Source organism: Mauremys reevesii, linkage group 17 (genome assembly GCF_016161935.1).
Source record: "Mauremys reevesii isolate NIE-2019 linkage group 17, ASM1616193v1, whole genome shotgun sequence".
Lineage (NCBI taxonomy): Eukaryota > Metazoa > Chordata > Testudines > Geoemydidae > Mauremys > Mauremys reevesii.
In genome coordinates, this window is record NC_052639.1 from 16,194,968 (window position 1) to 16,262,808 (window position 67,841).

A 67,841-nucleotide genomic window follows, 5' to 3' on the forward strand; every position below is an offset into this window, starting at 1 on the left:
ATAGCAGGGTGGCTGACGGAGAGGAGCGGATAGCAGAGTGACTGGCGGAGAGGAGCGGAGAGCAGAGTGACTGACGAAGAGGAGCGGAGAGCAGAGTGACTGACGAAGAGGAGCGGAGAGCAGGGTGGCTGGCGGAGAGGAGCGGATAGCAGGGTGGCTGACGGAGAGGAGCGGATAGCAGGGTGGCTGGCGGAGAGGAGCGGATAGCAGGGTGGCTGACGGAGAGGAGCGGATAGCAGGGTGGCTGGCGGAGAGGAGCGGATAGCAGGGTGGCTGACTCAGAGGAGCGGATAGCAGGGTGGCTGACGGAGAGGAGCGGATAGCAGGGTGGCTGACGGAGAGGAGCGAATAGCAGGGTGGCTGAAGGAGAGGAGCGGATAGAAGGGTGGCTGGCAGAGAGGAGCGGATAGCAGGGTGGCTGGCAGAGAGGAGCGGATAGCAGGGTGGCTGGCAGAGAGGAGCGGATAGCAGGGTGGCTGACGGAGAGGAGCGGATAGCAGGGTGGCTGGCGGAGAGGAGCGGATAGCAGGGTGGCTGGCGGAGAGGAGCGGATAGCAGGGTGGCTGGCAGAGAGGAGCGGATAGCAGGGTGGCTGGCGGAGAGGAGCGGATAGCAGGGTGGCTGGGGAGAGGAGCGGATAGCAGGGTGGCTGGCGGAGAGGAGCGGATAGCAGGGTGGCTGACTCAGAGGAGCGGATAGCAGGGTGGCTGGCGGAGAGGAGCGGATAGCAGGTGGCGGGCGGAGAGGAGCGGATAGCAGGGTGGCTGGCGGAGAGGAGCGGATAGCAGGGTGGCTGCAGGAGAGGAGCGGATAGCAGGGTGGCTGACGGAGAGGAGCGGATAGCAGGGTGGCTGGCGGAGAGGAGCGGATAGCAGGGTGGCTGGCGGAGAGGAGCGGATAGCAGGGTGGCTGACGGAGAGGAGCGGATAGCAGGGTGGCTGGCGGAGAGGAGCGGATAGCAGGGTGGCTGACGGAGAGGAGCGGATAGCAGGGTGGCTGGCGGAGAGGAGCGGATAGCAGGGTGGCTGACGGAGAGGAGCGGATAGCAGGGTGGCTGGCGGAGAGGAGCGGATAGCAGGGTGGCTGACGGAGAGGAGCGGATAGCAGGGTGGCTGGCGGAGAGGAGCGGATAGCAGGTGGCTGGCGGAGAGGAGCGGATAGCAGGTGGCTGACGGAGAGGAGCGGATAGCAGGGTGGTTGACGGAGAGGAGCGGATAGCAGGTGGCTGGCGGAGAGGAGCGGATAGCAGGGTGGCTGGCGGAGAGGAGCGGATAGCAGGGTGGCTGGCGGAGAGGAGCGGATAGCAGGGTGGCTGGCGGAGAGGAGCGGATAGCAGGGTGGCTGGCGGAGAGGAGCGGATAGCAGGGTGGCTGGCGGAGAGGAGCGGATAGCAGGGTGGCTGACGGAGAGGAGCGGATAGCAGGGTGGCTGGCGGAGAGGAGCGGATAGCAGGGTGGCTGGCGGAGAGGAGCGGATAGCAGAGTGGCTGACTCAGAGGAGCGGATAGCAGGGTGGCTGGCGGAGAGGAGCGGATAGCAGGGTGGCTGACTGAGAGGAGCGGATAGCAGGGTGGCTGACGGAGAGGAGCGGATAGCAGGGTGGCTGGCGGAGAGGAGCGGATAGCAGGGTGGCTGACGGAGAGGAGCGGATAGCAGGGTGGCTGACGGAGAGGAGCGGATAGCGAGGAGCGGATAGCAGGGTGGCTGGCGGAGAGGAGCGGATAGCAGGGTGGCTGGCGGAGAGGAGCGGATAGCAGGGTGGCTGACGGAGAGGAGCGGATAGCAGGGTGGCTGGCGGAGAGGAGCGGATAGCAGGGTGGCTGGCGGAGAGGAGCGGATAGCAGGGTGGCTGGCGGAGAGGAGCGGATAGCAGGGTGGCTGGCGGAGAGGAGCGGATAGCAGGGTGGCTGGCGGAGAGGAGCGGATAGCAGGGTGGCTGGCGGAGAGGAGCGGATAGCAGGGTGGCTGGCGGAGAGGAGCGGATAGCAGGGTGGCTGGCGGAGAGGAGCGGATAGCAGGTGGCTGGCGGAGAGGAGCGGATAGCAGGGTGGCTGGCGGAGAGGAGCGGATAGCAGGGTGGCTGGCGGAGAGGAGCGGATAGCAGGGTGGCTGGCGGAGAGGAGCGGATAGCAGGGTGGCTGACTCAGAGGAGCGGATAGCAGGGTGGCTGACGGAGAGGAGCGGATAGCAGGGTGGCTGGCGGAGAGGAGCGGATAGCAGGGTGGCTGGCGGAGAGGAGCGGATAGCAGGGTGGCGGGCGGAGAGGAGCGGATAGCAGGGTGGCTGGCGGAGAGGAGCGGATAGCAGGGTGGCTGGCAGAGTAGAGCGGATAGCAGGGTGGCTGAAGGAGAAGAGCGGATAGCAGGGTGGCTGACGGAGAGAAGCGGATAGCAGGGTGGCTGGAGGAGAGGAGCGGATAGCAGGGGGCTGGCGGAGAGGAGCGGATAGCAGGGTGGCTGGCGGAGAGGAGCGGATAGCAGGGTGGCTGACGGAGAGGAGCGGATAGCAGGGTGGCTGGCGGAGAGGAGCGGATAGCAGGGTGGCTGGCGGAGAGGAGCGGATAGCAGGGTGGCTGACGGAGAGGAGCGGATAGCAGGGTGGCTGGCGGAGAGGAGCGGATAGCAGGGTGGCTGACGGAGAGGAGCGGATAGCAGGGTGGCTGGCGGAGAGGAGCGGATAGCAGGGTGGCTGGCGGAGAGGAGCGGATAGCAGGGTGGCTGGCGGAGAGGAGCGGATAGCAGGGTGGCTGGCGGAGAGGAGCGGATAGCAGGGTGGCTGGCGGAGAGGAGCGGATAGCAGGGTGCCTGGGCGAGAGGAGCGGATAGCAGCTTGGCTGGCGGAGAGGAGCTGATAGCAGGGTGGCTGACGGAGTGGAGCGGATAGCAGGCTGGCTGACGGAGAGGAGCGGATAGCAGGGTGGCTGGAGAGGAGCGGATAGCAGGTGGCTGGAGAGGAGCGGATAGCAGGTGGCTGACGGAGAGGAGCGGATAGCAGGGTGGCTGAGTGAGAGGAGCGGATAGCAGGGTGGCTGAGCGAGAGGCGCGGATAGCCGGGTGGCCGGCGGCGAGGCGCGGAGAGCAGGGTTGCTGGCGGAGAGGAGCGGTTAGGTGGGTGGGTGCCTCCGGCGCGGTAGCAGGGTGGCTGGCGGAGAGGAGCGGATAGCAGGGTGGCTGGCGGAGAGGAGCGATAGCAGAGTGGCTGGCAGAGGAGCGGATAGCAGGGTGGCTGACGGAGAGAGCAGCTGGTGGTGAAGATTGCAGGAGAACCCCAGGATAGGCAGACAGTCAGGTGTCAACCTGAGCAGTGGAGCATGTAAGATGCACAACCCCACCCCCACATACCTTTCCTGCTTCCACCCAGGCTGGGAGGTAAACTCTGCAGAGGAACTTGAACTCTGGAGGCTGCACTGACCAAGGACAGAAACTGCGGTGGGGAGTCTGTTGGGCTGCTGGAGTGTTAGACCCTGAGGGGTAAAGGACACTGCCTGACTTACTTGGGGGTGGGTGTTTTGCTCTTGGTTTGCGTTATGAATCCTGTTTGTGGTGTTTTCCCAACATGATGCCACATTGTTTCCTCCTTATGAAAAGGATTTGCTACACTCAGAGTCTGTGCCTGTGAGAGGGGAAGTCTTGCCCCTTAGGGGTGGGTAATTGTCCCAGGTCGCTGGGTGGGGAGAGCCGGTTTTCCATTGTGTTATTGAAATAGATCCCCACAGCCTGAACCCGCTTGTTGCTGCCAATCAGTCGGGCAGAAGAGTTTCATGAGGAAGAACAACATACAGGGCCTGTGCCTCACCCACAGAGCTGTGCGCTGTGCTCAGCCCCAGGGCCTGTGCCTCACCCACAGAGCTGTGCGCTGTGCTCAGCCAGCTCCCAGGGCCTGTGCCTCACCCACAGAGCTGTGCGCTGTGCTCAGCCCCCCCCCCAGGGCCTGTGCCTCACCCACAGAGCTGTGCGCTGTGCTCAGCCCCCCCCAGGGCCTGTGCCTCACCCACAGAGCTGTGCGCTGTGCTCAGCCAGCCCCCCCCCCAGGCACTGGGAACCCTTCGCACCCTGGAGACGGAACAGACCGTGGCTCTGGGTTCTAGAGTCGCTGCGCTGCCCGTGGAGCACAAGGCCAGGGCTGGGGCAGGGGCGGTGGGTGGGGGCTGGGGCAGGGGGCTGTGGGCAGGGCAGGGGCTGGGCTGGGCTGGGGCAGCTGGGGGCTGTGGCAGGCTGGGGGGGGGCAGGGGGCTGTGGGCCTGTGGGGCAGGGGCTGTGGGCAGGGCTGGGCAGGGGGCGCTGTGCTCAGGGGCAGGCAGCCAGGCGGGGGCAGGGGGCTGGGCAGGGGCAGGGGCAGGGGGCAGGGCAGGGGCTGGGGCAGGGGGGGCTGTGGGCGGGGCTGGGGCGGGGGCGGGGGGGCTGTGGGCGGGGTCACAGACACTCACACGGGGGGGCGGGGCTGGGGCCGGGGCAGGGGGGGCGGGGGGCGGGGTCACAGACACTCACACGGGGGGGCGGGGCTGGGGCAGGGAAGGCGGGGGAGGGGCGCAGACACTCACACGGGGGGGCGGGGCTGGGAGCAGCAGGAGGCAGCCGGACACTCACACACGGGACCGGCTGGGAGCAGCCCCCTCCCCCCGGGGACTCACCTGGCCGCAGCCGGAGCCCCAGGGCCAGAGCTCCGAGGAGCAGCAGCAGCAGCAGGGCCAGGAGGCAGCTCACATGGCTCCCGCAGCGCAGCGCAGCGCCCCCCGGCGGCCGGGAGGAGGAATTACACCCTTCTCAGCCAGAGCCCTTCACAGCTTCCCTCGCAGGGCAGCCAGTTAACAAGCGGTTCTAAAACCGCTTCTCAATTTAACACCCGGTTCGTGTGAACCGGTGCGACCCGGCTCCAGCTCACCCCTGTATAAGGCTGATGTATCATCTCCATCTGGTCTTCACTCCTGCTTCTTCCTCTGGAGGACTTGGCTACAAGCTGAAGCTCTGCACAAAGGACTGAATGGCCCATCCCAGCGGGGGATGTTCCAGAGACTTGATTGGAACCTGCAGTTTATGCCATCGCTGCTGCAAGCCTGAACTAAGAACTTTGCCATTGCTGTATGGAGTTGATTCCATGTAACCAGTTCTAGCTCTCAGCTCTACCTTTTTCCCTTTGTAAATAAACCTTTAGATTTTAGATTCTAAAGGATTGGCAACAGCGTGATTTGTGGGTAAGATCTGATGTGTATATTGACCTGGGTCTGGGGCTTGGTCCTTTGGGATCGAGGGAACCTTTTTCTTTTATTGGGGTGTTGGTTTTCATAACCATTTCATAACCATTCATCCCCAGGACGAGTGCACTGGTGATACTGGGAGACTGGAGTGTCTAAGGAAATTGCTCGTGTGACTTGTGGTTAGCCAGTGGGGTGAGACCGAAGTCCTCTTTGTGTGGCTGGTTTGGTTTGCCTTAGAGGTGGAAAAACCCCAACCTAGGGCTGTAACTGCCCTGTTTGAGCAATTGGTCCTGATTTGGCACTCTCAGTTGGGTCCCGCCAGAACCGCCTCGTCACACATCCATGTGCAGAATGAATTTTGTAACGTGCACCAATATACAGGTGATGTGTCACACCTCACCTCCATATTGGTGCGCACAACACAATTCATTCCGCACACGGACAACAAATTAGAGGAAACACTGCTCCTGACTTTCAACCTACCTGTCACATCTTGAATTTCATACATTGACTGATCAGAATAAAGTGCTCTCAAGTGAGCTATAGACCAACGGTGGTTCATAGTAATTATTCAGCAAGTATTTTAGAAAACTTAGAACATTAGAGGAAATCATGAACTGCCAAGAGACAATTAATGGAGAGAAGCAGCAAGATTAATCCCGTACATTGGATTGGTTGTGACTTCTTTGCCTGATCTGAAAAAAGACCAAAAGGACCTGAGTCTCCTCGCTGTCGATAGCCCCCTGCTCGGCCAATCAGCACTGAGACTCTGAGGGGCGGGAGGCTGAGGGGTCTCACCAGATGTGCCAAAGGACGGCCCAGGTCACCATCAGAGGAGATCACTCTCAGATCCAGCCCCACCTCTTGGTGAGGACCTCTGCAATGAGAGCAACCTCCCTCCCCACACTCTACACACCCTCCTTGGTAGAGGGAGGGAAGCAGGGAAAGGGGGAAAAGAAGCAAGAGAAGAGGCGAAAGGAGGGAGGAAAGAGGAAAAGGGAAACCAAAAAGGACAAACCCCAATGTCCCCAGGGATTCCAACCATCAAACCCTAGGTAGGAAATCAAATTCTGCCACCTGAAGCCAGTGTTTCTTGGGCCTAGAATGCTGCCTGCGCCAGGTGGATCAGACTGAACAGGTTCCAAACCTCTCTCAGCCTCTTACCTTGTCAAAGGGAAGTTTGTTTTCGGCACAGTCAGTGGCAGGAAAGGAGAAAACTCCACAGAGGTTCCTCCTCATGCTCACAGCCGTGAATCCTAATTCTCTCTCAGCCCTCCAGGAGAGACCTCGTGAAGGAGACTTGCGGCAGCAAAGCCGGGGGGTCTCAGAGACTGGCCTGGCCCTGCACCTCTGTCCTGCCCGGCTGATGTCGGGGTCTCTCTGTGAGGTCACCCCCTTCCCACCACCTTTGCCCAATAGGCCGAGTTCCTGCAAAAGGCCTTTGTGATGTCACTGCCACACCCACCCCTCCCCTCAAAGCTGATGTCCTGCCCCTGGCCAGACTCGTTGGGTGTTTGAGTTGTTTCCCCTGAATCACCGCACTCAATGACTGTTCAGTCTGTGGATGGAGCCGCTACACAATAAAACATCAGTTTTTCATAAATTAGTAGCCTTAAGGCCAGAAGGGACCATTAGAGCATCTAATCTGACTCCCTGCATATCCCAGCCCTTCTGTGTATCACAATAGCTTCTTTTTGACTAAAGCACCTTCCCAAAGGCCTCTAGTCTTCATTGGAAGACATCAAGAGATGCAGAATCCATCACTTCTCTTGGCAGCTTGTTCCAGTGATGAATCACCCTCCCTCTTACAAATCTTGCCTTGCTACAATGAGAATTTTTCTGATTTCTGCTTCCAGCCATTGGTTCTTGTTATGCCTTTCTTTGCAAGACTAAAGAGCCCTTTAAATACTTGGTGTTTTCTCTCGCGAAGGCACTTGCACACTGCAATCAGCTCTCCTCTAAACAGATTGAGCTTTTCAATGCCTCCTTATAAGACATCTTCTCCATCCTCAAATATGGCTCTTTTCTGCACCCTCTCCAGTTTTTAAAACGTTATTTTTGAAACGTGGACACCAGAACGGGATGCAGTGTTCCAGTATCAGTCTCACTACAGCTGAATCACCTCCCTTTCCAGCCTCTGTTTATCTAGCCATGGATGGTGTCACTGCCTCCCAGGACTTGTGCAGTCTCTCAGCCCCGTACAGTCCTTGGAAGGAACCCCCTTCAGTGTGACAGCCCTTCCTGGAGATTCACTCTCTCGAGGGTAAAGGCCCCTCTGCCTCCGTGAAAGGCACTTCTCTGAGACCTGAGCATGCCTGTCTGCCATGGGCCCCTCAGGGAGTCCCCTCCCTCTGGACCCTGGGGCCTCTACTCCCAGAGGAAGAATGCAGCCCCGATCTCTAGACTGCAGTGATGCTCAGCCAGTGTAAGAGAGGGGTTTATTGAGCATCTGAACATAGCACAGGAAACTCTCAGGGCCTCAGGCCTAACCTCCCTCTGCACAGTCCAGCTAGGTCTCTCCTGCATCCATGTGGGCTCTGGCTGTTTTCTCTCCCCAGTCCAGACGCCCCCTCTTTCCAGCCAAGCATCTGATCTCATCTTCCCACAGGCCTCTGTCCTTTGTCTTCTGTCCCAGAGAAACTGGCTGCCTGGGTCTCCTCTCTCTCTTTAGCGCGAGGGGAGGGGGAGAGCTGAGATTTCAGGCTGTCGTGTTTATGGCTGGATTGCTGCTATTATTTGACAGAACCTGACAATTCAATGGCACAAACGGGGGAACGGGGCAGCGCTACAGCGTCAGGGAGTGAACTGGAGAAAATACAGGAAGGATTTCTAGCAAGGGCGCCGTGTAACTAACCAGAATGAAGACTATTCTCTGCCCCCCTCGTCTAACTCTGGGCCTGACTCTCTCCCGTGCTGAGGCCCCTTGCCCTGTCTCTGGCCGTGTCTGGGGGCTTTATGCCGCGGTAGAGCCCCGAAGGTAAAGGTGTGATGTAGCCTCAGCCCCAACAAGACTCAGGCCCATGTCACTTCATCCTGGGTTTCAGATGAGTGACCCCTAGAAGTTGGGGGGCCACCGGCGCCCAGACCATGGCCCGGCCACAGAGGCCCTGCCCCTGCTCATCCTCTTCCCCCGAGGCCCCACCCACTTGCTGTTCACTGCCCTCCGCCCCCTCCCCCAGACCCCCTACCTGCCCCTCACTTCTCCCAAGAGGACAGCTCAGTGGTTTGAGCATTGGCCTGCTAAACCCACGGTTGGGAATTCAATCCTTGAGGAGGTCATTTAGGGAACTGGGGTAAAAATCTGTCTGGGGATTGGTCCTGCTCTGAGCAGGGGGTTGGATTAGCTGAGGTCCCTTCCAGTTCTATGATCTAAGACGCCACTCACCTGCTGCTTTCTCCTCTCTGCCCCTTTCCCCTAAGGGGGGCTGCCATGGGGCCAGGCACCCATCGCTTTTTCCTGCCTTAGGTGAGCGGGGGGTGGGGAGGGTCCTTGGGGCAGGAGGCGCAGCAGGGGCAGGAAGAGGCAGAGAGAGGGAGGGGGCTCAGGGTTCAAGGCCCAGCGGGGGTGGGGCGCAGGCCTTGGGGGAAGAGGCGGAGGGGGGATGGGAGGAGGCAGAGCAGGGCATCGGGTTAAGAGGCAGGGCGGAGCCGGGTGCAGGTTGGGCCCCCACTTCTCTGGAGCTTCGCTTCCAGCACTCGAAAGATGACAATGGGCCCATGACGGGGTGACCTGCCCCACATCCCCAGTGTTCCCCCCTGCATGGGCGGCCGTTTGGGGGAGACTCAGCTGCCCCTGGCCTCTTAGATGGGCTGTGGCTAAAACACTGGCCTTGCTGTGAGCAGGATTTGAACCTGCGCAGGGAAACAGACTAATGGCGTGTGCAGGGGGAGGAGCCACGCCCCGTCTATGGGGCTTCTGACATCCTAGAGGGGAGAAAGGAGAAAAGACGCTCAGTCCCCCATGCCACTCACACAGGGGGCAGGAACTTCTGTGGTCATTTAAACAGGCTCAAGGTCCCCGAAAGAGTGAAAGGTGTTAACGTGCCCTTGTCACCGTCCAACACTGAACGGGGGAAACAAGGCTGGCGGTTTGGTAGAGAGAGACTTCAGCCCGCTTAGTCCCATGGCAAACACACCTCTCACATCCCTGCTAGTGTGTTACTGAAACACAGAGAGAAACAGAGACAGAGTTAAAGCAATGGAAATGTAAAGGAGTCAGTAAGGCTTGTCTTTAACAGCATCCCCTGTGCCCTTTCTCTTCAGCTGGGAGAGTTTTTAGAAGGAAAGTTCCTTCTGTGATGGTCTCTTGGGTGGTTTTGAAGAAGGTAACAGCTGTCCTGGGGAGATCAGAGAGATCAGCTGAGATGGGCTGGAGCTGTCACTGTTGTGGTGTCTCTTGTTAAAGTCCAATCCCATTTCCTAGGTGGCAAGATAAGGCAAACGCACCCAAACGGGGAAAGACGAGAACAGCAAAGATAGAAGATGCAGCTTCTGGCTCTGGCTCTGCTGTTGACTTTGTCTTGCAGCTTCACTGTCATTAGCAGTAGGCAGAGGAGCAAAAGCCACCTCTCACTGTGCCCTAGTGGGTCACAACTGAGAATACCAAATTCAGGCCAAAGTGCCGAGAAATGGGGCAGACATACCCCCAAAATGGTGATTTTGCTCCCATAAGATAAATCAACCCAGCAAGAAAAGTTAACTTCTGTTTCACCACACTGGCTAACGAGAAGTCAGAAAAGCAGCCTCCTTAGTCATTCCAGGCTTTATATCGCCACCAAAACCACTGAAATTACTGATGAGTGGTTATTGGAACCCAATTTCATCAACCGAAAGGGTTCTTCTGATCTGAAAGGACCAGCCACATACCCAGGTCAATAATATACAACTCAGATCTGAGCCCAGTAATCATGCTGTTGCCAACCCTTTAGTATCTAAAATATAAAGGTTTATTTCTGGAAAGGAAGGAAGGTGAGAGTTAAAATTGGTTGAAGGAATCAAATACATACAAGAATTGCAAAGTTCTTGGATCACGCTTGTAGCAGTGATGGAATAAACTGTTGGCTTTTTAAGTGTCTGGTTGCTTCTGAATCATTGGAAGGTCCTCAGTCCTTTGGTTAGAACGCTCCCATTAGTATAAGGTCATCGTCAAGAGGTCTGAGCAGGAAAGAGGCCAAATGGAGATGTGTCCAGGGCCTTTTATAGCTTGTGGATGGAAACCCCCATTGTTTCAAACAAAGCCCTCAGTGGAGAGAGTGGAAAATGACAGGTAACAAGATGGTGTTTAGAGTCACATGGGCAAGTCCCACGTCCATGCCTGATTTCGCTTAGTCACAGCAGAAGCCACGACCTAGACTCCAGATGGAACGTTCCCAGGCAAGTCCATTGAGAGCAGATGGGGTGTGACCTTACCTAATTGAACTATGACCATATAGACCATTATTGCAACCACTGTCATATAGTTGCAACAAATCTTGTACAAAGATGGTGAAGTGAGGTGTCTATGAACAGGTTGTCATTTGCTGGTTATGCTTGTGCTGTGTGTATCATTCTTGTATTTGAAGTTATGAATATTGGCTCTGTACTTGTATTTCACTGTTTGCTTCTGAGTTGTATCAGTGAAGCATTTGGCCAGCTTATTGAGAAAGGATTAAGCTTTTCACTTCAGAGAAAAAAAATGCATGAAGACAGTTTTATAAACGAGTAGGTAAAGACACAAACCAACCCAACACCGACTGTGACACGCCCCCCCCCCCCCCCGGCCCAAGAACTAGAAACACAAACACTAAATGCTGAGAACCTGCACTGATGGGCTCAGCGTGCAGCTTCCCCCTGGGTTTATATCTGGTGCCTCCCTCCTCTCACTCCCCTCTGCACAACCTCAGGTTCCTCCTCTCTCACCCTCCGAGGAGCAGCCCCAGCAGGGAAGGGGGGAGAGAGGCAGTTTCTGCAGCCCTCACAGCAGGTCCCAGCAGGGGGAGAGGAGCTGCCAGGGCATCTCTGCTGGGTCCCAGGCACTCAGGGCAGAGAAGCAGCTCCCCAGGCTGGCGTTGTAAATCAGAGACCAGGTGCTCTCATCTCTGTGACCCTTTTCCTCTCCAGACCATAGACACCAACTTCCCCCAGTGCCGGTGGGCGCTCGTGCCCCCGGGCCCCACCCCGACTCCACCCTTTCCCCACCCCCATTCCAACCCCTTCCCCAAAGTCTCAGCCCCCTCCCTGCCCCTATTGGACCCCTTCTGCAAATCCCCGTCCCGGCCCCACCTCTTCCCCGAGCGTGCTGCCTTCCCCCTCCTGCCCCCTCCCTCCTGGCCGAGCGAAACAGGTGCAAGTGCTGGGAGCTGGGGGGGGAAGCGGGCACGCGGTGCGCTCAGGGGAGGAGGCGGAGCGGAGGTGGAGGTGAGCTGGGCAGAGGGGTGGGGAGCTGCCCAATTTTTCGGCGCACCCACGGAGTCGGCACCTATGCTCCAGCCTCTGCCATCTGAGCTACAGCCAGCTGGGGAGCAGGGAGCTGCAGCCTCTGTAACCATGGCAATGTACAAAAGTGGGTCCCATTGCCCAGGCTGAGAACTGCAGTGACGTCTCTGCTCAGTGTCAGGCGCCCAGGACAGAGGCAGCTCCCTGGGATCCAGGCCTGTCCCAGCCAGACCAGGGCTGCTGGGGAGTGTGAGAAATGGTCCCCGCCTCCCCCAGGGCTGAGCTCTGCCCCTAACGCTCCGATTCTCTCTGGCCCCAGTGACGGTGACTCTGGATCCAGACATGGCTCATCCCCAGCTCGCCCTGTCTGAGGATCGGAGACATGTGAGATGGGGACACGCCCGGCAGGATCTGCCCGACAATCCTGAGCGATTTGACACTGGATCAGTCATAACCCTGAGAGGGGGGAGGGGGAGCAGGTTTGTAGAAATTTTGGTGGTGCCCAGAACCCGCTCCGCCCAAACTCTGCCGACGGCTCTGGGAGGGAGTTTGGGTGAGGGAGGAGGTCTGGGGTGCAGGCCCTAGGCTGGGGCAGGGGAATGGGGGGCAGGCTCTGGGAGAGAGTTTGGGGGTGGGAAGGGGTACGGAGGGAGGGGTGCAGAGGGACGGGGTGCAGGGGTGAGGACTGTGGCTGAAGCTGAGGGGTTTGGAGTGTGGGAGGGGCTCAGGGTGAGGGCTCTGGCTGGGGCTGGGAATGGGAGGGGCTCAGGGCTGGGGGAGAGGGTCAGCGTGCAGGGGGATGAGGGCTCTGGTTGGGACCGGAGATGAAGGGTTTGTGGTGGGGGCAGAGGGGGCAGTGGGGGGGGTGAAAGCTCTGGCTGGGGGTGTGGGCTCTGGGGTGGGGCAGGGCTGGGGATGAGTTTGGGGTGCAGGGTGTTGCTCTGGGACAGGGGCCAGAGAGGACGACTCCCGTCGGCCCTTTCCCTGCCGGCAGCAGCAAGCTCTGGGGGAGGAGCCCCCCTTTCCTGCTCCCCCCAGCAGCACACTCACCCCCACCACTGTCACTGCTTGTGCTCCTAGGGCCACGGGTGGCAAGTTTGTAGAAATTTTGGTGGTGCCCAGAACCCGCACCCCAACTCCACCCCCCCAAACTCTGCCCCCACCTGCCTAAGGCTCTGGGAGGAGGTTCGGGGGGGGAGGTCGGGTGCATATCCTGGGCTGGGGATTAGGGTGCAGGAGGGGTGCAGGGTGCAGGCTTTGGGATGGAGTTTGGGTGCTGGGTGCAGGCTCTGGGCTGGGGCAGGGGGTGGGTGTGCAGGAGGGGGTGAAGGATGCAGGCTTTGGGAGGGAGTTTGGGGTTGGGAAGGGGTATGTGGGAACGGGGAGGGGGTGCACCCTCTGGGAGAGAGTTTGGGGATAGAAGGGAGTACAGGGGTGAGGGCTGTGGGGCTGAGGATGAGGGGTTCATGATGTGGGGGGGCTCAGGGCTGGGGCAGAGGATTAGGGTGCAGGGGGGATGAGGGCTCTGGCTGGGGCAGAGGATCTTTATGTAAATAAAGCATATCAAAGTATTTCCTTGTTTATTTCCCTTTCATTTTCCAGATGTGATTTTTGAAGATAGTCATGGAATTTTTTTTCTCCTGAACTGGTTGTGTCACTGCACTCTAATGAGGATATGCATGTATGTCACTCTGGGTTTGTCTACACTGCAATGTAAGCCCAAGGATTTTGGGTCTGGAGGCAGCTGGCCCATGTCGGAGAACCCTGGGCTTGAGCATCTACACTGGTTCTTAACCCTACATTAAGACATTTCTAACCTAGGCTCAAATCTGGGGCTCTGGTGTCCACACTGCAGCATGTAGATCTGAGTCCAACCAACCCTAGCCCAGATTCCCCAACACCAGCCTGAAATGTGGCCGCTGTGGCCCTTTGAGCATGTTACAGTGCAGCGAAACTTTTCTGCCCACCCTTCTTGTTACAGGAAGTTTGAACAGCCCGCCAACACAGACAGCCGAGGAGTGATTTTGGTCTGTGTGTGCCAAGCTACCAGAGCCAGCAACATGGAGAAGGCACCTTTTGAAGAAATCCTCTCGCTTGCACTTTCACTCCTGCATCAGAAAAAGGACAGAGCTTCCTTGAAGTGCTGGTGAACATTTGAGAGGACTTTTCTGCCCCACCAAAGGTACCTGATGGACTGTATGATGGAGCAGGAGGAGAAGGAGGACCCTGGCATGGCAGACTCACACTGGCCTATGCTGCTCAGTAGAACTGGCAGAGCTGCTGGTATTCCCTAGGTAGACTGGCACAGGGCCACAAGCACAGACTGGTGAGATCCCATCAGCCTGCAGACCTGGGATGCCCAGCACACAGTCCGGAGCTCATGCAGGAAAAAAAGGTGCTGCTCCTTTAAACAACAAACAGCTTGAAAGAAAGAGAGAGAAAAGAAAATACCGAACAGAAAGAACAGGCTTTCAAATACATGCTATATTTACAGTCAGGCAATGTGAGAATTCCAAACAATTCAAGGATAGTGTAATAATCAGAACACAGAGAAGAGAGTGTCCAAAACCTGCAAGAATAATTTAAGGCCTCAAACTAGTTTTTTTCATGAACAAAGGGACTGAGTTAAGAAAACACAATCACTTTCCATAATATTGAACAGTTTTATTCCCTCTCTCTCTACTTTCCTTACCCCCTTTCCCTGTCTTTCACCCTCCATTTCCTTCCAGCATCTCCCTCCCCAGTAAAGCCTCACGTTCCCTTTCCAGTCTTCAGCTTCTCCTCTCCCTACCATAGGCACCACCTTCTACTGGCGCCAGTGGGTGCTCAACCCCCCTTGGCCCCGGCCCCACCCCACCTCCACCCCTGCCCCACGTCCAACTCCTTCCCCAACTCTCCGCCCTGCCCCTGCCTCTTCCTCCCTCCCGGAGCTTGCTACAGCTGTGTGGCGGCGGGAAGCACTGGGAGGTAGGCAGAGGAGTGGGGACGCGGCGTGCTCAGGGCAGGAGGAGGAGGTGAGTTGGGTGGGGGGTGAAGGGAGCTTGGCTTCCGGTGGGTGCAGAGCACCCACTAATTTTTCCCTGTGGATGCTCAAGCCCTGCGGCACCCACAGAGTCGGTGCCTATGCTCCCTACAACCCCCCCATGACATCTTCTCTGTCTCCCCAATCCCCCTCTCTAGAACCACAGCAGTGTGTTTTAAACCACCTGAGCTGTCCCCAGGACAACAACTAGTTCAGTCCATTTCTGGTCCAGAACCAGAGTGAACCCCAGTGGGATATTGCTACCTCCGCATCTCCAGGCCTCAGGGGCAGACTCTGAGCAGGACTCCAATCCCCACCCAGAAGAAGGGAAGGATTGTCTCCCCTGTGAAAGACGCTGACATGAAAGTAAAGATCAGGGTCTCATTACCAGTATCATAAAATGCCACCCACTCCGCTTCATAGTCCAGATAAACCCCAATCTTCCTAGGTCTCTCACTCAGGGGCATGGGAGTTTCTGGGGAGGTGAGAGCCCGGTACTGATCCCCACACCGCTCTACAGCCCAGATCCCCTGCTCAGGGTTAAATCTGATCCCTCCCTTCCTCCTCATAGACTCTCTGGCAACACCCACAGCCCAAAACCCTCCATCTCCCACCTCCACCTCCCAGTAATGTCTCCCTGAGCTGAACCTCTCCCAGCCCAGCAAACAGAAAGAATGGAATCGCTCTGGATTGTCCGGCACCTCCTGCCGTGCAATTCCACGCCTCACGCTTTTCCCATCCTCAGACACGATGAGCTGGGCATTTGCTGTGTTTGGATCCAGGGTCACATTCGCTGCAGTGGAAAGAGAGAATCATGATGCTAAAGGCAGAGCCAGAGGTGCAGGAATGAGGGACTGGCCCTCCCACTCCCCACGGGCCTTGCCCCCTGCCCCTTCTCCTCCCCCAAAGGCCCAGAAGCTGGAGCCTGACCGGGGAACCTGTGCAGCTGTGGGGAGCCGTGGAGGGAGGTGGGGGGCGAGAGCAGCCCCTGGCCCATGTCCCTGCCCCCCAGATGACCCCCCACCCAGGGCTGATGGAGGGTCTGTGGCTCTCCACAGCAGCTGCCCGGGTGTCTCTTACCATGGCCTGGTGGCAGCTCTTTGGCCCCCGAGGCCCTGTCCCCAGGCCAGGCTGGAAGCTGGATCTGGGCCAGGATAAAAGCCATGTGGAGCTGCAGATCCTCCACCTGCCCTGGTGGGGACCCAGGAGATGAGGACATGGGCCAGGGGGACGGTGACCAGATGTCCTGATTTTATAGGGACCGTCTCGATTTTTGGGTCTTTTTTTTAAGACAGTCTTCTATTACCCCCCACCCCCGTCCCGATTTTTCACATTTGCTGTTTGGTCACCCTAGCCAGGGGCTGCGCTCAACCCTCCCCCATCCCAGGCAGAATGGGTTCCAGTTTTTGGCTTGGCCAAGGGGGCGGGACCTCCGGAGGAAGAGAAGGGGCAGGGGCAGGGCCATGGAGCAGGGGGGGCCTCGTGCCCCCCTTCCTCCCTCCCCCCAGTTTTAGGAAGAGGAATCCATCACCCCTGGGCAGAGCTTATCTCTGTGGTAAGGTTCGATCTGCCCCTTGGTCCTTCCTCCAGGATTTACCCAGGTCTGAATGGGGAGGAGCTCCAAGGTTCATAGATTCATAGACTTAAGGTCAGAAGGGACCATTATGATTATCTAGTCTGACCTCCTGCCCAATGTAGGCCACAGAATCTCACCCACCCACTCCTGTAACAAACCCCTAACCTATGTCTGAGTTATTGAAGTCCTCAAATCGTGGTTTAAAGACTTCAAGGTGCAGAGAATCCTCCAGCAAGTGACCCGTGCCCCACGCTGCAGAGGAAGGTGAAAACCCCCCAGGGTCTCTGCCAATCTGCCCTGGAGGAAAATTCCTTCCTGACCCCAAATATGGTGATCAGTTAAACCCTGAGCATGTGGACAAGACTCACCAGCCAGCACCCAGGAAAGACTTCTCTGTAGTAACTCAGATCCCATCCCATCTAACATCCCATCACAGACCACTGGGCATATTTACCTGCTAATAATCCCAAAGATCAATTAATTGCCAAAATTAGGCTATCCCATCATACCATCCCCTCCATAAATTTATCAAGCTTAGTCTTGAAGCCAGATATGTCTTTTGCCCCCACTACTCCCCTTGGAAGGCTGTTCCAGAACTTCACTCCTCTAATGGTTAGAAACCTTCATCTAATTTCAAGTCTAAACTTCCTAGTGTCCAGTTTATATCCATTTGTTCTTGTGTCCACATTGGTACTAAGCTTAAATAATTCCTCTCCCTCCCTGTGTTTTGTGTTGTTTTAAACTATTTCTACAAAGAAAGGGAGCAAGGATCTCTCCAGAAAGTGAAATTTGGACATTAGCTAAATACAAACTTTACTTACTTGGACAAACTAGGGCTTTTCTCCATTCTGAAACCAAGCAAATCAAACAAAGGTGAGCACTCATGTGAATAAGTTCATTGTTAAGCTGAATCTGATTAATAAAACAGGATGCATTACAGAAAAAGGGAGGGGGAGGGAAACGCTTACCAAGTTCTCTTTGAAGTCCACCTAAATAATAATAGTAATAATAATTAAAAAATCAGAAATAAAGATGTTATGGAAGAGCTTTTCTCCCAAGATTAAATTAAGCCCAACCCCTTCATCAAAACCATCTCATGCCAAGACTTTTTAATCAGTCTTGGGGAATGATTCCCTTCCAAACCATGGAAATCTTCCAGTATCAATTATTCTAGCCCTACATGGGGTTAAAGGCCACATCCTATACACAACCACTACACAGGGTGGGACAGGGTTGTAGGTAGTGAATTTATGCAATGTGATGATCACTGTAGACGAACTCCTTACCAACAGATAGTCTTGTATCTTTATCTTACTGTTAAATTGTTGTCTCGTATGTTACTATATTATTGTATCTGATCTGGGACCCTACTACAAAGTCAAGCCCTGCGTGTGTGTGTTGGAGTTGTTACTCGCAGTGTTCCAACACATTTCTGTGATTCCATAGGAAGTACTACAATACCCCAGACTAGAGCTTGTCAAAACTCAGAACGTCTGTCACACTGTTTCATTAAGTGGCTGAGAATGTGGACCAGCATATCTATTCAATACTCTCAGTTTTAATCACTATCTCACAATCTTTCTTGGTGACAAATCATTTGTTGTGTGTTTGAATTCAGCCTGCAGTTCCTGTCTGGGGAGAAAAGTAGATGGACAATGTCATGAGAAGATGCAATCCACACAGAAATGAGAAAATATAACTTACTAATTTTTTCATTCAGTTCACCTTAAATAAAAAGAAAAGGAAAAGGCAATTAAAAATTCTCTTAGCATATACGGAAATGTATTTTTCATTATAGTCATTCAGCTCACATACATAGGCCTTGATTTATTTCAGTGGAAGTAATCACATACTTAAAGTTAAACATATGCAAGTGTGATGGCCGCCATCTTGGCTGATTCACCAGGGATTTAAGTGGGGACTTCCAGAGCTAAAAAAAAAAAAGACCAAATTGCTGTAGATTTAGCAAGGGTCTGTAGCAGACTCATATTGTATGTAGAGCAGTATGCAGGCAGGCCTGTAACACATTCACCAATGGGATGTATAATGCAGAAGGATCATGGCTATTCATTACTATTAACATGTACCTTCCTGGTGGTATTCTAAAGGCCTGAATCTACACTGAAATCAGTGGGGCTGAATTCAACAGTTCATTCGCATGGCTCCAAACTCAGGATCAGGAGCTAAGATTACAGGTCAAAAATGTATTATAAACACCCAATCTGACCAACACTCAGGCCCATGAATAAAGTTACTCATGCATGTAAACACTTGCAGGCTTGGACTCAAGGGCACTGGTGATACAAAGCGTGATGCTCGTTCGCAATGTTAAGGATGTGAGTACTCCCATTGACTTCAACAAGACCATCTGTGTGCTGAAAATGAAGCATAAGTTTAAGAATGTGTCGGCTCAGGGCGCCAATATAATTTTTTTAAGATTTACAGTTTTGCAGAGCAAGGTGTCTTTAGGTCTGATTATTAATTGTTAGAGCTGGTGAGAAAATAGTTTGTGTTTGGGGGGGGAGGGCATGTGACAATTTGGTTGACATTTTCCCTGCCCCTTTTTGGTCATTGGAAATAAAAATGATGATGATGATGAAAAATCAAAATTCAGAATACTTTGATTACTATTCCTCCCAGCCCATCACCCTTTGATTGCACTGGGAGTGGCATGTGTGCAAGGAATGAAAGGACAGACCGTAACATTATTATCAAAGTCTGTTTTTATTCTGACGTACCATTTTATAGACAACGATTTGTTACAAACACCCCAATCCTGCAAATGACCGAGCTGCTGTGCCATCTGAATAGCGGCCAATGTTCGTGCATTTGATTTTCAAATTGACATTATTCCTTTAATTAAAAACAACAACAATTTAACTGTGTACAACTTCAACGGAGAGGTTAGATTGGGATAAAAATTGAACTTACTAATATTTTCAAGATGTGCCCCTAAAATAAAGCAAACAGAAATAAATACAAACTATTTAAGAGTTTTTTCAATGAACAAAGATTTATATTCTCCATTTTATATTGTCTAGATAATCGTTAATTCCATTTCTGTCCATATTGTGGATTTTCTGGCTACAAGTGAAAATAAAAATTCAAAGGTTTACAGGTTTGAACTGTTTCTAGAAGTGGGGCCCCGTTCTGCTTCTGGGAGTCTGAGGTGTGCAGAGATTGCAAGAGTAGGCCCTAGAATGGTAACCACTAACACCACTTGAACAGTTAATATTCATTCGGTTCTATAACTCCGTCTTTAGCCTTTCTACTTTCCTTATCCTTAATATGGATTGGTTTAACTTTCTTCTAAACTGGGACATCTCTCCATTATACCCTTTCCCCTCCTTCTGGCTCCAGTGTTGCCTCTCTCTCTTCCAAGTTGTAGCCACTTCTGCTACCACTGACAACAGCCGAGCTCCATCCTCTTTGGAACCCTGCTTCAGGTACTTGAAGGCTGCTATCAAATCCCACCTCACTCTTCTCTTCTGCAGACTAAACAAGCCCAGTTCCCTCAGCATCTCCTCATAGATCATGTGCCCCAGCCCTCGGTCATTTTTGTTGCCCTCCGCTGGACTCTCTCCAATTTGTCCACATCCTTTCTGTAGTGGGTCAGGGCAAAACTGGACACAGTACTCCAAATAACACTATCACAGCATCTGGAGGCTAATGCTGATATGGCTGAGGTAGGGGAGACATTTGTCATGCAGTCTAGAGCCTTCATGTCATGTGCGTGGTTCAAAAGAGCCAGGAAGCAGCTGACGTCTTCCCCAGCACAGGCAAGTCTCTAGCAGGATTTGAACTAGCCTGGCCAGCTTCTGCACAACCACTCTGCAGCCCACCGCAATGGGACCATGCAACAAATAAGGAGTGGGTGTGGCTAGAAAGCACTGCCGGCTGGTAACCTCTGGCTGGTGGACAAGATTTATATTAGCTGCAGCCAGGTGGTAGGGAGTAGAACAGCCCATAGGCTGCTGTAATCTAAAGCTGGGTGAATAACATGTTTTTCAGATCTCAGCAATTCCAAATAATTGGCGGGGAGTGGTGCATTTCAGCTTGAACCACAAAGATTTTTTATTTAGTTACTCTCAGTGAATAAAAAGCTCAGTAAAAAATTAGTTCCAGCTTGACCAAAATATTTTGTCTGACCTGAAATGAAATGTCTTGTTCTGATTTCAAGCATCTTCTTAAAAAAATAAAGGCATTTTCAAAACAAAAAGTCACTTTGAATCAAAAACTCAATGTTTCATTTTGAAAATGTGAAAACAAAACGTTTCAATTTCTTCAGATTTTTTACACCCAAACAATTTGGAAAATTCAACATGAATTCTCAAGACATTTTAATGTCACTGAATTTCCTTCCACCCCCCAAAAAATAAAATTGGTTAAAAAATTCCACCCCTCTACTCTACTCTTCAGTAAGACTGGGGTCTGTGTAGAACTGGCCAGGGAGCCATTACTGACTTCTCTGCCCAGGTGCTGCTGCAACTCTCAGTCAGCATTCTGAGTCAGTACCCCTGACTTCTAGTCACTTAAACATTTTCTCACATTGCTTCTTTACATCAAATCATTCACTGTATGTCTAATCTAAAGCTGCAGGAGTTTTGAGGGTAGAAAAATAAAATGATGTTATAATGGAAAGTAACACCCTCCAAAAAAAGTTTCGACTGGGGGAAATATAACTTACTAATTTCTTCATGGAGTTCACCTAAAAAGAGAGAGAAAGAAATCCACATAAATAATTAGACGCTTGTAATATTTGATCCGAGTGCATCCAGATTTAGGCCTGATCCTGCAAACACTTATTCATGTGTAGTCGTCCCACTGAATTGCGTAAAGTTACATATTGGCTTAAGTCTTTGCAATATCTGGGTTCAATTGTTATTACATGGGATTTTTCTTTACTGCCTAAAACTTAGATGTTTCATTAGAAGAAAAATAGAACTTACTGATATTGTCAAGGTGTTTCCCTAAAATAAAACAAAAACAAATACAAATTATATCATTCATTTAATATTTTCATTTAAATTATTTAAGAACATTAAGTGAATAAAAATTTCAAGGATTTTTTTTTCATTTTTAAATTAATTCCCAGTATCAAGATCGTCAGTACTAACATTTTCTTTCGTGTTGCATTACCCTTATGGATTCACTACACATACAGATCAATCCTTTCAAAGGTTGGCAGCTCTGAATTATCTGTAGGATTCAGGCCAATCCTGCTTCACAGACCCTAATCTCCTGTTGGCTTCACTGGTAATCGAGAGTGCAAAGACAGCAGGATCAAATCCTAAAATGCGAAGAGTTTGTTGATATGACTTGAGCCTTCAATATTTATTTGCTTCTCTAGCTAGGGAGGGTGTGAAATCTCCATCACTGGAGGTTTTTAAGAACAGGTCAGACAAACACTGTCAGGGACGGTCTGGGTATGCTTCACCCACATGTACCAAGGCAGGATGGGGGGAAGTGGCAGGACTAGAAGACCTCGAGGTCCCTTCCAGTTCTGCATTTTTACAATTCTCTGGGTCTTTATCAGTGCTGTTGCTTTTATTATAAAGATTACTGGCAGTATTTTCCTAGCTCTGTTCCCACTGAAGTTAGTGGGAGTTTCACCACTGACTTCAGTAAGAGCAAATTTAGGCCAATCCCGGGTGCTTTTGATAATGCCAATCTAATAGGTTTAGACTGTCCCTTGTATGCCACAACTCAATTACGTTATGGCCCAATTCAGGAAAGCACTTACATAAGAACATAAGAACAGCCGTACTGGGTCAGACCAAAGGTCCATCTAGCCCAGTATCCTGTCTACTGACAGTGGCCAATGCCAGATGCCCCAGAGGGAGTGAACCTAACAGGCAATGATCAAGTGATCTCTCTCCTGCCATCCATCTCCACCCTCTGACAAACAGAGGCTAGGGACACCATTCCTTACCCATCCTGGCTAATAGCCATTAATGGACTTAACCTCCATGAATTTATCCAGTTCTCTTTTAAACGCTGTTATAGTCCTAGCCTTCACAACCTCCTCAGGTAAGGAGTTCCACAAGTTGACTGTGCGCTGCGTGAAGAAGAACTTCCTTTTATTTGTTTTAATCCTGCTGCCTATTAATTTCATTTGGTGATCCCTAGTTCTTGTATTATGGGAATAAGTAAATAACTTTTCCTTATCCACTTTCTCCACATCACTCATGATTTTATATACCTCTATCATATCCTCCCTTAGTCTCCTCTTTTCCAAGCTGAAGAGTCCTAACCTCTTTAATTTCTCCTCATATGGGACCCTCTCCAAACCCCTAATCATTTTAGTTGCCCCTTTCTGAACCTTTTCTAGTGCCAGTATATCTTTGAGGTGAGGCAATCACATCTGTACACAGTATTCGAGATGTGGGCGTACCATGGATTTATATAAGGGCAATAATATATTCTCAGTTTTATTCTCTATCCCCTTTTTAATGATTCCTAACATCCTGTTTGCTTTTTTGACCACCTCCGCACACTGCGTGGACATCTTCAGAGAACTGTCCACGATGACTCCAAGATCTTTTTCCTGACTCGTTGTAGCTAAATTAGCCCCCATCATACTGTATGTATAGTTGGGGTTATTTTTTCCAATGTGCATTCCTTTATATTCATCCACATTAAATTTCATTTGCCACTTTGTTGCCCAATCACTTAGTTTTGTGAGATCTTTTGGAAGTTCTTCACAGTCTGCTTTGGTCTTAACTGTGTTGAGCAGTTTAGTAAGCTTAAACACACTTAAGCATGTGTTTCAAGACTAAAGTTAAACACTTGCTTAGGTGCTATGCTGAATTGGGGCCTCGGCCTCTAATCACTTGGATGCTACAGCGAACAATAAAACAGCATCAGAGTTTCTGTTGGAAAATTTATTTCTGTTCCCTTTCATGTTTCTTCCATTGCCTTTTGGTGACCTTAGTCCATAGTGAACCTTGGGGAGGGAGAGGGACTGCGCTGGAGAACAGAGTTAAAATTCTTAATATGAGATGACTGTCACGGAGTGTGGGGGAGTCCGGCTCTGCACCCCTCTGCCTGGGATTCACAGTGACTCTCAGCCAGCCAGTAAAACAGAAGGTTTATTGGACAACAGGAACCCAGGCTACAGCAGAGCTTGTGGGCACAGCCAGGACCCCTCAAACTGGTCCTTCTGGGGGTGCAGGGAGCTTAGTTCCCAGCTTGGGATTCCCTGCACTGCACCCCCCAGCCCCAAACCGAAACTGACCCAACCCTCTCCAGCCGGCTCTCTGTCTAACTTCCCAGGCCAAGGTGTTGACCTCCCCTCCCCCCTGCCTAGCTCAGGTTACAGGCTCAGGTCCTGTCCCTCACCTAAAGTCCTCCCCGGCTCCCTCATCCCCCACACAGACAGTCCCTACTCCATCACAATGACTATTTACAAAAGGGAAGATGAGGAAAAAGCTAACTTACCAATTTCTGCCTGCAATCTCCCTAAGGAAAGAAGAAAAAGCAAAACAGATACAAATAGCTAGAATGCCCTGCTCCTGTCCAGGTGCCGACAGATACAGTTTTCATTATAAGCACAAAAGTATTCACACGTATGATTGTATATGTTCCCAGTATTGTATATGTTTCCCCTAAGGTTACATGTCAGAAATGTGTTAGATATGCCCAAGTTTGCAAATCTTTATGCACAGGAAGAGCATTATTCACATGTGTAATCCTGTGTAGGGTCGGGCTCTTAAAATTATTTTAAAAGCATTACTATTTTGATGGGTGGAATATGTTTTTGTCTACTCACTTGTTACTGAATTTTTTTCCATTTTTTTGTGCATTCCAAACTCCTATTAACTACTCTGGGAGTTATACATGTGGAAAGAATGAAAAACTAGACCTTAAAATCACTAATACTTTACTAACAATTTGAGGATATGGCTTGTTTTTCTATTTTTCTTGTTAACAGAATAAGAGCTCTTAGCAGCTGTGTAACTCAGTGAATTGTTGATTTTTCTGTTCAGTGGCCAAATTGACCATTGCCCCCCGCACCCAACGTTTGTTGTTTCAGTTTGTTTTTTCCTTCACGAAATGAGGAATGAAAAAAAAACAAAACAGTTTGGTTGAACAAACTGTTTTGAATATCAATTTGAATTGCTATTTTGAAACAAAATATCAATTCAGATTGACACTTTTGAAATGAAACATTGATTTGAATTCACATTTTTTAAACAAACCATTTTACCATTTCTGAATTCTTAAGTGTTTTCCGTTGAAATTATTCAGTAAATTCAGCCCAAATTTGCAAATAGTTTCAGGGCCCTGAAAAACATATTTCAGTGAATTTACAATCCCCCCCTCAAAAAAAAGAAAAGAACCCTCCCCCCCCCACCAGCCCAGCTGTACACCTTATGCCGAAGATTACAACTTGGGCAACACATTCCAGCATTTTTATAACAATAATTAATAATGATGTGGCTGAGGCAGAAGACTGGATTTTCTGCTACTCTGGGGGCCTCTTTGATGTCTAGACTAAAAAGCAATTGGATCTCCCATGCCGAAGGCTTCCCTGGTGTGATGGAGTCCCTAGCAGGCCCGGACCTGGTGTACTCAACTTCTCAACATTGTGCTAGGTGCTGTGATCTGAGCTTGGATTTTCCAGGTTTGAAGGGACCCAAGTTTCATTGACATTCAGTGGCAAGTGAGCGCCTAACTGCCTTAGGTGCTTTTGAAAATCCCAGACTTTAAATGTATTCACAGATCCGGGGGTGTCCTGCCATATCCCTACAGGTGAATGAAGCCTACGGTGCTCACTAGGGCTTTGTCTACACTACGCAGCTTTTAGCGACAGGACTGTCGGCAAAGCCCTGTCGCTAAAAGCTGGGCAGCGTAGCTGCTGTTTGGTAGCTCTTTGGCTGACAAAATATTTCCACTCCCAATGAGCAGCGTTCGCTCTCTCCTGCCAACAACATGCTGTTCACACTGGCACTTGTTGTGGCAAAACGTTTGTCTTTCGGGGGGGGAAAGAGGGTTAACACCTCTGAACGACAACAGTTTTGTTGTCGCCAGAGTAGACACAGCCTAGCATGCAACTCCACACAAACCATTGCATCAGAGGAGGTCACAACTTACTAATTTCTTCTTGGAGTTCACCTTGAAAACAAAGGGAAAGAACTAGATAAGTAAATGAAAGCCTCTCCCGAGCTTTGTTTCATTGCATACGGCTCTCAAGCTCAGCGTTCATAAGCCCTCTAATTGATTACTTTGACCCCAATCCCTAACGGGCAGTTTACTGTAACCCCGCTGAGCGCCACGACTTCAACGGGACAACACCTTGAGAAGGAAGCTCAGTGTGTGTCTAAGTCTCTCTAGCCTGGGCACCGGAATGACTGTTGATGTCCAGGGGACAATGCCCAGCAGTGCAGATCGGGGTCTGCAGGGTCAGGGCCTCTGGTCGTATTTTCTTTGTAGAACAGGAAGAGCAGATCTACACCACAGGCACCTGTTGGCATAGCTATGTCAGCCAGGAGTGGGGGAGACAGAGGCGCCGACTTCCCAAATTCCCTGGGTTGCTGGACCCCTGCTCTGCCCCAGGCTCCCCCCCCCCACCCCAAATCCCCACTCCTGCCCTGCCTCGTCCCACCCCCACTCCACCCCATCTCTTCCCACCCCATTCTGCCCCCTCCCCCGCCTCTTCCTGTCTCTGCTCCACCCCCCGCCCCAGCACCTCCTGCATGCCATTGAACAGCTGATTGCAGCAGGTGGGAGGCACTGGGGGGAACGGGAGGAGCTGACTGGCAGAGCTGCCGGTGGGTGCTGAGCACCCACTGGTTTTCCCACGGGTGCTCCAGCCCCGGAGCACCCATGGAGTTGGCAGCTGTGTGGGGAGGTGGGGCGTAAGTGACTCCTACATTTGGGGAGGCTAAGCCTGAGCACTGGAAGCTCCCTACAAGTGGGAGGGGCCACTGGTGCCTGGACTGTGGCCACGATCCCTGCCCCACCTGAGGCCAGCCCTGCTCAGCCTCCTCCCCCTGAGGCCCTGCCTATACCCCCCCCCCCCACCCCCCCCCCCCCCCACCAGCGCGGCCCCCGCCCCCCAGGGGGCCCACCACCCACACCCTCCGCCTGAGGGGCTCTGCCACCCGTGCCGCTGCCCCCTCCCCCAAGGGCCCCCGTCCTGTCACCAGTGCCTCTGTCTCTCTGGGGGAGAAGAGTCACAAGACGGTAGCGGGGGGGAAACAGGGGAAGGGGGAGGAGAAGGGGCAGAGACATGTGAGAGGCAGGTGTGGGGGTGCCGGGGAAGGGACAGAGAAGCATGAGAGGCAGGTGGGGGCCGTGGGGGACGGAGTCACAAAGGGCAGGTGAGGGGCTGTGACGTTATTGATATAAAGGGGGACCATATAGAACATGGGTTGCAACCAAGGTCCTGTAGTGGCACCAAATCCTAAGTAAAGGGGGTCATATAAGGTGTCTAAGACCAGGTTCTGGGTGCTGTATGAAAGGGGAAACTGAGGCACACTACCATATTGCTTTCATGGCTAAATGCCAAGAGTCCTGTACTATGAACAACATCAATATCTACATTGGTTTCATGTTAATTGGGTTCAAAACATTGGCCAAAGCTGGTATGGATAAAGTAGCTGTTTTCTTTAGCTCTTGGCAAGATCACATGAAACATACAGGAACCATGCTGCAAAAGCTAACCAAGTTATACCTTGAGTTTGTAAAGAGATTCATTCATGTTATTGAACATGACTTTGATAAACCATTTTGGTTATACACTGGTACGGCCTCTAGCCCAACACTAGCTGTAGTGAGACAGACCCAAGGAAAGGGGGCTCTTGGGATGCAGTCAGCGATGTTTTGTCATCCCTTCCTGCATCAATTTTGCGTTGGGGGTGTGACGTTATTGATATAAATTGGGACCATATAGAACATGGGTTGCAACCAAGGTCCTGTAGTGGCACCAAATCCTAAGTAAAGGGGGTCATATAAGGTGTCTAAGACCAGGTTCTGGGTTGCTGGTTATGATTATGCTGTCTGTATGTCTGTGTATCATTTTGTAGTTGAAGTTATAAGTAGTGGCTCTGTAATGTCTATATTTTGTATTATGCTCTGCCTCTGGGAAGTGTCCCAGACAAGCTGATGTCAGCCCTGCATAGCTGGCTTGATGGCCCATTAAAGGCCATCAGCTACACAATTGACCCATGGAGAGAAGGCAGACACGCCTTGTGACTCAGCAAAGTATGCAGGGACTGGCCCATGTGACTCCAGGCTCCATTTTGCTGTAAATTTCCACAGTGAAGACAAAGGGATTCTTACACCTGGAAAAGTCTATATAAGGCTAATGCCTCCTCTCCATCTTGTCTTCAATCCTGCTTCTGACCTCTGGAGGGACTTTGCTACAAACTGAAGCTCTGCACCAGGGACTGAGGACCCATCCCAGCGGGGGAAGTACTCCAGAGACTTAATCTGAACCTGCAGTTTGCTCCAGCACTGCTGCAAGCCTGAACTAAGAACTTTGCCATTACTGTATGTAATTGATTCCATTTAACCAATTCTACCTCTCATCTCTACCTTTTTCCCTTTGTAAATAAACCTTTAGATTTTAGATTCTAAAGGATTGGCACCAGCGTGATTTGTGGGTAAGATCTGATGTGTATATTGACCTGGGTCTGGGGCTTGGTCCTTTGGGATTGAGAGAACCTTTTTCTTTTATTGGGGTGTTGGTTTTCATAACCATTCATCCCCAGGACGAGTGCACTGGTGGTGATGCTGGGAGACTGGAGTGTCTAAGGAAATTGCTTGTGTGACTTGTGGTTAGCCAGTGGGGTGAGACCAAAGTCCTTTTGTCTGGCTGGTTTGGTTTGCCTTAGAGGTGGAAAAACCCCAGCCTAGGAATGTAACTGCCCTGTTTAAGCAATTGGTCCTGATTTGGCACTCTCAGTTGGGTCCCGCCAGAACAGCTCCGTCACAGGGGCCCCAGGAGAAAGGGGCGGAGAAGCGCGAGAGGCAGGTGTGGGGGGTGCAGGGGAAGGGGCGGAGATGTAGGAGTGGTGGGCCATGGGGTAAGAGGCAGGGCGGGAAGAGGAGCAGCCTGGGTGGTGGGGTCGTGGGGTCATGGGGGGATGCAGGAGTGGGGGTCTCAGGGTGGAGTGTGGGCAGGAAGAGGAGCAGCCTGGGTGGTGGGGTCGAGGGGTCGTGGGGGGATGCAGGAGTGGGGGTCTCAGGGTGGAGTGTGGGCAGGGCCATGGGACGAGCGCCCAATGGCAGCAAGCCAGCCGACAGCTCCAGAGAGGGGTGCCCTGCATCCTGTTTGGGAAGGCACCCACGTCTCCCTGGCCCATTATACCCACTGCCCATGTGGGGAGGTGTGGGCCCTGACTGACACAGCTGTGCTGTGGAGATCCACTTATAATGGCAAAACAGCGCTATTTCCAGGGTCACTTGTTTCGCTTGGGGCGAGGGGGCTTTACTATATCAGTACAAAGCGCAGTTTTACTGGCACAAGCTCCATCTGCACTAGGAATGCTTTCCACTACCATACACTGGTATTCCTATACCAGTACAGTGCTCCTGGCGTAGACACAGCCTCAGGCTGCAGGTGAAAAGTGCATTATGGTTTCCCTGGCCTGAAAACACTTAGGCATGTAAGAAAGATGTCTCATGAACACAAGTGTCTGAAGGACTGGAGCATTACTTCCAAAGGGTTACAGTTTGGAATGGCCTGGTCACTAATTATTACTAGAGAAGCAGACACAGCACTGGAATTCAGGTGACATGAGTTCTAATCATGGTTCTGCCACCGGCCTGCTGGGAGACCTGGGCATGTTAGTTGTCCCTTCTGTGCCTCAGTTTCATGATCATGAACTAAAGAGCTTTGACATCTACTGATGAAATCTCTTTACATAAGAGCTAGGTACTATTATTGCTTACTAGTCTTTTGTAAACCTTCAGTCTTTGGGAACCTCCTGCTCCCTTCACTTTCATTGGGAGTATGAGCTATACAGGAGTAAGTGAAAGGTCAGTCCTTAAAAGTATTTTAAAGTCCTGGTTGCACTATGACTTCCCATAACATAGCATGGGGATTATTGTTAATAAGTTATTGATGTTACCTGTGGTTTTCCAGTTGACGTTGTCCCTTAAATAAAAAAACTTAACAGCGCACAACTTCACATAAGAGGTGATACTGGGGGAGGGGAATGAAACTTACCGGTATTTTCAAGAAGTTTCCCTAAAATAAAACAAATGGATAAAGACATTACTTAAGATTTTTTTCACTGAATAGAGATATTAAGGAGTTTTCCATTTTATTTTGATTTACAGTTTTAAGAAAACCAGTAATCAAATTAGAACGTCCACCACTGCAACAAACTATCCAGGGAAGTGATGGATTCTCCATCTCCTGATGTCTTCAGACCAAGACTGGATGTCTTTCTGAAAGATCTGCTCAACACAGAGCATTGGACTCAATACCGGGGTAACTGGGTGAAATACTCTGGCTTGTGTTATGCAGGAGGTCAGACTAGATGATCTGATGGTCTCTTCCAGCCTTAAATCTATGAATGAATTACATTTGGATTCATGATACAAGGTGGGTGAGGTAATCTCTTCTATTGGATCAACCTCTGTTGGTGAGAGAGACAAGACTTTGAGGCACACAGACCTCTTTCTTCAGTTCTGGGAAAGGACTCTGAGCTCCTGGCTAAAAGCAAGGTGCAACCGGTTAATTAGCATATATTGTAAGGGACCATTCAAGGTAGTGTCCCATTAACACCTGCAGTCACGGGACAAAAAGAAAGGGTTAGTGAGTTACGGATTGTTGTCATAAGCCAAAATCCAGTGTGTCTAGCCATCAGGCAGTGCAGCAGAGGATTCCAACAGGGTGGAGGCACCCACATGACAGATTTACATCAAGACCAGCCAGCTGTGGTTGATGAGTCATTAAGGAGAATCAACTCTTTCAGTGGGCATCTCCAGAGGATGGTGCACAATGGAGGCCCAGTGACTCAGCAGGGCACGTAAGACATGTGATCCCTGACTCCATGTTTGTGCCAGTAACTTTCCATGCATACAGGCTGAGGTATAAAAGTGGAGACAGTGACAATTTCTTTGCCTCTTCCCTGTTCCACATTTCTGGACAGGGGCGGCTCCAGGCACCAGCACGCCAAGCGCGTGCTTGGGGCGGCAAATGCCTAGAGCCGCCCTTGTTTCTGGGGTACAGTTTCTAACAAAGAAGGGCTTTGAACAATGGACTGAGGACCCCAGTATTTGGGATGAACCAGAGACTTGTTGCAAGCTAGCAGATTTAACATCACTGCTATTATCCTGACCTACAGACTCTGAAACGAACTGCAATGTATCTGATTCATTTTAATCTCAACTCTCTTCCTTTTGTAAACTATTCATAAAGCTTTAGTTTTTAGTTACTAAAGGATTGACTATCGGTGGGATTTGGGGGGGAAGATCTGGAAGAACCTAATATATGTGATTTCTGGTTTTCATAATCACTTATCACAGAAGGCTGGTTTGTCTGGGTGGTGCATGAGGGGCTAGAGGGCCTGAAGGGGACCGTGTGCGGCTTCATAAGAACTAGAATAATAATTCGGGAGCACACATGTGTTACTGGCTTGGTATGTTCTTTTCACCACCAGTGAGGGGCACATGCCCTGTTTTTCTGGCAGTCTGACCTGAGACTGGAGCTCTTGCTGTGTCCCATATCAGGCAGCGTGACACAGGCTATTGCAGACCAAGGAGGGGGGCTAGTTCCAGAGCTCACAGAGAATGTGCTGCCAGTTGCCTTCTCCCCAACCCCAGAGGTGTCTAAATCCCCATAGGCACCTGCCTTTGGGCATGCACACAGAGGCGCTCACTGCCTTAGTTCAGACCTAAGGCTTGGGGAGATACTCTGGCTAGGCATCCCCCTGTCTAGCCTATGGGGCCTGATCCAGTAGGCATGCCCAGACCACACATTACACACAAAGATGGTGTGAGCCACCAGATCAGGAAGATTGAGAGAAAGTGAGAAAGTGAGTGTCAGTGCATCTGTCCCAGAATACCCAGTTGCTAGGGCAGTCACCTATGGTGTGGCAGACCCAAGTTCAAGTCCCCGCTCCTAATCAGGCAGAACAGGGATTTGAAAACAGCTCTCCCACATCCCAGGTGACTGCTTTAACCACTGAGCTCCAAGTGGCTGAAGCAAATTGGAGGGGAGAGGACTGCTGACCAGAAGAGTTGGAGGGAATTTATACTTCCTGCAGCCCCAGAGCAGCCCTCTTTCACCTGTACTGGGCTGGCAGCACCCACCCACCTGGAAAAAGGACAGGGTTTCTTCATGACATGGTGTGAGCATTATGGCTATAGTGAGGTGGGGGGCTCTCTCTCTCTGTGTCTGGAGTTAGGAATTGCAATTCTTAAATCTCTTTTAGGACCTAGCCCTTGGTGAGTAGATTAAAACAAATCTAAAGGATACAAATGAGCACAGAAGATTATACTAGATACCTCCTGAGGTCCCTTCCAACCTTGATATTCTATGACTAAGAAGAATGTAACTTACGTTTTTCAGCCTGGATCTTCCCTAAGGAAAAAAGATAGATAAAACAGAGTAAAAAAGAAATATCACAACACTGAGCTTCTGTTTGAGTGCAGACCGAGTGAAAGGACCATTTTTATTCGAAGCATTCTAATAACTTACATGGCTATTATGCTTGGCAGAATTCAATTTTTTTTAAATCTTGATGGATAATGTTTATTTTAAGCATTTTATATTTATCTGAATTCCTACAGTCGAGGGAAATTGGGGTGGTGGTGGTGGTGTCAGACAATAATTTGAGGAGACTAGACATGAGACTGAGAAAGGTCAATTTTTATAACCATTAAAACCCAAATTCCCAGTGACTATTTGTCAATTTGGCCAATCCTGAGAATGTATATGGGAGTGAAGTTACTCACCTGCTTGAGGGCCGACCGATACACAATTGTAGCACTGGATGGGAAACATTTTTCTTGCCCCTCAAAACGTCTCAAGAACTACGGACTTGTCAGCAGTTTCATGAGATCACTCCCAAATGTATTTGAGCAGACTGTATGTCAGTTATTATTCACATGCAATTGACTAACCCTCCCATCCCCCATTAGTCTTATAATTAAAACTATGAATAATTAAAAACAAAACAAAACAGTATTTTCAAGAGCTCAACTTTTCTTCCCAGCTCAAATCAAGACAAAAAGTCAAAAATCCCCTGAACTTCCACAAACTGAAAAACAGAACTTTATTTCAGTTCATGTCAATCAGTGTTCTGTTTCAATAATTTCACCGTGACCTGCTAACTCCTGGTAAAAATACAACCCGCTTTGTCTTCATCGGGGATTTTACCTCTGGTTAGCTAACACATATAAGTCCAATGTTAGCATCTTGTTTTCCTAGTGCAAATGCATGCGTAGGCATCTTAGAAAAATCTCACTCTGTGAACACTGATCCAGCAAATGTTTATGCACACGCATAAGAGTTTGCAGGACAGGGGCGTAAGGTATTTAAATGTGTCCTGACTGCAGAGATGCTGAGCACAAAGCTCAATGGGAGTCTCTCCGAGCGATGGGTGAACATTGAGGCGGCATTCCTCTCTAACTAACTTCAGGCTACTATGGGTACTTCTCCATTGCACACTCTTTACAGAAGCATGCAGAGTACCAGCACGGCATGCCCCCTCGCCTGGGGACTAATAGCTGTGTAGATGGTGAGGCACTGCCTACGTGCCTAGAGCACAGACATGCCTGAACCTGAGGGCTATCCACTCTACACAGCTCTACACACCCGAACAATTCTTCCCCCACTTACACTGCTGCTTTTAGCACTGCAGTGTCCCGCTGTCACCCTGCTTCTGGAGCCTTTCCTCACTGCCTCCCCCGTGCCAGAGCCTTTCACTGACTCAGACCACATTGCAGTGTGGGCACTGCCTGCTTTTCACTATGGCCTTGTCTACACTACCACGATATATTGACCTGTTACACTACTCTAGCTACGTGAATAACACAGCTGGAGTCCATGTAGCTTAGGATGACTTACTGCGGTGTCTGTACCACCCTGCGTTGACGGGAGATGCTCTCCCATTGACTTACATTAATCTTCTCATTTCGGTGGAGTACTGGAGTCGACCGGAGAACAAAACTGCAGTTGAATTAGTGGGTCTTTACCCACTAAATCGAACCCTACTGCATCGATTGCAGCAGCATCGATCCCTGGTAAGTGTAGACATGGCCTATTATATGTAGCTACATGAATGAATGAATGATGAATGACACCCTACATTTCACTTCAAGTGGTGTGAAGTCTGCACAGTCTATATGTGATTCATCAATCCTTATTTGCTCTGGCGCATCTCTACCTTGTGGCATTGGGATTGTGGTGATAAGTGTACCCCCTCTGCAAATCAAGCCAGTCCAGGGGATTTCAAGTTTGGCACCCAAAAACTAAGGTATCCAAAGTCACTACTTGTAGTCACATTTGAAAATGTAGGGCAACATTTCCGTTCACTTTAGGCCATGAAATTATGTCTGCCTGGACTTGCAAACATTTCATTATTTAAAAAAAATTATATGAAATAATCAAATTAAAACACTGTCAGACACACACAGGTATGAGAGAGTGAAGAAGAGGGAATAACTTACCAATTTTTCAATGAAGGTTTCCTAAAACAAAACAAACCAGTGTAAGTGAGTATAGATTACTTAGGCTCTTTGGTTTCAGTAAATACATCTAAAGAAAAGTCTTCATAGCCTCATGATATAGTTTCATTCTATTTTTATGCAATTAAACATTTTTAATGATTCCACTGTGTCTGTAAAATGGCATAAAGAAGCTACGATAAGAGAACAACAGTTTGCACACATTTTGCATTCACTTTCAGCATCAAGGCAAATCCAGTCAGGTGTAAATCATGTAGAATCATGTAAATCATGTAGAATGCTTCATAAATCATTCCAGAGAATGATGTGTGAGCCTCAAAGAATAAAAACAAATTAATATCTGGAGAACATGATGTGCATTTAGAGCCAGATATTTAAAGGTATTTAGATGCCAAACTGCCATTGATTTTCATGGAATTCAGGCATCTAAATACTTCCAAATATCTGACCCTTAGTGTTTCTTTCATAATAACTGCATCTTGCCAGCAGTTCTCCATCTGTTTAACACTTCTTGAACTCCAAAAGGGTCAGTTTCCCCTTCCTATCTTTGCATTACACCAGTTTACTGATGCAGAAATCAGGGCTGAAAAGTGTATCTACACACAAACTCTACTTACAGTGACCTAGAACTTTCTCAAGTTGTCTTTTGTCATGAACTATCTCATGCTTGGTATCCGCCCCCACACAATATTGTCGTTGTAGAAAGTTCAATGAATACTTCTTCAAATATTTTGTTGCTTTCTATTACAATTTTTTTTCACAAAAGTAGGTATTTAATCAGTCAAATAGCCCTTGTGTATAACAGCACACACATGGTGTATCAGCATTATCAACTCCAAGTTTTCAGATAGCCTGACTCAGGCCTCGACTCCTGGGATTGGCTTAAAAAGTGAGATTTAAATAAATGATGTTTTCTTATTCATCTTCTGGTGTTTGAGCTGCTAGTAACCATGTTAATCTGGGAGGCTGAAGAACCCCCGTCGTAAGAGGTTTTTAAAAACCGGTTAGACAAACACGTCAGGGATGCTCTTATTTAACCCTACCACCGAGTGGAGGGATGAACTAAGTGACGTCTCAAAGTCCCTTCTAGTCTTACATTTCTATCATTCTATGGTTTTGACCTTTTCTCCTCAACCATAACTGTCGGTATCAGATTTTTTTTTTGAAAGGTTGAGATTCTCTCACAAATAAGTTTTTCCAATTGCTGCAGCTTTGAGTGGGGGAAATGAGTGAGAGACTTGTACAAAAATTGTGAGAACTGGCAACCCCATTAGTGTGGTGTTCAGTGAACACTCAAGCCCAGATGCACAATGAGACTCTTGTCCCCCTGTCCATTTTGTGTGGCGTTGGGCCTACTCTGCCATTGTATTTGCAAGAAATAGCTCAGGTGCCTGAGTGTAGGAGAGGGGCTCATAGAGAGACACCTCTCTCCAGCTCAACTGAGGTGCCAAACTCGGAGATGGGGCAGGACTCAGACCACACCCCTCTCCTTGGCATCTGCCACTGGCTAGTTTAGATGGACCCTGCCTGGCGTTCTGGCTTTTGTGGCTCTCATTCTTCGGTGCCTCTCTCTCCCCAGTCATTGACCAGGGAGCCTAACTCAGGCTTTGTGGATCGCAGTGCTGTGCTAGCGATTTTCTGGGTGCCATCGTGATGCTCAGCATTTCAACACTCCAGTCTATTTGTGGCTCCAGGTCCTGGTGCCTCAGCAGAACAAGAGGAAGGATGGGAGGAAGTACAGCATTCACAATTTGTTCTCAGTCTGTTCCGTTTGCCAGAGCAGGCTACAGAGTTACAGTCTGTCCTGAATTCTACAAATCACCAGGAGCACCGATCTATACAGGGCTCTGTGTTAAGTAAACGGTGAAGCATCAGGTATGATGAGAGCCAGCCAGGAACTGGAAGAGGGGTATGGAAAGGTGAACAAATTGTACTAGAGGCTCTCTTTGGAGGGAAAGGAGGTGAATTTGGGCTAATTTGGATAACAAACAAAGATTGTCCATGTCATTATTAGGGCCAGACCTCAAATAAATTAGTGGCACAATTGACTAACCACTTTCCCTGCACAGCTACTGTGATAGCACGTGCATAACTGCTCAGACTGTGTTTATCAGGATAACCACATGTTCATACTAAACATATAATGCTGCACCATGGTTATAACCCTGATTCTGCAAAACAGTTCAGCACATGCTTAATCATGTGTGTAATCACATCCCTATTCAGCGGAGCCCGGTCCTATATCATTATTTTCCCTTCTCCTTTCCTCATCTGCTGCATTTTCAGTGCCTGTCTCTTTCATCCTTTCTATGCTGTTCTGTCTAGTCAGTTCTGTCTTGTCCATTGTGAAAGTAGAATGAATTATGTTACAAAATAGATAGGATTAAAGAAATGCTGTCTGTACCTTTAAGGAAAGTCGCTGGAATGCTGGAGTCCAGGTGTCAGGAAAACAGACATTAACATAGAACAATTGCATTTAAGGGCAATTGGTGAAGCATTAGCCTTAGATCGATAGGAGTTAGTAAGGAAGTAGGATATGCATGCTATGCCCCAGGTGAATTTTGCTGTTTTTCTCCTTTGTCCCTTTGTTTGATTCCCGCTCTTTTATCTGTATAAATAAGACTGTTTGGGTCTTGCATGGCCACTCACATTATCTGAATGTTATTGGCGGAGCGCTGTGCTAATAAAAACAGAGTGGTCTGACAAATTGTGAGTCTTGATTCTAACTTTGACAATTTGGAGGTTCCACCGAGATGGCAACCGTCTTCACTGGGGCTGTGTGATCCCTGACCGTTTTGTGGGACGACCGTGGCAGCCGGCACCTGGGCATTTGGCCCAAGCGGTCCTCCTTCTGAACGGAAGGGTGCACAACCACAGTGAAGTCTACGCCATCGAACCTGTTGGTTCCCACTCTGTTCTGGTAGGGATCCCAGGACCTGGCATCAGGAATCTGGTCAGGTAATTATATCTGTGTTTTGTCCGGACTGAGGACTGTCCTGTCTCTGTGTCTATCCGTCCTCTCTGTGGAGTGTTTGAGTCTGGGTGCCGTCTCCGTCCGGGGATTGGCCGACCAAGGGGTTCCTGTCCCCGCGGTCTGAGTGAGTGAAATCTGCACAATCGCAGCCGCACCGCACTTTGGGTAAAAGCCCTGGTGTGAAAGCAAGGGCGATTGAGGCAGTAGCCTGTGGGCTCCTAACCCGAATTTCCTTCTTGTGCGATTGGTGTGTGAAGTCCTCCTGTATGGGTAACCAGACGTCTAAGTCAGGACAGTTCCCTAAACGAACGCTGGCTCATTTTATATATTTAGGATGGGTCCAGACTCCTGTAAGAAGGGTCCGGACTCCTGTAAATTTCTGGAAAAATGGTCTAGGCTAACTCAGGGGGATCCCAAAACTCAGTGGCCACTGTTAAAATCTTGGAACAAAGACCGAGTGGATGTCTTAAAGGACAAACTCGGCCAACCTAAAACGAAATTGGCTAAAGAAGAGGTTAATTGTTTCATTCAGTGGTGGGAAGAGGCAAATCGTAGCTGGACAAAGAAAAAAAAAAACTCGCCTCTCTCAAATATTCAAATAATCAGTTAAAAGCTTTATTAAAAGCCTCCTCTCCCACCACCAGACCGCGCTCCCTTTACCCGTTCTCAAAACCCACCCCGGATCGATCCAACGCCCTTAATACTCCCATCTCATTGTAAAAAGGACAAAAAGCCCCTTGTTCTGTTCCCCTTTGTTGTCTGCCTCAAAAACTGATTCTTTAGAGTTCCACTACCAATTCAGCAAGGAGGGTTGGCTCCTCAACTAGCCCCCACCCTTCCTGGTCCCTTTCCTTAAACATTTATTTCAAAATTGTGAAGTGACCACAATATCACTCACAAACAGTTCATTGGAAAAAAAAGCAGGATCGGGCCCAGAAAAGCAGGCAAGCAACAGATAAAGAAACTGAAAAACAGGTTGGAAGCCCTAAGGGCATAGTGTTGGCAGTAAGAAAAGCAGTAAGTGCAGGCATGAACCCCTGGAACAATACTTAAAATGGTGAAATCTGAGGTGACAAAAGGTGTTATTTTGGGAGATAAACGAGTGATTTAAGGAAAGAGTGAAAAGTTAACTCTACAGAGGCTGGAGAGAATTAAGCAGTTAAACTTTGTGAAAATGTTAAAAAGGACCATGTTAAAGAGAGAGAATTCTTGGTTTCTTTGCAGCTATTCTGAAGGGAAAATGGGCCCTTTTCCAAAAGAATGCCTGTAAATAATCCAAATATATAGAGAGCTATGTAAAAACAAAGCAGTGTAAAGGAATAGAAAATGTGTATGTATCTATTTGTCTGTCAAAATATGTAAAGTTCTAAGAAGCTAAACCAGCACATCTGGTTTGTAAAACTCCTGTTTTGTAGGTGTAAGATAAATTGGTTTTGTTTTTGTTTTTAATGCCACTAAAAATTCATTTGACTCTTAATTCAAAGTTGCAAAACTGACAGACCTTTTTGCAAGACACAGGTAATTAGTGTTGTTTGGCTTTGGGATTTAGCATTTAACCCTTAAGGGGTAACTTGATTCTTTATAAAATTTAAAATGTTTTTTTTAAATAAAAACCAAGTCATGGCTGCAATAGGGCAGTCAAAATCAGGAGAATAGGGAGAGATTCTGGAGTCTTTTTGTTTGTTTGGTTGTTTGTTTGTTTTTTTTGTAACAATAGCAGATACGAACTGTAGTAAAAAAAAAAAATTTTTAACAGTGCCCCTCTGAAGCAACAGGTGAGGTGCATAAAACAAAAAGAAGCAATGTTAAAAACATTGAGCCTTAAAATGGCTCTGTGTAATCAGACTGTCACTTTTGATAAGGGTACATGAAAACTCTGTAAGAAAAAAAAAAAAACAGTTACATCGTATGTAAAAATTGATATGGCTAATGTTTTAAAAAAAAAGTTGTAGTATAGAAGGAATGTGCTTTTTCCCTAGAACATGTGCAGTGTATATTGTAAAAAGGGGTAAAAGAAATACAAATGAAATATGCTACTGAATTAAAATCCTATTAGGGCTCCAAAAAGAGCGCAATAGACTGTTTTCTTTTTCAGATCTCTGTGTGTTTTGTAAGCTGGAGTTGAAAGTGGAAAGAAATCAAAACTCTGGTGAAAGTTGATTGTGTCCCTTTTAAGGCAGAGTCTCTGAGCTCTGCTGATGGCTTTGAATCCAAAAACAACAACAACAACAACAACAACAAAAACATGGTATAACAAGATATCTTTAATAGATTTGATGCTAATGTTATTGTTAATATTAAACATTGAAATATGGTAATGATGCTTCTCAGCTATTACCTGTGAATAAACTTAAAGCTTAACACAGCAGGAAAAACATTACAAACTTGGTCTGCTATATAAGAAGAAAAACTTGAGGTACACCATCTCATGAATTTAATAACTAAACAGTGGAATAATTTCCCCATAACCCTTAAAAAGTAGAAGCCATTAAAACCTGGCATGCCTATATAAAAAAAAAAAAAAAAACACAGGAAAATATGGAGGTAATTCCTCTGTTTTCCCTGCAATCAGCAAGGGTATTTGTAAAAGAAAGGAATCTTTTAAGCGACAATCAATGCCACCCTGAAAGGGGTAGAAAAATGTTTTTTGTCTTTCAGAAAATCAAAAAAAAAAAGCTAATACCAGCTACAGAACAACCTATTACAAAAACAAATGAAAGTTAAAAAAAACATACTGCAATAGCTATGAAATGTACTGAAATGCAGATATTTAGAACATAAAATGTTTTGTGGATGCAGTATGTCTCCAGTACGGTAAGACAAAATTTGTTAAGTGAAAAAAAATTGTTATTAAAATTGCACACCAACAGGCTCTGGAAGCAAAGATATGGAAAGTTAGCCCACTCCACAGATTGCACCTGGGATCCTTCTGGCTACCTCAGACCTCAAGCCAGTGGGCTGGGGAGGAAGGGAAACTATTGGACACTAGAGGTTGTACCAAGTGGACTCCTCAAAAGTGGGTATGCTTATCCATGCCTGTTGCTCCAAAGCCCTGTAGTAAAGGCATCTCACTAGGATCCTGTATGTGGGATACAATTAATAATTAGGCCAAAGTATTGTATAACGGGCAATGTGTGTGTTAATTCTTGGAAAGAAGTGTTTTAAAAGGATAAAAGTGTTAGCAACCCATCAGTAGACAAATGTACATGTAATGTAAGTACTGTGTTTACCAATAATCACATTTACTATTTGCCACAACCAAAAAGTCTCAGCTTACTGTAAGCACTGATTTAGCTGAGTTCTCTATCAGTCTTAGCATTGAATGGCAAACAGTTACCAATTATCTGTTTAAAAAGGTAAAAAGGTAACATAGTTCCTAAAAACAAACAAAACAATATGGGAAACAGAACCATTCATATTATCTGGATGGTCTCCCACAACTACTGGCATACTAATGTTACTACCCCTAATTGTTTTTGGTTTTAAATTGTATGTGTTTAATTGAAATGTTTAAAATATACTGGTGGATAAAACAAATGTATGCAAAGCTAGAGCCACAGGCCCAAATCACCTCCCAGTATTTTACTACATAAGAAGTGACACTGGCGATTAATAATCTTAGTGTCAAAAGGGGGATATGGAGGAGCTGGACTTTATAATGTATAATTTGATTTCATCCTACCAGCCACCCTTTTTGAATAGCAGAAAGAAATGACCCTCTGGGACTATAGGATTCTGTTTTCCCATATGCATTACAAATTGGGCCCTCTCTCTAACTCTTTGTTTTAAGATTTAGGTAGTAAGAGACAGGATTCTCTATTGTGTCTATGTTAAGTAAATTAGAGAAACATTGAAGGCCTGGGTCTCAATGTAAATTGTCTTGGTTATTAATTGTAAAACTTAGCAAGGTTCAATTTGCAATGCCTTTTTTGCTCTATATAAAATACTACTGTTTGTATTCTCAATCTGTTTGTGTGAATGAGGAATGAATGCATCAGGAAAAGATAAGGTGTGAAGGCCATTGTTATAGCCAGAGTCAAGGAAAGAAGCAAAAAGACTTAAAGAGTATCAAAGAATCATCAGGCACTGCTTACTACCCAGATGGCTGTTAAACTGTCTGGCATCCGCAGCATGAGTACATGCTTTGCCGTGTAAGAATGCACCACCCCCAGCAAACCAATCACCACCTCAGGACCACGCAGAGTCAATTTTGACTCCAGAAGATGACGTAGAGGAACAGCCTGCAATACCTTACAATCTACGTTCTCGTAAGGGTTGCCAGAAGCAGACGACTACCTAAAGCAAGGCCCAAGAAAAAGCAGTAGTGAGCCTAGCGCCTGCTGCCTGGTGGACATAAAACTGTGACTACAGTTCCCTCAGTTGAGGTTGTCAGAACCAGAAGGGCCCTGCCTCCAACATGCGCCTCTGGTGGTGCCTGTTCCTCGGCTGTTGGTGTCTGAAGGTCTGGGGAGTCCACAATGACAATTCTTTTATCCAGCAGCAAGTGTGGATAGCTCAGACCCTTAATATTTCTAAATGCTGGGTCTGCAGCCACATCCCAGCCCACTCTCAAACTGATGTTCCTGTCCTGGCTCAATTCCCCAGACCTCACTGGAGGACTTTGTCCGTTTAACACAATATGGAACAGTAATGACACCTGGGAAGAGACTATTGGCAGTTCCTTTATCCCACTTGGGGGAGTAATACACCAGGCAAAAAGGCTCCTGAGGTTACAAGCAGTAGTTGAAATAATGGCAAATGAAACCGGAGAAAGTTTAAAAACTCTGGCCAAAGAAACAGGGGCGGTCCGACAGGTGGCCCTTCAAAACCGTCAGGCATTGGACATAGTGCTGGCGGCCAAAGGAGGGACCTGTGCACTCATTGGAAAAGAATGTTGTGTGTATATACCTGACAATACCAATGAGGTAATAGATCGCGCTAGCCACTTAGAACAAATCGCATATCTTCCCCATGAAGAGCCGAGTTCTTTATGGAAGTGGCTAAGTAACCTGTTCAATTTCTCTGGCATAGGAAACTGGTTGTTTCAGGGAGCCCTGACTATCCTGTTTGGAATCTTAGTGATTTTTGTATGTTTTCAGTTAATCTCCTGTTGTATCCAAAATTGTGTAAAATATGCCACCCAGGTGACTGCCCCAAAACAGAGTGCTAATATGATGATTTTAAATATTGCTGATGAACAAAAAGATAAAGAACGGTTAATATGTGGAACCCAGTCCATCGTTGGTCATGGCGAAGCGTGACCAAAAGGAGGGATTGTGAAAGTAGAATGAATTATGTTACAAAATAGATAGGATGAAAGAAATGCTGTCTGTACCTTTAAGGAAAGTCGCTGGAATGCTGGAGTCCAGGTGTCAGGAAAACAGACATTAACATAGAACAATTGCACCGTTCAAGGGCAATTGGTGAAGCATTAGCCTTAGATCGATAGGAGTTAGTAAGGAAGTAGGATATGCATGCTATGCCCCAGGTGAATTTTGCTGTTTTCTCCTTTGTCCCTTTGTTTGATTCCCGCTCTTTTATCTGTATAAATAAGACTGTTTGGGTCTTGCATGGCACTCACATTATCTGAATGTTATTGGCGGAGCGCTGCACTAATAAAAACAGAGTGGTCTGACAAATTGTGAGTCTTGGTTTTAACTTTGACACCATTTACCAAGTATCTTTTCTAAAGAGGAAATCTTCCCCCCCCCTCTTATCACATTGTATTCGCCTCTTTAGGCCTTTACCTCTTAACCTGAAGAGAAAAGCAGCAACGCCTATCAAAACAAAGGAAATAACCAGGAGCAAGTACAGAGCCACCATCCAGGGAGACACCCTTGGGAAAAAAGGACCTGAAAAACAAAACCCCAGAGAGATGTGGTAATTTGGGAAAATAAAATACTTGTATCTCAGAAAAATACATCCCGGCAAGATTTATGAGATAAGGTTGTAAATGCTCTTGTTTGAGCAACAAAACATGCCAGAAACTGATTTTAAACACTGTTTCAGCTACATAATTTTGACAGGGTAGGGAGGGATGAAAGTGCATCAAACAAAGGGAAGTGAGACTCTCATATTTCTAATGTGGAAACCAGCCAGAAGGAAGTCTGCAGAAGAGAAGAATGAGCAGGGGATTTGATAGCTGCTTTCAACTACCTGAAAGGGGGTTCCAAAGAGGATGGATCTAGACTGTTCTCAGTGGTAGCAGAGGACAGAACAAGGAGTAATGGTCTCAAGTTGCAGAAGGGGAGGTTTAGTTTGGACATTAGGAAAAACTTTTTCACTAGTAGAGTGGTGAAGAACTGGAATGGGTTACCTAGGGAGGTGGTGGAATCTCCTTCCTTAGAGGTTTTTAAGGCCCGGCTTGACAAAGCCCTGGCTGGGATGATTTAGTTGGGTTTGGTCCTGCTTTGAGCAGGGGGTTGGACTAGATACCTCCTGAGGTCCCTTCCAACCCTGAGCTTCTATGATTCTGTGATTCTATGATTCTAAAGAATGGGGGAGGGGAATATGAAAGTGTCACAAAGCAGACGTGAAAGGGCTGGGGGGGAGGGGTGTGTTTGTTTCTCAACGTATTTTTAAAATAATCCCTGCATGTGGAAAAAAAAAAATCAGCACTCCCTGAAGTAATAGCTAAATTTAGGCCATGTACAAGTTAATGATCAGAATGCAGTGGTGACTGTAATACTGTGAAACACATCACACACACATAGTCATTTAAAAAAATATTAAAGACAGCAAAGATATGAATGGAATAGGAGCTATTTCTGTATCCATCGGCCAAATCCAGGTTCCAACGTTGAGAAAAGTGGAGGAAGGGGAACTGTAGCTCATTTCATTTCTCCATTAAAGTATTGGTTTAATTAATACACATAGGAAGAGAACTGATATTGGGCTTATCAAATTCACCAACCCCACCCCCACAATTTTTTAAACTTTATGTCAATGAAGTTGATAACATTAAATTCACTCATGTAATTTAACTCAGTCAGTTAACTATAAAATCCTTCTTAGTAGCTGTTCTCTACTTGCTGTACCTGTAAAGGGTTAAAAAGTCTCACTGAGATGCAGAGGTAAACTTAAAATGAGCTGGCACCTGATCAGGGGAACCAATAGGGAAGCTGGACCCTTTCAAATTGGAAAAATCGGCTGGGTGCAGGGTCTCTGGTCGGAAGAGAGAAAACAGAGAGCAAATATGCTGTAACAAACTTGAGCCAGGTATGAGAAATCATCTACAGCATAGCTAGAAACTACTCACTGGAACCCCCAGATATGTAAGTAGATTAGGAAATGTTAGAATATGCGATCAGGGATCTTTTTGTGCTAACCCCAGGTGCTTTCGTTTTGTTTTGCTTGTAACCTTTAAGCTGGACCCAAAGAAAGTCATTTTTGGTGTTTAATCCCTAAACATCCTGTTTTTTTCAGATGTGGTTCCTATTTTGTTCTTATAATAAAATTTACCTTTTTTTAAAAAGAATCCTTTGATTCCAGCGTCCTTAGACAAAGGGTTGGTCTGTGCTCACATTGCTAAGGCAACTGGTTGGTATTTTATTCTCAAGCTTCCCCAGAAAGGGGGTGAAGAGGCTTGGGGGGATATTTTGGGGAGATAGGGATTCCAAGTGACCCTTCCGTGAATATTTTGTGTAAATCACTTGGTGGTGGCAGCAATACCTGTCCAAGGCAGAGGACTGTGAGCCTTGGAGGAGTTTTAACCTAAGTTGGTAGAAGATAAGCTTTGGGTGTCGTTCGTGCAGGCCCCCACCTTCTGCACTCGAAGTGGCAGAGTGGGGAATTTTAGCCTTGGCAGGGACCTAATAAAAGATTTTGTCATCCTGCTCTTCCTAATGATTGTGAGATGTATGTACAGATGATACTTAAGAAGGTGTGTGTATGTACTGAAAATACGATCTACAAACTGTGTCCCAGGCAGAATGGACTGACAGGTTTCTTCCAGACAGGAGATAAGATGAAAATTCAGCATTGTACGTCAATACAATGGGAGCCTCAGCTGAATATGGACTAAACAGGAATATTTGAAGAAACCTTGCAGCCAGCATCCGGGAACCAGGGGAGTCATACAGACTTTGAGGACAAAAATGATAGATTCTGGGGTCTAAGAGGAAGACAAGACAGACATTTTGTTATTCATCCCAGCACTTTTTGCATCCGTGAGTGGTGGATCCTAGCCATGTGGGCTGGTGATGCTGGGAAGGACTGTTTTAGGCAAGAAACTACTTTAGACAAGGATTTTAGTCTCTTCAAGTTAAGTTTAGCCTCTAATAAGCATGTTATACTTTTGTTTTACGTGTAACCATGTCTGTTTACATTATCTTTACTCTATCTCTTAAAACTTCATCTTTGTCAATAAACTTTGAATTGTTTTCACTATAATTATACCTCAGTACACAGTTGTTATAAAGGACCTGATCCTGAGTTGTATACCAATCAAGCTGTGTGTATACTGTTCCCTTGGGAAGAGTGAACCTGGTAGTTACTGGGACTGTCAAGTGGACAGGGGCTGGACACTACAGGAGGATGCTTCAGAGGAGCTTGGGACCTGGGATGTCCCTAGTGTTAACCTGCAAGGCAAAGCCAGGGCTGGCAGATTGCTTGGGGGGTGACAGGCTGGTGGTGCCAGGGAGCTGACACCAGCTTAGCACTCTCTCCCTGAGTCAGGCGGTACCATGGTGACTCTCAGTCTTGGGAACCCCCAAGAAAGTGTCATGTTACTTATTCACCCTGGACAAGAGAAGACGACGTGTCTGACATTTAACATTTTCGAAGACATTAACAGTAAATGAAAAGGATGAGCACTCATGAGACCTTTAACAGTAGCTGTCTTTGGTGTAAATACTTTCATATTATTGATCGGTCATAATTTATTTCACCAATTTTCATTTTATGTACTTATTAACTATTGGTGACCACTGTGTGTTGTTTGGATAGTAACTGACCTGCTATATAAACTGTCGACTCCTTTTCTTGGTTGAGGAGGGTGTTCCTGATCTGACAGGACAGGCTCTGGTTAGACGTCTCTGACAGAATGATAGAACTCTGTGTCTCGAATAGCCCCTTGGGGTTTTGTTTCTGACAGTGACGTTAAAGGCTGTCCACTGGGATCTCTCCACAGCACCTCAGGCTCTGGGTACCACCCAGCTGATCGACACACCATTCAAATCCCTCCAGCCTGATAACCCTCAACGGAGATGAGAGGAGCAGAGCCCAGACCTGAAGGAAAGTGGGATAAACTGCTTAAATTCTCGATGCTAACTTATATGACTATTCAGTGTAAAATATAAACACTTAAATCTCTAATAAAAAGGAATGGATGGATTTCCCCTCTGAATTCCTAGTACTCAGCATCCAGGAAACTATGGCCTGGCTCCAGCAAAAAACTTAACCACATTCTTAATTTTCTTTTCAAACATATCTTCCAGTGAGATGCCCCGCATTCCCTGATCACCTCCAGTTTGATCTTAAGCCCCATGAAGTTTGAGTTCTGTGAAATTCAGGGGGCAACTCTCTGCTCATGCGTCTTATCATGACACTTCAGATCTCTTGAACTTCAGTTCTGATGTTTTTGCCTGCGTGGTTGAGGAAGGATGTTCTCTGAGAAGGACTCTAAAGTAAGGAACTAACTTAAGAGCTAGCTGAAGTGTTTGGTTTGAAACTTTTTCTAGGGAGGGTGTGGGAGGTCCATGAAAACTGGAAAACTCTGAAGGAAAAATTTCAATTAAAATGAACACTCTTATTTGTGTAGAAATGTTTCTGGGAGCTCAGACCCATTTCTTAGCCAGCTCTAACTGCCCCCATTTCCTTGGCCTTGCAGACCCTTAATATGATGAATTTTGGAGAGTGTTGCAAAGCTCATCTATTCTCTCAATATGTTTTTTTTATGGGATGTGTTGAATGAGGCTGAGTGGAAGGAAGTGGGAGGGGTTCAATTCATTGTGCTGGGAAGATTTTCTGTTGACAATAACTTGACTTGACAATCAAAAAGTGTTTAGGCATCTGCTGACTATTGTGCAGTACTCAGATTACATCCCCCCTACCCCCACCACCACCCAATGCAAAACAATGTTGAGAGAAGCAGACTGGAGCAAGATGCCTCCTTTTCATTGAATAAACACTGTCTTAGCGTTCAACAGTGGCTGGGATTTGAAAGTGTGTGAATGTGGAAAACACTGAAGTAAATCTAAAGGGCCAGAGGAAGGATCTGAAGGAAGAGGGAATTATTGTGTATGCACCTTCAACAAGGGGGTTGGGAGTGGATCCATCTGTTTCAATAAGGTTTGATTCCTTTCCTGTCTCTGGGATTCCCACTATGGGACCAACAGCAGTGTTATCATATGTGACTACATGGCCACCAGGGAAGCTGTAACCTTTTAAATCTAAAGAGGTCTGGGGTGAGGAGAGGAGGGACAACCTGAAATGCAGAGAGACACATGTTGAAGATGTCAAACAATTTTTCAGGGCTGCTGGAAGTCTAAATAATATTGTCATGATAATATACAAATGAGGGGGGGAGGGAATGTTGTATCAAAAGGAAACACCAGCCCAAGCTACTGACCTGCTACTTTCAGTTCCAACAGGGATTCTTCATGAAAAACACTTGATCGAAAAAAGCACCTGTACTGTCCTTCATCAGAGGGTCTGACATGGTGTATTCTCAAGGCTACGCTTCCATTGGCAATGTCATCTCTCAAAAATTCTGTCCTTCCCTGATATTCTGGCATCTGCCTTTCATTCTGATCGTCCCCATCACGATAAAGGTGCACAAGTGAATAGAACTGGGACCGGTACCATCTCACCTCCATGTCCTCACCTGCAGTGGCCATGACAGGGTGGTCAGGTCCAATCACTTTAAATTGAGCTATGAAATGTAGCAAAGAGACAAAGAAAATAAATATTAAAAAATGAACTTTGGATTAAAATGTAATCATTACAAGCGACGTGTTATATGTCATTACAGCTAGTCTAATGCTACTCACCTCAGCTATAAGGAGGAAATAAGACATTGTTTTGCTAACATTAAAATAAAATCTTAAAACTGTTGTAGCCAATCCAGGACCCCCATATTTGGAGCAGAGACTTGAAATTTGGCAGGCAGATAGTGCTGGAAATCAGAGAGGTGACTCTTGTTGGCCCTATGAAAATCCACCCATATTTGGTCAAGTTATAATTCTCTGAAAACCACCATTTGTGCATGTGCAATAGAGATGATTTGTTTATTTCTCGTTTGGGTCTGTGTGTCTGTATGCGGGGGGGGGGGAGGGGAGGTTAGACTTAAGGTCAGAAGGGACCACCATGATCATCTAATCTGACCTCCTGCACAACGCAGGCCACAGAATCTCACCCACCCACTTCAATAACAAACCCCTAACCTATGTCTGAGTTACTGAAGTCCTCAAATCATGGTTTGAAGACCTCAAGCTGCAGAATCCTCCAGCAAGTGACCCGTGCCCCATGCTGCAGAGGAAGGCAAAAAAGGTTGCCTGTTAGGTCTCCAAAAATTCCATCTTCTTCGAGCAAGCTCCAGCCTCACTGTCTATTCGCTGCACGGACTGTGCTCTGACAGCAAGGCCCTTCCTTCTACACTGAAAGTGATCCCAGGCTCCACTGTGTGGTATTGGACATGACTGTGTCAAGATGCACATGCACAAGGGGCCTGAATTCTAGCATGTCCTAACTTCCAGTGCTTGACTTTACAACCTTAACATTCATGTAATTCTGTGTAGGCAATTGTAGGGGGAGCAGGCAGTGACTGCTCTATTTTTGGTTGCATAACATACTTTGTTCTTCATTTTCTGGATGTCAAACTTCAGAAGTGCTGAGCACTCAGAGCTTCAATGGAAGTGTCTACTCAATCGTTACAGTAGTAAGGAGTTTAGGCATTACAAGAGGCTGAGTTTCAAGCCTGTCTCAGATCCTGAGTCACTGTGGGGTGTTGCACTTTACTTTTCAGTTTCCCCATCTGAAAATTACCTACCCAACTACTTCCCTTGAGTGTCATAGAGATTAATTAGCTGTCCACAGAGTGCTCAAAACATATAAAAACGTGACCTACTCTGAAAGAAATGACACCTCGGACGTCTCACATTGGGGCCTACATTTAATGGTGAGCTTTGCAAATTTTGGCCTTAATCACTCCGTGCCTCAGTTTCCCACCCCTAAAATAGTAACAAAGAATAACACGGAACACTTCCATTTACTCAAATGGCCCGAGGGACGTCTGAAACTTTTGAATGAGCGGGTGTTCGGATAAAGGGAAGTGCTATTTTGAAGTGTGTTGTGGGGCTCCCTGATGAGAGAGGAGACCTGGCTAGTTGCACAGACAGCAGTTTGATCTGGACACAATGTTGCAGCCATGGAACCCCATTGTGAGTGGATACATTGTTGCACTTGTGTAGCGCAAATGAGACTCACTGCTGTAAATTGCTCTCCTTGTTATCTGAACCCCCACTGTTTACAGAGGGGGACACACTGTGGAGTTTCAGATAAAGGGAATTTGGATAATGGGCAGTGTCTTCTACTCTGCTAGCTCACACCAGAAATGAGAAGATCAAACATTCATGTTTGTGAGGCACTCAGGACACTTCAGTGATGGATGCCCTAGAAAAGCCCACAAGGTTGTTCATTTCCTATTCAGTGCAATGAGGCACAGCTCCCTCATTCCCTGAGCACCATCCAATCCTGTCCCTTGGATACATGAGGAAGGAGACTGATGGGAAATTAATGTGTGACTGTGTATATATGAGGGAGCTGAATAATGTTGCATCTGTAATCTTAAATCTGGCATTTCCTAATCTTTGAGTGTTCGACTTTGCACCCCAAATATATACTACACCCCCACCAAACAAAACAAAGCAAACTCCCTCCTTTTAGCAGAACAACAACATTGCAACCCTTACTTCAAAGTGCCAATGACAGAGCTCTCCACTTTCCCCAGATGTAGCTATCGGAGGATTTATACTGGCACTGATAGATACCAAAGCCTCTGTGCACTTTCAGCTGATCATTTACGTGGGGTAACATGCTCCTTTTCACCATAATGCTGGCAGTCTCAGGATCCCTACATGCTGAACCTAGCTTGCCTTCCTCCTTGCCCCTGCCCAAAATCCCATCGATCAATGTAGTATTTCAGGAATAGAGAAAGTGTCTGCATTATGCCATCCTGCTTTAAATCTTGACAAACTCTTACCAAATTCCTGTACAAAAGGTAAATCAGGAACAGAGCTGTCAGGATTTGTGGGTGGGGAGGGGTAACTATTTGTGTTACATTGTTTAACACGCTTGCTGAGAAACCTCAATGCCAGAGGTAAGTGGAGAGAGACTCCAGTGTTTTTCGTTAATGGTTCCAAGGCCATATTGAATAGAAGAGGTGGATGCTGGCAGATGGTATCAGCTGGGCTGCCTGAGATGACAGCTCTCTGATTTAAATAGAGTGCCAGGGAACTGTCAGTGAAAGGTCCCTGATGGGTCAGCTTGTTTTGCTCCTTGGTCTAGCTGACTCCAGATCTGTTGATCTTTAGTCCAGACTGCCAGCCCAGCCCTAAATATTCCCCTTGATTTGGGGAAAGGACAAACTGAATCAAGAATGACTGGGTTTAGATGGAGTGGGAAGATTTCTTTTCTAGATACTAGAGCAGTTTGCAGTTATAGTTTGTGTTTGGTTATGTATACATTTAACTGTATATGTTCCGAAAGGTTGGAATTGACAGATATAATATCTTTAGCATATGGATATGTATCTATCTATCACAAGAGCAGAAAGCACACTGAAGCCGTGGGAATTTCTTACCTGAGTCTCCTTTGTGAACGGACAGAATAATGAAGAACATGATGTAGCCAGGCCGAGAGGAACTCATTACAGGGCCATGAGGGAAGGAGGAAACCTTCATTTTCCTTATAACTATATCAGGACAGCAAGAGAGAAAAATGAGCATAACGCAGAGATTGTGACAAGAGAAAAACTGGAGACTGGAGTATGAAGAATAGATGAATACTTTAGGCAAAAAATCTGGACTTTTTCATGATCTTTTGCTATTTTTTGACCAGCTTACAAGAGCTAATCATTTTTTTTCCAATGACATCTCAGCAAAAAGTGTATTGACCAACTCTAAAAGGACATGGCCTCTCAAAGAGCACAATGGTAAGTAACTGTGTTTTGATCACCACTGTAAGATTCTACAAAAAAGCTGCCTATAAACTGAAAAATCTTATTGCCTCACTGCTTCTTTAAAGCTGTGTAAAGAACTGATTCTTCAGTTGGTGATAGTTCCAATAATAATAAGTCATATTTATTTTATTTTTTTAAAGTTAAAAAATTCCGGTTGACTCAGAATCTTTTTTTAAAATAAATTTCAGCAAATCAAGAAGTAAATCTGTATAACATTTCACATTTCATTTGACCCAGAATCAATCATAGAAAAGTAGGGCTACATGGCCCTCCAGAAAGCCACGAGTCCATCATCCCAGGCTGAGACAGGATTAAGTATACTTGAAACGGAACATTTAACTTCCTTTATTTTTTAAAGCTTTGTAATTTAAAAAAAAATAAAATAAAATTGAAGTAAAATTCTAAATGAAAAGTCATCTTAAATAAAAAATTGAAGCATTTAATTTAAAAAATACTGAAATGAAACTTCATTTTTTCATTTTGTTTTTCTTTTTACCAAAACAATTCAGTGAAATCAACACAAAGTAACTCTGAGCGCTTCCCATCAAGTGTCCCATCACCAGCCACTTGCAGATCAGCTACATGCCATTGTGGGCAGTCTCATCATACCATCCTCTCCATAAACTTACCAAGCTCAGCCGTGGAGTCAGTTAGGGGTTTTGCCCTCACTGCTCCCCTTGGGAGGCTGCTCCAGAACTTCACTCCTCTCATGGTTAGAAACGTTCCTCTTATTTTAAACCTAAACTTGTTGATGGTCAATTTATATCCATTTGTTCTTGTGTCCACACTGGCACTTAACTTAAATGACTCCTCTCCCTCCCTGGTATTTATCCCTCTGGTGTATTTATAGAGAGCAATCATATCTCCCCTCAGCCTTCTTTTAGTTAGTTAGGCTGAACAAGCCAAACTCTTTGAGTGTCATCTCACAAGGTAGGTTTTCCATTCCTTGGATCATCCTAGTAGCTCCTCTCTGTACCTGTTCCAGTTTGAATTCATCCTTCTTGAACATGGGAGACCAGAACTGCACACAGTATTCCAGATGAGGTCTCACCGGTGCCTTGTATAATGGTACTAACACTTCCCTGTATCTACTGAAAGTACCTCATCAGATGCACCCCAGGATCATTTTAGCCTTTTTCACAGCCGCATCACATTGGCGGCTCATAGTCATTCTGTGATCAACCAATACGCCCAGGTCTTTCTCCTCCGTTACTTCCAACTGATATGTCTCCAGCTTATAGGAAAAAATTCTTGTTGTTAGTCCCTAAATGCATGACCTTTCACTTTGCACTATTAAATATCATTCCATGTCTATTATTTCAGTTTACAAGGTCATCCAGATCATCTTAATTATATTCTGGTCCTCTTCCATATTGGCAATGCCTCCCAAGTTCTTTGTATTGTGGGCAAATTTTATTAGCACATTCCCACTTTTTGTGCCAAGGTCATTAACGAAAATGTTAAATAAGTTTGGTCCCAATACTGATCCCTGAGGAACTCCATTAGTAACCTCCTTCCAGTCTTTGTAGTCTCCCCTTTAACCAGTTCCTTGTCCATCTTTCAATTTTCAAATTGATCCCCAACTTCTCCAATTTAACTAACAATTTCCCATGTGGAACTGTATCAAATGCCTTACTGAAATTCAGGTAGATTAGCTCTATTGCATTTCCTTTGCCTAGAAAATCAGTTATTATCTCAAAGAAGGAGAGCAGGTTGGTCTGGTACAATCTACATTTTGTAAAACAATGTTGTATTTTATCCCAATTACCATTTGCCTCTATGTCCTTAAATACTTTCTCTTTCAACATTTGTTCCAAGACCTTGCCTACAGCTGAGCTCAAACTTACAGGCCTGTAATATCCTGGAACACTTTTTCCCCCCTTTCTAAAAAATAGAAACTATATTAGCAATTCTCCAGCAATAGGGTACAACTCCCTAGTTTACAGATTCATTAAAAATCCTTGCTAATGGGCTTGCAATTTCATGTGCCAGTTCCTTTATCTTTAATTCCCTTCACACCCAAGCTAGCTACATTATAATTAGCTTGGCTATGTCTATGTGAGCTGCAGTCAGACCCTTTGTCTTCACTATAAAAAGTTTGAGCAGTTAAACAATATAGCCAACATCTATTTTTCAGTAATAAACTGACATGGAGTTATGTCTCCCTGTCTCTTTCTCTCTCCTCTATCATTTGGGTTTCTTCCATTTGCTGAAGTTTAAGTGCTTTCTATATTCTTGCCATGATCCATTTCGTGGGGCCTTTTCTGAAATTTACATTTTTGGTATCCTTCAGTGGGTTTCAAAATTGTTCAGACCTTGATTTGTGTATGTAACATGATATTTTGCTTCCAGATATTGGAGAACTGACCATGTTTCTCCTGACATAGCTTGTCTATTTTGTAGTTTGTTAAACGTAGAAGTCTGACAATTCATGATCCAGTGTTTGGAATGTGTAAAAATATTTTCAACAGGGTCGCAGGAATGACTCCTCTAGGGACATTAGCGTATTTCAGAACCTTCTCACAAATAGGCAATGCTGTTCTAAATCCACATCTGCCTATTTTCTTAGCAATTTACATCTTCACAGGACTGAAAAAATCGCTTGCTACCATTCCCTGTTGCAGCAGGTGAGTGAATGTTAATAACCCGCTTTTGGCATGCACAGAAACTGAGACACAAAGAACTTGATCCTTCACTCACTCAAGACAGTGGTGACGTCAATGCAGGCAGGGTCAGGCCCAAGAACGGGGGGCAGGGAGGGGACTTATTTCTCCAAGGTTTTTATTTATTTATTATTTATTATTATAAAGAAATTTATTTCACCATGTGACTCTCCAGCCATCAGACTATGCAGCTGAAGAGCAGGATTTGGGGGAGGGGGAATCCTCCTTCATCATGGGGCTGGGTCCTAGGAATCCAGCATGGCCTAACTCTCTCTCTATGTAAAAGGATAAAGGGACACAAATCAGATATTAGGAATGGCAATATACAAAAACCTGTAGGAGACACTTCAACCTCCCTGGCCACACAATAGCAGATCTTAAGGTGGCCATCCTGCAGCAAAAAAACTTTAGGACCAGACTTCAAAGAGAAACTGCTGAGCTTCAGTTCATCTGCAAATGTGACACCATCAGCTCAGGATTAAACAAAGACTGTGAATGGCTTGCCAACCACAAAAGCAGTTTCTCCTCCCTTGGTGTTCACACCTTAACTGCTAGAACAGGGCCTCATCCTCCCTGATTGAACTAACCTCGTTATCTCCAGCCTGATTCTTGCTTGCATATATATACCTGCCCCTGGATATTTCCACTACTTGCATCCGACGAAGTGGGTATTCACCCACGAAAGCTCATGCTCCAAAACATCTGTTAGTCTATAAGGTGCCACAGGACTCTTTGCTGCATTTACAGATCCAGATTAACACAGCTACCCCTCTGATACCTAACTCTCACAGTCAGTTCTCCAGCCTAATTCGGGACTGAGGCGCACCCTGTAGTGGAGAGATCCCTCTTTCCCTTCCCCATGCACCCCACGGGTGCTGAAGTAATGTTGCTCAGGGCTCTGTGCCACCCCTTTACATCACAGATCGCTTTCTCACACAAGAAGGATGTGGCTTCCCTTTAGTGATAACACCTGGTCCCCTGATAACCCCTGAAGTGTAAAGAGACAGGACCACTGTCACGGAGTGTAGGGGAGTCAGACCCTGCACCCCCGGGCTCCCTGCCGATTCACCAGGACTCTCAGCCAGCCAGTAAAGCAGAAGGTTTATTTAGACGACAGGAATACAGTCCAACACAGGTCTTGCAGGCACAGATAACAGGATCCCCCCCTGTTAGGTCCATCTTGGGGCCCCATAACCCCCATCGGGGATCAGAGCCCTCTCTCTCTGCTTCCCCTCTTTTCCCAGCCAACTCCAGTCTGCCCCCCCCTCCGGCCCCTCCTCTCTGCTCAGCTTCTTTCCCGGGCCAGGAGGTCACCTGACCCCTTTGTCTCCAACACCTTTAGATGCACCTTTGCAGGGAGGGGCCGGGCCATCAGTTGCTAGGAGACAGAGTGTCAGGCATTCGGCCTAGCATTCCCAGCCCCCAGTAAGACCAGTCCCATTTCGTCACACCTCTCCCCCCTTCGAGACCGAACTGAGCGGGGTCACTCCAGCCAGTGACCTGGGGAAGTTTGAACCCACCTACATTCCCATGGCTGCCCCAGGGACCCCCCCGATCTGGGGGAAGAGTTACCCCAGGTCATTCCAGTTTCCAGCCCCCCTGTAGGTCAGGGGGACTTGAGGGCACTTGCAGGTTGCAGGGGGGAAGCCTTATGCCACCCGTGCCCTTTCCCCACCCCAGTACCCCTGGGGTGCACGCGGGGCTGGGGCCTTCTCCCCACATTCCAGTCTGGGGGGGCCGTGATTCGGGCTCTCTCGGTTCAGAGCCCCCCTTCTGACCCTGGCCCCCCTCTGGACAGGCTCCTCGGGGCAGGGCGAGGGTCCTACAGCCATCTCCCCCCTGTCCTGGGCCTTCCTCCCCCTCTGGCAGAAGTCACAGGAGCGGCAGTGCTGCCGGACATGGGCAAAGACCCCAGGCCAGTAATAGTTCTGCAGCAGCCGCTGCTGGGTATGCCAGGCTCCCTGGTGCCCTGAGGGGGGAATGTCATGGGCCTGGCACAGCAGCTGATGGCAATACTTTGGGGTACCACCAGCTGCCTCCTGATCCCCCCTGACTCCATTTTCCCTGGGGGAGCCCATTCTCGGTACAGGAACCCCTTCTCCCACAGGAACCTTTTCCGGCCACCTCGTCCCATGGTCTGTCCCCCCACGAGGCTGGCCAGGTCCCCTATCCTCCGCAAGGAGGGGTCTTCCCGCACCGCGGCCTGGTACTCAGCCGCTGGGGCAGGGACGGGGATCTGCTCTCTCTCACCAGCTGGGCCTGAGGCCACAGCCTCTCTGAGCCCTGTCCCTGGGCGTTCCCTCCCCACCGGGTCAGGGTCCGGTGCCTCGGCCAAAGTACTTTCCCCGGGGTCAGGGTGCAGAGCCCTGCGTCGACTCTGACTACGGTTCACAGCCAGGGCACCCCAGGTGTTACTGGGCCAGTCCTCGAGATCCCCCCCCATTAACACCTCCGTGGGCAAACGTGGGTGCACCCCCACGTCCTTGGGGCCCTCCTGGTTCCCCCACTTTAGGTGCACCCTCGCCACGGGCACCCTGAATGGGGTTCCGATCACACCCCTCAGGGTCAGGTAGGTGTTGGGCACCACCCGATCTGGGTCCACCACCTCGGGCCGGGCCAGCGTCACCTCTGCGCCCGTGTCCCAGTACCCAGTGACCTCCCTCCCATCTACCTCCAGGGGAACAAGGCACTCTTTCCGGAGGGGTAGCCCCGTGCCCACCCTGTAAACCCAAAACTCAGGGTTGGGAGCATCCAGCCCCTCGGAGGGGTCGACCCGGGGCCCCCCTCCCTCCTTCGCAGGTGGTACGCAGCCAGCCCCCCTTTCCTGCGAACGCTGCCCCTTGTCCGCCTGGGTCTCTACCCAGTTAACCCGGTGGGGGGTCGGTCTGCTCAGTTTGTCCGGGAGTTTGGGGCACTGGGACCGCAGGTGGCTCTTCTGGCCACATTGATAGCAGTGCATGTCCCGTTGGTCCCGTCGAACCGGTCGGTTGTCCCTGACGCTGGGCGTTCCCCTTGGGAGGGGGTTCCCCCGATTCCCCTTTTGGGTGGTCTCAGGATGACTCTCTCTCTGCGTCGCGACGGGCCTGTTCCTTTGGGGTTCATCCCTGCCAACCCCCGACTGGCTCTTCACAAAGTCATCGGCCAGCATGTTGCGGGTTCTCTGGCTTTTGGTCCCTTAACCACAGCCTCAGGTCAGATGGGCACCGTTCATACAGCTGCTCCAGTACCAGCAGTTTAACCAGGTCCCCCTTCGTCTGGGCCCCATCTGCCCACTTGCTGGCGTACCCCTCCATGCGGACGGCCAGTTGTAGATAGGAGACCTCAGGGGTTTTATCCTGACTCCGGAACCTCTCCCGGTACATCTCAGGGGTCAGCCCAAACTCGCGCAGCAGGGCCTGCTTGAATGGTTCGTAGTTCCCTTTCTCCTCCTCTCCCAGCTGGCCGTACAATGCCACGGCTTTGGGGTCCAGTAAGGGGGTGAGAACCCGGAGCCTGTCCGCAGGATCCACCTGGTGCAGCTCGCAGGCCGTCTCAAAGGCATCTAGAAAGTCACCCATGTCCTCCCACTCCTTGGGCGGGGCCAGGATGGACTTATCAAAGCTCCGCGCCGGCCTGGGCCCCCCCCTCACTCACCGCAGCCGGGGGCCTGCTGCCCCCCTGCCTCGCCAGGTCCAGCTCATGGTGACGCTGTCGCTCTTTCTCCGCCCATTCCTGCTCCCTCTGTCATGCCTCATGGTCCCTCTGTTCCTTACGAACCTTCAGCTCTCTCAGTTTTAGCTCTCTCTCCCAGTCCAGCCGCTGGTGCTCCACGGATGAGCGTCGCTGGGACGATTCCCGGCTGGGGGGTGAGCTTCGCCGGGAGGATCCCCTGCTGGCCGGGGGGGTCACGGTGCCCTCGCTAGCTGGGCTCCTCCTCCCCCTCCCCCTAGGCCTAGGGGTGGGAGGTCTCGGGGAGCCCTCAGCGGCCGGCTGACCACTCCCAGCGGTGACAGACACTGGTGCCTGCGCTGCATCTGCCCGGCTGCTTCCCTCAGACAGGGATCGGTTCATTCACACGATCTGCCTCCTCCAGCCGGGCAATCAGCTGGTCCTTGGTGAGTTTCCCACTGTGTAGCCCCCTGTGCTTGCAAATCTCCACCAGGTCGCACCTGCGCCGCTTGGCATACATCTTCCTGCTGGCCGCTCGCAGGCCGGGGTGCTCGCCGCTCCCCACGGGTTCCAGGGGGACCCCTAGTGTGCCAGTCCTTGAGGTCACCCCCTCTCTGCCAGGGTCGAGCTGCAGACTCCTCCGCCCCTGGGACCGCTCGCTGTGATCCCCCGGGTGACCCTTGTTACTGCAAAGTCCTGCTCTCTGGTCACACTCTCCCAGGGGTTAATCGCCCCTTCGTTTTACTGCTCCCCAGTCACTTACTGCAGGAAGCGCCGTCCACGGGGTGCAGTCATCCCACCACTGCCACCAGTTGTCACGGAGTGTAGGGGAGTCAGGCCCTGCACCCCCGGGCTCCCTGCCGATTCACCAGGACTCTCAGCCAGCCAGTAAAGCAGAAGGTTTATTTAGACGACAGGAATACAGTTCAACACAGGTCTTGCAGGCACAGATAACAGGATCCCCCCCTGTTAGGTCCATCTTGGGGCCCCATAAACCCTATCGGGGATCAGAGCCCTCTCTCTCTGCTTCCCCTCTTTTCCCAGCCAGCTCCAGTCTGCCCCACCCCCTCCGCCCCTCCTCTCTGCTCAGCTTCTCTCCCGGGCCAGGAGGTCACCTGACCCCTTTGTCTCCAACACCTTTAGATGCACCTTTGCAGGGAGGGGCCCGGCCATCAGTTGCTAGGAGACAGAGTGTCAGGCATTTGGCCTAGCATTCCCAGCCCCCAGTGCTAACAGTCCCACTTCGTCACACCCACCATTCACTACAGTGGCAGAGATTAAGCTAATTATCAGATATTCCTGGCCCCTTTTGCCTGTACTTAAAGCTGGAACATGCTGCTGCCTGAATTACAGCAATAAACACATGTAAATACAGCTAAGAGGAGGTGTGTTTGTGTTTCACCTACCTGTTTAAACTGGCAGAAACTTCTCAGCAGAGTCAGTCTGTGGAGAGTTCCCAGCTTCTCCCTCCTCAGAGTCAAGCCAGGTCTTTTTGTTTGTTTATTTTTCATTACATATTTCCAGTTTTGTTTCAGGGCATTAAAGTTTTTCCCCAGCTCCTTGATGTTCCTCAGATCTTACAGACTTTAATTCTGAATGATTTTTAATCAGCATTTCATATGCCTCTCTCTACTGCAGTGACAGAGTGAACTTGAAACTGAAAGCGCACAGGAGGAATTCAGAAAAGTCACATGGTTTTGTGATATTTAAAAAAAACAACAGCTCTTTTGAAAGAAACACACACAATTGTGACAATCCACATGGGGTCTCAGTCCCTGTTCTTGGCTTGGCTACTGTGATGCTGGAAGATCAGGTGCCAGCTTGTGGCGAAGCCCCAGGCCAGTTCACTTGTGCATTAGTATAGATCAAAATGGTTGTAAATTTATTTGGTGTTTAAACTTCATGAAAACTGTGGGATGTTACATGCATTGTTTTCACTTACCTGTATCCTGTCTACAGTCTATTAGACTGTAATAGAAAACATTCACATTGTTCTACCCCTGTAACTAAATAACCAATCAAACGAGAAAGAAATAATCATGTAATGCAAATGAAGCACTTTAGCAGGAAATTGCTAATTCATGCTCGTTTGAAGGCAAGCGGTCATTGCGTGTGATGATCAGAGATCAAAGACTCAAAATGGGCTCCTCTCTCTCCACCAGTCAAAGGAAAAGCCCATGTGGTGGTGACATTGTCAGCTCGGCTCCTGGGAAAGGAAGCTATAAGTATGTGTAACCATTCTGCCAGGTGGAGTCGGCAGCAGCCAGGGCCGGGTTCAATATCTAGACGTTCCATTTCAACAGTACAACACAGAACCGGCTCAAGCGCCCACCCAATTACACACCACTCCTAGGTGCCTCCGAGAGGCAAAACTTCCCCACTCGCAAGCACAGAGTCCGAGTATAGGAAAGAAGCTTTTAATGAAAGGAGGGAAGTCACCCAACATTAATTAGGGGAAATGCTGCAAATAGGCTTCATCATAAACAAACCTGTGAGCAGGACACCCACACCCACTGGATGGGGCAGTGTCTTCTGCCTCAGGTTCTTGGGTTCTACAACCAAAAGATCCTTTACCGTGCCCCCCTGTGCTCCCTCACCACACCCACTCACAGGGGTTGTCCTTGGTCAGTAGGACCCAGGGTTCTGAGGTGCATGTGTGAGAGTTCACCTCCCACCCGGGGAAGAAAGCACCTGGCTTGCTCTGCCATCTGAGCACTTCCTCTGAATAGCTTCCTTGCCAGCCACTGTTCCTCAGTGCCTGGCCCCTCCCACCGACCACCTGCTTGCCACTCCCCCCAGTCAAGATGCAGGGGCCTGCACCAGTAGCAGGGATGCCCTCAAGGGAACCCTCACCACCCCTAGCTCAAGAAGGAGTTCCCCCTATCCCTTCCATGCCCACTCTCAATAGGCGAGACAGAGTTATAAGGCCAGTAAACAGGCTAACTTACGAAAACTCATGCAGTTTGTAACATCTGCAGAGGGCTTTGCTGTGATGACAAATTCTCAGCCATGGCGGGGGAGGATGTGAGCAGAGTCTGAATGAGCTCTCCCTGGACAGCTAGCTGGGAGGGGGAGAGACATCAGGAGCAAACTGTATTTACATGAACACACCCACTCTGCGTAGATATCCAGCACATAGAGCAGTGTGGCTCAAAAAGCACCAACTTTGACTGGCGTTGGGTTACAAATCACTTTAGTGCTGAATGAAATGTTGCTGACTTTTCTGTTTGAGTAAAGGGGAGCAGAAATCTGCTTAGCCCATCCCAAATGAATGGGTCACCCTCAGCTGAAAGGACTTGTTAAGCCAGGGGTTGAATGCTAGACTCCTATGAAAGGAAGAGGAGGCAGGGACATGACTGGGTTCCAGTCTTGTGTAAGAGTAAAACTCTGTCTTATTAAACACAATAAATAAATAGCAGCATTTCACCTGGGTTGTGTATTAAATGCTATAACTCATATTGTGGAGTGACAGAAGGGCTGATATCCATCAACACAGCCACCATTTATTTAGGAAGGTGCAAAGGTGGCATCTTCAACTGCTGAACTCCATGTTTCTATTTAACCAGCTGAGTACTCAGCATCCTACAGTCAGAGCACATACATGTATTGTATCCTGTAATGTGGCTGTTGGTTTGTTTGTTTACCTTAGCTCTGCTCCAGTGGGGCCAGGGCATTCACATTCCTCTGAAAAGCAGCAGCAGTGATCTCTTCAGCCAACAGCATCCAGGGAACAGCAGGGCTGGGGGAAGTCAAAGCAGCGTCTCTGCTTTCCTCAGCTCAGATGCTGCAATATCTCTACTAACCGTGTTGCCAAATTGCTGCATCACTGCACCCAGGAACTAGCCACATCCCCAGCAGCATCTGTAGTGACCATGGCTTCCCCAGCACAACTGAATTCTGCTGCTCATCCCAGGTGGCCTCTTCCAGGCCCCCACAATGGGTCGCCAGATGACCCTCCTCAGCCAGACAGGGCAAGAGCCCCAGCCCCCACTGCCACAGGCTGCCCAGTGCCACGGGGCTCAGGGGCAGCGAGTCCTTGGCTTCCCTCCGAAGGCTCGTGACAAAGGGTGCAGGGCAGACGTCACTGGTTACATTTGTGTGTGACAGGGACACCTGCCGCACCTGGGACCAGGCCCAGACCCCAGCCCCTTCCACCAGGCCCCTGAGCAGCCACACAGGCACTTTCAGCCACTGCCCAGGTCAGTGGGGTCTATGCTATTAAACTGGCACAGACCAACGAGGGAAGGGAGGCGCTTTACTCGCTCACAGGCCTGGTAGCCTGTGTGTTTGTTTGTTTACTTTAATTCTCCACAAGCTAAGAAGCAGGGACTTACAGGGCCAGATTAACTTTTGTGGGCCCAGCTCCAAACATATTTGTGAGCACCCAGGAGTGCCTGAACCTCTCATAAAAGAATCATAGAATATCAGGGTTGGAAGGGACCTCAGGAGGTATCTAGTCCTGCTCAAAGCAGGACCAATCCCCAACTAAATCATCCCAGCCAGGGCTTTGTCAAGCCAGGCCTTAAAAACCTCTAAGGATGGAGTTTCCACCACCTCCCTAGGGAACCCATTCCAGTGCTTCACCATCCTCCTAGTGAAATAGTGTTTCCTAATATCCAACCTAGACCTCCCCCACTGCAACTTGAGATCATAGCTCCTTGTTCTGTCATCTGCCACCACTGAGAACAGCTGAGCTCCATCCTCTTTGGAACCCCCCTTCAGGTAGTTGAAGGCTGCTATCAAATCCCACCTCACTCTTCTCTTCTGTAAACTAAACAATCCGAGTTCCCTCAGCCTCTCCTCATAAGTCATGTGCCCCAGCCCCCTAATCATTTTTGTTGCCCTCCGCTGGACTCTCTCCAATTTGTCCACATCCCTTCTATAGTGGGGGCCCCAAAACTGGACACAATACGGCCTCACCAGTGCCAAATAGAGAGGAATAATCACTTCCCTTCATCTGCTGGCAATGCTCCTACTAATGCAACTCAATATGCTGTTTGCCTTCTTGGCTGACTCATCCAGCTTCTCATCCACTGTAATCCCCACATCCTTTTCTGCAGAACTGCTTAGCCGGTCGGTCCCCAGCCTGTAGCAGTGCATGGGATTCTTCTGTCCTAAGTGCAGGACTCTGCACTTGTCCTTGTTAAACCTAATCAGATTTCTTTTGGCCCAATCCTCTAATTTGTCTAGGTCACTCTGGACCCTATCCCTACCCTCCAGCATATCTACCTCTCCCTCCAGCTTAGTGTTATCTACAAGCTTGCTGAGGGTGCAGTCCACGCCATCGTCCAGATCATTAATGAAGATGTTGAAAAAAACAGCCCCAGGACCTCACTCCTCTTAATATCGGCTGCCAACTAGACATTGAGCCATTGATCACTACCCGTTGAGCCAGTTTTCTATCCACCTTATAGCCCATTCATCCAGCCCATACTTCTTTAACTTGCTGGGAAGAATACTGTGGGAGACCATATCAAAAGTTTTACTAAAGTCAAGCTATATCACATCCACTGCTTTCCCCTCATCCACAGAGCCAGTTATCTCATCATAGAAGGCAATCAGGTTAGTCAGGCATGATTTGCCCTTGGTGAATCCATGCTGACTGTTCCTGATCACTTTCCTCTCCTCTAAGTGGTTCAGAATTGATTCCTTGAGGACCTGCTCCATGATTTTTCCAGGGACTGAGGTGAGGCTGACTGGCCTGGTGTTCCCTGGATCCTCCTTCTTCCCTTTTTTAAAGACGGGCACTAGATTTGCCTTTTTCCAATCGTTTGGGCCCACCCCCAATCACCATGAGTTTTCAAAGAAAATGGCCAATGGCTCTGCAATCACATCAGCCAAGTCCCACAGCACCCTTGGACATTAGATCTGGACCCATAGAAAGTCTTGACATGCACAAGTCTAAATACTGCTTAACCTTTTCTTTCACCACTGAAACATTCAGCAACATTCAGAAATTGCCATAATAGTATTTTTTTTTCAGGAAGGTGGGGAATGAATTATTTCCCCAAAATATTTGGATGAATCATAATTGCAGGGGATGTGAAAAACTGACCCCAAATGTTTGCATGAATTTGGAAACAGAAGCAAAATTACATGTTTTTATTGCTGTGATGGGGTGGATAAAAGGTTTGTGGTAGGGCTAAGGGGAGCCAGAGAATCCAATTAGCCCATTCTGTGGCACCTAGATGGGAGACAGGTTATCAACTTGCTAGGAGACTATAAAGAAAATGTCCCAGGGCTTGAGCCTTTTAATCTCAGGTCTGCTTAAGCTTTGCCAGGGAAGGTCTAAGCCACACAACTGAGGTCTCTGGCTTTACTCTAGATTTACTGTGGAATTCTCATGGAAAAACTGGAACAAACTCTACCCCTGGACAGGGCTGGTGCAAGGATATTTTGTGCTCTAGGCGAAACTTCCACCTTGCACCCCCCCTCCCCCCAGAACATCACTCATTATAAACTTTCAGAAATGAATACTGCATCATGTGGCCTTGTTCATTAGAGTTAATACAGAGAGGGAGGATTTGGCCCATGAAACAATAACTGTATTAAGATGCTGCCTGCAAAAGAGTCTGAGAAACCTTGACTTACATTTCTTTGGTGACATGATGTAATATCCAGTATTGCCAACCTCAAACGTTCAGAACTCATGAGCTGGGCCCCCCACAAAAAAAATCACTCAATATCTGACCTATCAGTCCTCAGCCTCAAAGGAAACCTGCCGAACACTTTTCAAAGACGAGCCTGGGAGCTTGAATTCAAAACCTTGCTAGACATTAAAAATCATGATCTTCATAAAGATATTGGATTTACGGTTAATTACAACAACCTGCAGCCCACTAATCTCCCCTTTTGTCCTGGGATTACAAGGGAGTTAATGGGCTACTTCACCTGGAATGGTCCCCTTGGATATGTGCTAGCTAATCTGTTAGCTCTAGTGTTCAGCTGTGACACTGTTTGGACCTTTCCAGGCCCGGAGAAGAGCTCTGTGTAGCTCCAGAACTTGTCCCTCTCACTGACAGAAGTTGGTCCAATAAAAGATCTCACTTCACCCACTGTGTTTCTTTCAAATAATGTGACAGCAGAAGGGACTGTATAAAATCACATGTCCCTGGAGCTAAACCCCCATCACCCTGGTCCTTTTCAAGTGTTCATAGGGTGACAAAGTTCCTCCTCTACCTTGGTGGGTCCTCTGCTTATTGGCAGACCTGCTCACCTCAGTGATCTTCCCCACAGTCTGGCTCAACCCCTCCTGTGTCTGATCAGGAGTTGGGAGGTTTGGGGGGAACCTGGGCCCGTCCTCACCTCCGGGTTCCAGCCCAGGGCCCTGTGGATTGCAGCTGTCTATAGTGCCTCCTGTAACAGCTGTGTGACAGCTACAGCTACACCTCCCTGGGCTGCTTCCCCCTGGCCTCCTCCAAACACCTTCTTTATCCTCACCACAGGACCTTCCTCCTGGTGTCTGATAACACTTGTACTCCTCAGTCCCCCAGCCCCAGCCCCAGCCCCTCTTGCTCCCAGCTCCTCACATGTGTGCCACAAACTGACGTGAGCTCCTTTTTAAACCCAGGTGCCCTGATTAGCCTGCCTTGATTGGCTGCAGGGGATCTAATCAGCCTGGCTGCCTGAATTGGTTCTAGCAGGTTCCTGATTACTCTAATGCAGCCCCTGCTCTGGTCACTCAGGGAACAGAAAACTACTCACCCAGTGACCAGTATATTTGCCCTCTGCCAGACTCCTGTACCCCACTGGTAATAATTACTGGAGATATACCAATCTCCTAGAACTGGAAGGGACCTTGAAAGGTCATCAAGTCCAGCCCCTGCCTTCACTAGCAGGACCAATTTTTTGCTCCAATTGCTAAGTGGCCCCCTCAAGGGTTGAGCTCATAACCCTGGGTTTAGCAGGCCAATGCTCAAACCACTGAGCTATCTCTGGCTCTGTCACAATAGTAATAAGTTCAATAACAGATTTGCAGACCTTTGACATCTCTACTTAAAAATGACCTGACAACTCTCCAACAACTGCTGAAAAGTGCTTTTTTGGAATGTTCTTTATAAAATAGGCCCCTCCCATAGGATTTCATATTTTACAGTTTGTCTTTAAGTTTAAATAAATATTTACTGAAACTTCTGTTTCTATTTGACATTGACTCCGCTTATGCAAAATATGAGTTTCTTACTTTACTAATCACTTTCTTATGTAGGAAGTGTGAAACCAACTGTCTTGGTGTGATTGTCCTAGTTTTGTGGCTGTTTTATAATCAGTTGTATTACTTTTTAAAATGTTAGCTACATTAATTTCTTTGTATGCTGAGGCTTTCTGAGCAGTTTAAAGAGCAGGATACATCCTTGCAGCTGGAATTGTTTTGATTTAAACACTGCAAATAAAAAAAGTTGGGGTTAATACAACTTTTGAAAGTTAGGTTAATACAAATATCAAGGATTTAATCATGTAACATTTTAACTAGGTTGTTTTCTCATCGATATCCCAGATTAATCCATACAGGGAAATACAACTAGAAAGTCCAGGGGTTTTTTGAGCTGTGGAGGCTTGGCCCGTGCAACATGTGGGGAAGGGGACCCTGAGTGGCTGTAGGTTCAGGTCGGTGCCATGAAGGGGTAGGGTAGGGGCGGGGCCAAGCCAGCCTGACGGTGATGCTCAGGAACATTTCCTGGGAACCCCATTCTGCCTGGTGGCCACGGTTCACAGCAGCATCCCTCCTAGTCCTGCACCACCTCCTGCTTCCACTCCCAGGGCAGGAGCCAATGCTGGGCTCAGGCGATCTGCGGGGGACAGAGGTGGCAGGTGGCATCCGAGCGCGCAGCCGCCTCGTCCCCGGGCTCCAACTTTCCCAGCTCCCTGAACCACGGGGCCCGAAGCAACTTCCCACCTCCCCCAGCCCCGGTGCTGCTGTGCTGGGGAAGCGCCCGGCTGGGAGGGCAGGGGCTGGAGAGCAGCAGAAGCCAGGAAAGTTGGAGCCCGGGGAGGAGGTGGCTGTGCACTCGGATGCCGCCCACGGCCTCTGTCTCCTGCAGATTGCTGGAGCCCTCCGGCAGGGGCAGTGGCGACGGCAGCAGCTCACACGCCAGGAAGCCGCAGAATCCGAGCACGGTGAGGGGGGAACTGGGGTACACGCCTGGCCAGGCTGCGACCCGGTGCCCCCCCCAGGGGGGCTCCTGCAGTAGATGCATGCGGGCAATGGCCCCCGTGCGCCCCCCGGCTCCCTCCTCGCTGCACTCGGGCTCTGTGGCTCCCGGGAGCAGGCTCAGGGCTCTGCGCCCTGTCGGTGGTGGCTCACATGCCCAGGAACCGCAGAGCCTGAGCACGACAAGGGGAGAGCCGGGGGGTCACACGGGGGCCGCCGCCCGCATGCATCTGCTGCAGCCTGCAGGAGTGTGTGTGTGGGGGGGGTGCTGGGCTGCAGCCTGGGGAGGGGGGGCAGGGGGCGCAGCTGCTCCCTGCGAGTGGCACCACCACCTTTTCAGGGCTGCTGCCCCCTGTGCCGCGCCGGCTCCTCCATGGCTGGGGCTCGCCGCTCTTTGGCGCCCCCAACCACTTGGCGCCCTAGGCGACCACCTCATTTGCCTCGTGGTTGCACCGGCCCTGCCCCTGGACTTACTCTTGGACTATAACCTTTCAAACTGATTCCAGAAAGACTTTTCCAAATCAGCAGCATTGCAATCTCTGCTGTGAAACTGGGACCTAGAGGCTTTTCATATCTCTGTCTGTATCCTGATCTCTTAATCCCTGCTACGCTCTTCTCTCCTATTCCATTTATTACACTGCTCTACAGCCAAAATGCTTCTGAAATAAATGTAGTCAAACTTTACTAATTCTGGGTCACTGAGAACGAAAATGATGCTTCAAATTGTTGATTGGCTCTAGTTTTCAAGATGTGCTATTGGGTCAGTATATACGACCCTTGACTTGGGAATGGCGGAGGATAAGTGAGTTATAAAGGGACGGGATCTCAATTTAAACCAGAAATAACTAAAATACATCTTTGACTGGATCTATGAATAAATCTATGACTGGGTTTGGACAGTACTTGCTTTTTAGGCAAAACAATGAAGGATACAATCTGAAGCTGGTATTGCCTCATACATGATATGAATTGCATCATGTTATTCCTAGAAGTCATGGATGATGCAATCATAACAAAGCTTACATCACTCTGCTGAACAAATTGCCCTGTATCAGCTCTAGAAATCATACAGTGTCGTGCTCTTATTTGTCAGTGTTTGATTTTGCAAAGGAACACATTTCTGTTTAGCCAAAGTGAGCAGAGATGCCTCGTACTTGTGTGAACAGTGCAGATAACTTCTGCTATGTTTGTGGTGAAGTGACTTTTGCATCACAAAAGCACAGTTGGTCATGCAGTCCATATGAAGGAAACCTATGGCAACATGAAACAACTTTTGAGGTGCATAAACTATGACCAAAATCAGTAGCAGCTTTGTGGTGATTTGAAGGTTGTTGCTCTCTTGCTTGGTCTGCAGACTGGATACAGAAAGTACTGC

General features: G+C 48.5%; 1 pseudogene; it reads right to left on the minus strand.

The window, feature by feature from the left end:
• Window positions 1-14,738: 14,738 nt before the first annotated feature.
• LOC120384912 lies at window positions 14,739-58,821 on the minus strand (annotated as a pseudogene).
• Between the last annotated feature and the right edge of the window lie 9,020 nt (window positions 58,822-67,841).